Source organism: Tachyglossus aculeatus, chromosome 23 (assembly GCF_015852505.1).
Source record: "Tachyglossus aculeatus isolate mTacAcu1 chromosome 23, mTacAcu1.pri, whole genome shotgun sequence".
Lineage (NCBI taxonomy): Eukaryota > Metazoa > Chordata > Mammalia > Monotremata > Tachyglossidae > Tachyglossus > Tachyglossus aculeatus.
Genome location: NC_052088.1, coordinates 24,685,683 through 24,757,771, shown reverse-complemented (window position 1 = coordinate 24,757,771; position 72,089 = coordinate 24,685,683). Strand labels below are relative to the sequence as shown.

The following is a 72,089-nucleotide window of genomic DNA, read 5'->3' as shown; positions in this document are numbered from 1 at the left end:
TGACACCTGTCTACATGTTTTGTTTTGTTGCCTGTGTCCCCCTTCTAGACTGTGAGCCACTTGTTGGGTAGGGACCGTCTCTATATGTTGCCAACTTATACTTCCCAAGAGCTTAGTACAGTGCTCTGCACACAGTAAGCGCTCAATAAATACTTGAATGAATGAATGAATGAATGAATGAATATGCCATGTTGCATCTCCAAAGGAGCATTCCTCCAGTCCCTGTTGTAACCCTCAACAGTTCCATCCCAGATCCTTTCTTTTCTCCCATGCCCTAATACCTTATGCTACCAAATGCTATGGAGCACTCTCATTATAAAGAACATCTGTAATCAGGAAAAGAGGTACCACTGGATTGTAAGCTCCTTAAGGGAAGGGACTGTGTCTACTAAGTCATTGTATTCTCTCAAGTGCTTAGTACAGAGCTCTGCACAGAGTAGGTGCTCAATTAATACGATTGATGGACTGAATAATTGATCAAAATCTCTTTAGGAGCAGACTAAATCCCCACTTACTCTTTAATCAATCAATCAATCAATCAATGATATTTATTGAGTGCTTACTGTGTGCAGAGTACTGTCCTAAATGCTTCAGAAGTACAGTACAATGGATTTGGCAGATCCAACCCCTGCCCTTGAGAAGCTTAAAATCTAATATATAAGATCTTTTACCTGGGGGGTTCCACAGAATTGTAAAAGTCGTCCTTCAGATATTGTTTCAGGTTTTCTCATCAAAATGAGAGTTCCTAGTATTTAAGGTGGTGTGCTTTAATTCTTTCTAGAATTCTTAACCATCTGGATGAAAAAGTCATCCAACTGGGCTCAAGGTAAACTTATGTTTCTTTCTGAAATTGTCCTTTTTTCATCGAACTTTCAAAAATATGTACAAAAATTTTGATTATGAGCGGGTTAAAAAATGCAACAGATAGAAATTATTGAATTCCCCGTATTCTTAAATAGGAAAAATAGGTATGTTGTATGCATTCCAAGTTATTTCTCAAATAGGTAAATGGCACTGGGGGATCATTATGGACCTACTTTCAATTATGAACCTAATGCTTGGGGTTTAAAAAAAATTCCTATAAATGATCATCCACAAAAATCTTGAGAAATCAGTATCTAAATAATTATTTACCCCTTGAAATGCTGTTTATTAGTCACCAGATGGCACTGTCTCCTACAATATCTCATTGCCGCTAATGCTGTGTTCAAATGTATTGTCACCCATTATTCCACAACAGGTTTAATTCAAGGCAGAAATATTATTTTTTTTACTCAAACTCGGTTTTAGAAGTGAAGGTGCCTCGATTTTAGTCCTGATTTGACACTTTCTGCATGAGGCAGCATGGCTTAGTGGAAAGAGCACGGGCTTGGGAGTAAGAGGTCGTGGGTTCTAATCCCACTCCGCTACTTGTCAGCTGTGTGACTTTGGGCAAGTCCCTTCACTTCTCTGTGCATCAGTTATCTCATCTGGAAAATGATGATTAAGACTGTGAGCCCCATGTGGGACAACCTGATTACCTTGTATCTGATCCCCCAGTGCTTAGAACAGTGCTTGGCAAATAGTAAATGCTTAACAAATACCAAAATAATAATAATAATAATAATAATTATTATTATTATTATTATTATTATTATCATCATCATCATCATCATCATGAGGCACATTTAAAAGTAGGTTGATAAAATGTCATTAAATTTACCTGAGTCTTAAAATAGCATTATCCCTGACTTACTAGCCATTCTAGACACTTATTTACTACAACTGTTTGTTTTATGTAGCAAGCAGTTAATACTAGGTTGGCTTTTAGCCCCCTGAATGGTATTTTGAGGTTCTTTTTTTGTTTTTACTTTATTATTGAAGACTTTGTCAGCACCTTTTGAGAATGTATATGTGCATGTATGTATGCCCCGCTTAAACTGAGAAGTTCTTGACTTTGGGGGCTATTTTGCTAATTTTCACTGTTTTCCCCAGTGCCTAGGATAATTATAAGCCCATATACAATAGATGTGATGGTGGTTATGATGTTAATATGGTTTATAATACTTTTCATCATAATTCAGTATAAGCACTTGATCACCTTGCTCCCTCCTATCCTACCTCACTGATTTCCTACTGCAACCCAAATCCATTCACTTGGCTCTTCTAAAAATAATAATAATAATAATGGCATTTATTAAGTGCTTACTATGTGCAAAGCACTGTTCTAAGCACTGGGAAGGTTACAAGGTGATCAGGTTGTCCCACGGGGGGCTCACAGTCTTAATCCCCATTTTCCAGATGAGGTAACTGAGGCACGGAGAAGTTAAGTGACTTGCCCAAAGTCACACAGCTGACAATTGCCGGAGCAGGGATTTGAACCCATGACCTCTGACTCCAAAGCCCATGCTCTTTCCATTGAGCCACCTACTCCCTGTAACTCCATCTTGTCTATCTTGCCCACATCCTGCCTGTGGCCTGAAATTCCCTCCCCTTTCATATTTGACAAATGACCACTCTCTCCATCTTCAAGGCCTTATTAAAATAATATCTCGTCCAAGAAGTCTTCCCTGACTAAGCCCTCCTCTCCTCCCCTGACATCCACAGATACAGCTGAAGTGGCAGAGGTCACCAGAATAGCCAAGGAGAAAGATGGTGGCATAGTGTGGGTGTTTCTGTATGTGTTTCTACATTTCTCTATTTCTGTGTGTTTGTTTTTATATAATGTCCCTTCATCCCAACCATTCAATGTCTCTGTTTCCACCTCTCTTTCTCTCTCTTTCTCTCTCTTTCCCTCTCTTTCTCTCTTTCTCTTTTTCCTTCACTCTCCCCCCCACAGTCTCTCTCTTTCTCTGTCCCTCTCTCTTCCTCTGTACGTGCATCTTTCTCTGTCCCTTCAATTATACCTGAAATTTTATCTTTGTTGCACCTTTTCTGTCCTTCTTTTCCCACTTTTATGACTTCTCCCTGGAGTAATACCCCTGACAAACATTGTTCTCTGCCCACCTTAAGTTGGGCTTCTCTACTTCCTATGTTTTGCGTTAGGAAACCTCCCTTTACCTCAATTTAATGTTTTGTTTTTTAAAAAAATTCTAATACTTATCATAAGTCAGCAGGGTTGGTGGGAGGTTATCAGGGTAATTGTTAAATGCACTAATTTATTGCTGAGTAACATTTACAAATTCAAATAAAATTTAAGTCTGGAGCGCTGCTTCCTTGAGAGCCATGTCTACTGCGGAGGAAAATCCCTGAAAAGAAGAGGCAGCAAGTTAAATTTATTCTGACAGCAAAATACATAACCTGGGATCAGACTACCTGCCACAAATTAAGTTTGCACGTCATTGACATTTCAGCAAGAAGAATGAGGCTAGCAAAAGTGCCACTCAGAGAAAATTTGGGGAGGAAGTTTGAAGACAGTCTCTTCTGGGAATGATCATCCTTAACTCTGACGGCCCCTGGGGATGCTTAAAGTCATCTGTACATTTGGGACAGAAACTAAAATACTTCTGATAGGAAAATTTCTTCTTTAGAGGGCAATAATTCCCAACATAATGCAAATAAAATATTTTTGATACCCTTGTGTCTCTGATTTATGCACGGAGGGATCGAACCAGAAAGCAGTGGGTCCTAGTGGAAAGAGGCAAATGCCAATCTAAGCATTAGGAATGGTGGTCCCCAGTACCACCCTTTGATAGGAGAGCAGAAGTGATGTATCCCAAACTGGAAAACCAGAACCAGGGATAGTTGAACCCTCCCTCCAAAAAGCAAACTCAGGTTGCCTGACTAAAGCAGTGAGCCAACAAAGAGGCAGACTTCCTAAAATGCCTTTCCCATTATAGTGTTGCTCATTTATCAGGAACATTTGCAATTTGCCCTATTAGTAGAAAGGAAATCCTATTTAGGTACAATGACGATAAAGTTAAACCTTCTCTATTCTGAATGATTTAAAATAGAAGACTAGGGATCACTTTGAGCATCGAACTGTAGGCAGTGCTAGAGATCAGTATCCCTTGGGTTTCTGCCAAGCAATAAGCACTAAATAGAGTGAGAACCACCTCCCTCTCCCCTTTTTTTAATAGTATTTGTTAATCACTTACTAGGAGCCAGGCACTGCTCTAAGCACAGGAGTAGATGCAAGATAATCAGTTTGGACACTGTTCATGTCCCACATGGGTTTTACAGTGTTAATCCCCATTTTACAGATGATGTAACAGAGACAAAGAGAAGTTAAGTGATTTACCCAAGGTCACAGAGCAGATAAGTGGCAGAGTAGAGATTAGAGCTCAGGTCCTCTGACTCCCAAGCCTGTGCTCTTTCCACTAAGCTACGGCTACGCTTCTTCTAAACTGCAGTTGCCCTCACCCTAACCCTACCAGTAGCAGTTGTGAGGATTGGAAAACTCTCTCTCCTCTGCATTTCATCTATTTCAGCAGATGTTCTCTAAGTACAGCCCCACGATAAATAAATGATTGAATCAACTGTATTTATTGAGTGCTTATCTGTGCAGAGCACAGTACTAAATGTTTGAGAGAATGCAGTGCAATACAATTGAGATGGTAGACATGGGCCCTGCTCACAAGGAGCATTGGAATGACATCATATCATAAAGAATGGGAGGGGATGGAAAAGTTTTCCATGACCAGTATAGCCCTGACAGACTGATGTGCAATTGCTGTCCCTAAGTTTCTCCTCCACTGCTCCTGCCCTACAGATGCCCTCCCTGAGACGCCCCAGCCCTAACTCCATCAGGGTCACAAAACATGTTCCTCTCCAACAAAGAGCTCAGATTCTAAAGGAGGACACAGACACAGATGATCAAAATGAATGTATACACAAGTACTTAAAATGGCTAGAAGTAAACACTGCAATTAATCATGTCAAGGAAAGCTTGCCTTGGATTGGATTTTAGGAGGTGAAGGCAGTCAGCTGGGAGAGGGGGAAAGCTGCAGTATGATTTTCACAGGGTGGTTACACCTGTTTGGAGGAAGTGTGTCTCACTAATGAATATTTTCACTGGGAATATCTGATTTTAAGTGATATTTGCCTAGTCAAACCTCCAGGGTCACAAGTGTTGCCAAGTTACTAAAGAAGAACTGCTCTGTCCCATATGTCGTTCTCTCCTCCCAGCAACTAGGGACATTTAGTTCCTTACAGTTTGGGAACTGCATTATAATCTGTAAACAGTTTAAGTGACGTAAATGTTTTTTCCTTCCTTTGAAGTTATTTAGGAGGCCCGCCTAAATAATGACAGTAACTTTTCCTTGTTGGTTCCTACTAATTCACCACATAGTGCCACCACCCTACTTTTGCAAGTGGAGTCAATATTTATTTCTTCTCAACAAAAACAAAAATCATTCTTTCCATGGTATACTTGGTCTTGATTTTACTTATTTCCTTTCCTAAAGAAAACATGTATCCATGGAGAAAAGTTACCTTAAGAGAGTTGAGGTAAAACCTGGAATGATTAGTGCATCCCAGACATTGAATAGTTTTCCTAGCAAATCAGAGTGGCCTAGACGAAAAACCTTGGGCCTGGGAGTCGGGGGGCCTGAGTTTTAATCATAAATCCACCACTGTCATTCATTCATTCATTCATTCATTCAATCGTATTTATTGAGCACTTACTGTGTGCAGAGCACTGTACTAAGCGTTTGGAAAGTATAATTCGGCAACAGATAGAGACAATCCCTACCCAACAACGGGCTCACAGTCTAGAAGTGGGGAGACAAACAACAAAACAAAACAAGTAGACAGGCATCAAAAACATCAATGTAAATAAATAGAATTATAGATATATATATACATCATTAATAAAATAAATGGAATAATAAATATGTATATATATTGATTCATTCATTCAATCGTATTTATTGAGTACTTACCGTGTGCAGAGCACCGGGTGAATGAGAGAGAGGAGTCAAGGATGACACCAAGGTTGTGGGCTTGTGAGACAGGAAGGATGGTAGTGCCGTCCATAGTGACAGGAAAGTCAGGGAGAGGACAGGGTTTGGGAGGGAAGATAAGGAGCTCAGTCTTAGACATGTTGAGTTTTCGGTGTCGGCAGACATCCAGGTGGAGATGTCCTGAAGGCAGGAGGAGATATGAGCCTGGAGGGAGGGAGAGAGAATGGGGTGGAGATTTAGATTTGGGTATCATCTGCATAGAGATGATAGTTGAAGCTGTGGGAGCAAATGAGTTCACCAAAGGAGTAAGTACAGATGGAGAATAGATGGGGACCAAGTACTGACCCTTGAGGAACTACTACAGCTAGGGGATGGGAGCGGAAGGAGAAGCCCTTGAAGGAGACTGAGAATGAACGACCAGAGAGATAAGAGGAAAACCAGGAGAAGACAGAGTCTGTGAAGCCAAGGTTGGATAACATTTTGAGGAGAAGGGGATGGTTGACAGTGACTAAAGGCAGCTGAGAGGTCAAGGAGGATTAGGATAGAGTAGGACCCATTGGATTCAGCCAGAAGGAGGTCATTGGTGACCTTTGAGAGGGAAATTTCGGGGGAATGGAGGGGACGGAAGCCAGATTGGAAGGGGTCCAGGAGAGAGTTGTAGTGAGAAATTCAAGACAGCTAGTGTAGACAACTAGTTCTAGGAGTTCAGAAAGGAAGGGTAGGAGGGAGATGGGGCGATAACTGGAGGGGGCAGTGGGGTCAAGGGAGGTTTTTTTTAGGTTAGGGGAGATGTGAGCATGTTTGAAGGCAGAGAGGAAGAAGTCATTGGAGAGTGAGCAGTTGAAGATGGAAGTTAAGTAGGGGAGGAGGGAAAGGGTGAGAGTTTTTATAAGGTGGGAGGGATTGGGGTCCGAAGCACAGGCGGAGGGGGTGGCACTTGAGAGGAGGGAGGAGATCTCCTCTGAAGATACTACTGGGAAGGATGGGAAAGTAGAGGAGGGGGTCGAGAGTGGGGGGGGGAAGAGAAGGGGGAGGAGTGACTTTGGGGAGCTCAGACCTGATAGTGTTAATTTTCTTAATGAAGTAGGTGGTAAGATCGTTTTGGAGGGAGGGATGGAGGAGGGAGGAACAGGGGGCCTGAGGAGGAAGTTAAATGTCTGTAACAGCTGACTGGGGTGATGGGCCTGCTGTGTAACCTTGGGCAAGTCACTTAAATGCTCTGTGCCTCAGTTTCCTCATCTGTAAAGTAAGAAATACTTGTTCTCCCTCTCCCTTCAATTTTGAGCCTCATGTGGGGTAAGGACTGTGTCTGACCTAATTATCTTGTATCTACCCTAGAGTTTTGTCCTCTGTCTCCTCCTTCTAGACTGTGAGCCCGTTATTGGGTAGGGACCGTCTTCATATGTTGCTGACTTGTACTTCCCAAGCACTTAGTAAAGTGCTCTGCACACAGTAAGTGCTCAATAAATACGATTGAATGAATGAATGAAATGTCTTATAAATAGTATTATTGTTATTATTATATCTCCTCTATGAAAATAAACTCAAATGACAAATGCATCAAGTGCTACCCACCTATAATCATGGACAGTAAACTGGTTTACTTAAATGGACATACAACGCAAGCCATAGTAAACGATGTTGTGGATTGGGAAGATTTACAGTCAATATTGTTTTCTCCAGTTTACCTAGATACATGTACTAAACATCAGGTGGCATTGGCCCATTGTGAATATTACCAAATTAGGAATATAGTTGTGCTTTATATCTACACATGTATAGACACATACACTCACAACCTCTGCTAATAATGCTTGATATATTCCAAATTTATAGCTCTACTAAATATCTTTATTCAAAGATAACAGCCCATCTTTCATTATTTCTTATTTTGGGCCTATTAAACATTTTCATTTGAAATTCTGGCTCCTGATGAAGCCCTGATCCTGACTTCCCGTGTCTATCTACTAAATCTTAATTATACATGAAAGATAGGAACATAAAAATATAATTCCATTACTAGGTCAAATCAGCATTCTGTCTCCAACAGGGGACCCAGAGGGCTTTGGGAGCCAAAAAGCGTTGGTTAGGAGTCAATGACAGTTTGCCACAGACTCTGCAGGTTGCCAGCACAACTTCAAATCTATGTCCAATCTGCCCCCTCTAGGTAGATCAACCTTCCTGTCAGTTAATCAAACAATCAGTGGTATTTATTGAGCACTTAATTATTTTAGTGGTATTTGTTAAGCACTTAAATTACTGTACTAAGCCCTGGGGTAGATACAAGCTAATCAAATTGGACAGAGTCCATGTCCCAAGGAGGGCTCACAGTCTTAATCCCCATTTTACCGATGAGGCCATTTAGGCACAGATAAATGACTTGCCCAAGGTCACACAGCAGACAAGGGACAGAGCTGGGATTAGAAACCAGGTCTTTCCAACTCCCAGGCCCCCGTTCTATCCACTAGGCCATGCTGCTTCTTTGTTACATTGCAGAGGACCATACTAAACACTTGGGAAATAACAATGCAGTTTGTAGACATCATCCCTGCCTTCAGGGAGTTTACAGTTTAGCGCCTATTTCCTAAATCATCTCCTTTGTCCCCTACAAACAAAGCACATTTCAGGGAGAGAGAAAGGGAGAGGGAGGAGAGTTTGAACGTTAGCTTTGTCTCTTCATTAGACTAAATCAATCAATCAGTGGCATTTATTGAGCACTTAGTTCAGAGCACTGATACTAAGTGCTCGGGAGAGTACAATATAACAGAGTGTGGATAGACATGTTCCCTGCACACAGCGGGCTTACAGTCTAGAGTCTAAAGCTCCTTCAGGACAAGTGCTTTGCCTATTCTAGTATAGTGCACTGATACATACCAGGGAGGGAAATGCGTATTAACAATTCAGCAAATGGAAGCTCTATCAACCTTCAAGCATACACCTAAAGAAACACTGTAAACTGATCTTGTCATCCAGACAGCTCAACATTCATTCAGTCAGTCAGTCGTATTTATTGAGCGCTTACTGTGTGCACAGCACTGTACTAAGCGCTTGGGAAGTACAAGTTGGCAACTACAGAAACGGTCCCTACCCAACAGTGGGCTCACAGTCTAGAAAGTGGGCTCACAGTCTAGAAAGGGGGCTCACAGTGTAGAAACACAGAAATTTAACCTCAATGTATAATTTACCTATTTTAAAAAATAATGTAATGGAGAGCTTTTAACTGATTTCCTGCCCATGTATTTAAAATGGTTAAAAAAAATCACTCGAGCCGCTTAATCACTTTTAGTCAGTACAAGCAATTACGCGAAACTGACGCTAGGTGGCAATATATCTTTAAAAACCCTATAACTAGTTCTCCCAAAATTACAGGGTCTTTTTCATTAAAAAAGAGAAATGATTCAATGTTTCCCTATAGAAAATATGGAATCAATTTTCTCCTAGCTTCTTTTTTAAAACTGTTAACCATTGCTTTTTATTATTTCACATGCATATATATTTAAATTTAATTTAAAAAAATTAACTGACAAAAACTCACTATCACCTTCTTTGAAGCTAAGTGAAGTCTGCATGAAAATGAGGAGAGTTAGCAATCAGTCACCTTATTAATACGAACCATTGAGGCAGCTAATCCAGATTATTCTGACCAAAATTATCCAGGCCTGACCTGAATTATCCAGTTTAGTCCACCCATATTAAGCACATAATTTCCAATTTTCCCTTCCTGTAATACAGGAGAGCCAGCCCTAAACACACATTTACAAAAACCAGAATGAGTGCCTTCAGAATTGTTTCATATTTATATTAAAAAAGAAAACTTTCTGAGATGGATTTAGAAAAATATCAAAGCGACCCTTAGATATTTAGTTCCACTAAATACAATCCGTAAAAGTTGAATGTGAAATATTTCAGTGCACCATGGATTCAGGAATTGGTGTTTCCTGAATGCCATAATTCTAACATTTATTAAGCCCATATCATCTACTAAATGTTGGAGTAGATTCAAGGTTATGAGATTGGACACAGTCCCTGTCCTACATGGGTCTCCCAATTCATTTTATCCCCTGTCACAGCCCCTGCCTAACATAGGGCTTACAGTCTAAGGGGGAAGGAGAGCAGGTATTCTACCCCACTTTTTCAGAAAAGGAAACTTAGTTGCAGATAACTAAAGGTCATGCATAAATAAAGGTCATACAGAGAAAAGTGGCAAAGCTGGGACTCAAATTCAGGCCTCCAGACTTCTAGCTTCATGTTCCTTCCACTAGGCCAAAAATGTAAAGGTTAAAGGTCAGTAGTGTATTGTTGATATAAGCACCACGGATTTTTCTTCAATCATTCCCCAGAACACTGGGAAAGGCCCATCAGAGCATACACAGATGAGATTCATAACCACCCCTCAATACTACTAGTTACTATTATTATTCTTCTTTTTGTTAATAAGAAGAAGAATAATAGTACTTGTTAAACTCTTATGTGTCAAGCACTGGGGAAGATATGTTAATCAGGTTGGCCACAGTCCCTTTCCCACATGGGGCTCACAGTCTAAATACAAAGGAGAACAGCTATTAAATCCCTGTTTTACAATTTGAGAAACAGAGGCACAAGGAAGTTAAGTGACTTGCCCAAGATCATACCACAGAGACGTGGCAGAGTCAGGACTAGAACCCAGAATCTCTGACTCTCAGTCTCATGTTCTTTCCACCAAACCCTGCTACTTCACTGTTCTGCACATTAAGCTTTTTATGGCTGGAACTGTCCAGAAGTTCAAGGGGAGAGAGATTTATATAATAAACATTGAAAGGCTGTGAGTCCTTGGAGGTCAGGGTTGGTGTTTTATTTTCACCTGCATATTTTTTCCCAGTGCTCAGTGAGGTGCTTTGCACATAGAGGGAGCTTAATCAGTATCATTATTATTACACCAAAATGGTGTACTATCACCATCACACCAAAATACAGCAGGACTGCCTGGTAAATCCAGTCTCACTCAATCTAATCTGTGCCATCATGCTTGAGAATGCATTTAGTGGAGTCAGAATATGTTTTCCATTCCCTAGGAAACTTTTTCAACTCCTCAGGCCAAGAGCACCACCAAAAGTCTTTGAGCTAGTCATTCAGGAAATGCTGTACCTTGACAAATATGCCCTTGAAGAACATACACAAGAAGACCCACGGTTGGGTATGAATTCTTCTCAGAGGTTAAACAGTACTACAGACTGGCAATAAGGCTGAACAGAGCTGAGATTTTGAACGAAACTATGCCCAAGAAACCCTACATACAATCAAAGTTTTAATCAGGAACAAAGACCTGAATGGTGTTACTGAATTCTGCTGCCAAAGGGATACACTGTCCAATGCTGTATTGGAGCAGAAGTAGAAAAGAAAACTAAAAGTGGCTGAGGGGCTCCTGAGAAAGACAGACAGAACTTCATGACATCTTGAAGCAGTGTAGTCTAATGGAAAGAGCATGGGCCTTGGGAGTCAAAGATTTGGGGGTTCTAAGTGGTTTGGCCACTTGTCTGCCGTGTGACCTTGGGCAAATCACTTAACTTCTTTGTGCCTCAGTTCCTCTTGACTGTAGGTTTGTCCTTTAGACTGTAAATTTGTTGTGGGCAAAGAATGTGTCTGGTATACTCTCATATTGTACTCTTCCGAGCAGTGCTCTGCACACAGTAAGCGCTCAATAAATACAGTTGATTGATTTCCTCATCTGTATAACGGGGATTGAGCTTTACTCCTTCCTATTTAGACTATGAGCCCCATGTGGGACAGGGACTGTGTTCAATCCAATTAACTTGTGCGTCCCCCCGGCCCTCAGTATAGCCCCTTGCACATAGTAAGCATTTAACAAAAACCATTTGAAAAAAAGCATCAGGCTTAAAACCTAAATGAAAATTAGTAAATCTGTGTGGCTTAGTGGAAAGAGCTTGGAATTGGGAGTCAGAGGATGCGGGTTCTAGTTCCGGTTCTGCCACTTGTCTGCTGGGCAAGCCACTTAACTTATTTGTGCCTCAGTTTCCTCATCTGTAAAAAGAGGGATTAAGACTGTGATTAACCTGTGGAACAACCTGATTACCTTATATCTACCCCAGTGCTCAGAACAGTGCTTGGCACATTGTAAGCCCTTAACGAATACCATAATTATGATAACTATTATTATTATTCTTGGGATATTTTCTCCAGAGACTTCTACAAGGCATCTGCAACACCAAATATCCCCAGGTTCACCCAAACCTAGAAAGTTCCCACCCAGAACCCCTGGGCTTTGCCCTTTAATGGAATTGTTGTTTTTCCCTCCCATGTTCCCCTGGACATGGGTGCTACTTCTAAGTCATGGCACTTGGCAGCAGGAGCCACGACGGAGGGAGACAGTACTGAATATTATATAACTGGGGAAGCAGGCTTCCAGGATCATAGCAGTACAAGGCAAGACCATACCCTCTGAAAACCAGATGATTAGGCACTCTTCGAGAAGTAAATTGCAGAGAGGGTGCTCTCCTTGAGTTGGGGCTTCACGAAGATGCAGTTTCAAAAAAAGAAACAGGCCTCACACAAGAAAACACATCAGGGCAGCACAGGGCTGCAAAGGAACTGCCTTTATCATTTAATCAATGGTATTTATGGAGCATTTACAATATGCAGAACACTGAACTAAGCACTTGCAAACAGTGTTATATGTACTTCCAGGTAGAATCGAGTGTTAGTCATCCATCAGCCTTTTCAGCCACTCCCACAAGCATGGATACAATTTCACCATCAGACCACCTTCAAAAGTGAAGACAACTAAATACATTATAGAGTTAATAAGTTCTGCCTCTAGACTGCAAACTTCTTATTGACAGGGCTCATATCTACTAACTGTATTGCACTCTTCCCGAGAGCTTAGTACCGTACTCTGCGGACAGTAAATGCTCTAAAAGTACCTTTTTTGATTGTTTGATTTTCTCTTTTTCCTTATATACAAGGACAAATAGATATATGCATGTTTATGTAGGTTTATTTATTAATTTATGTATATTAATGCCTGTCTCCCCCTGTAGACTATGAGCTCATTGTGGTCAGGGAATAGGTGTGTTTGTTGTTATATTGTACTTTCCCAAGCAGATAGAATGATTCTTTGCACACAGTAAGTGCTTAATAGATGCAATTGAGTATACAAGTACAGAAAACAGGTATAAATAATATGTAATGCTAGAGGTTACCATTGGGTTGCTACAACTCAGGATTCAGACTTTCTACTAGATTGTAACACCTCCATCTAGATTGTAAAATCCTTGAGGGCAGGGAGCAGTGCAGGGATTTATCAGTTCTTTTGTACTGGACTCTTCTAAGCACTTAGTTCAGTGTTCTAAACACAGAAAACAATTAATTGATTGATCAATTGATTGCTGTTGGGAATTAATCGGAAAAGCCTACCAAAGGAGGTGTGATTTTAGAAGGGTTTTTAAAGTGGGGAGAGCTGAGGTAGGATTGATTAGGGCGGAGAGGGAGTTTCAGATCAATTCAGGTCAGAATTGGGTGAGAAGAAAGCAGGGTACAGTTAGAAGGTGTCTGTTTATTGCTAGATTGTACTCTTTCAAACGCTTAGTACAGTTCTCCGCTCACAGTAAGTGCTCAATAAATATGAATGACTGACTTAGGGAGAACAGGGGAGTGTAACCCTGGAGGGTAAAGAGAACTCGAATGTAAAATGAAAAGAGTTAGTGGTGAGCATTGAAGTCAGTGGTAAAGGTATAGGTAGCAGGCAGTTATTGGAGGTTTTTTGAGGAGTTGAGAGGTGTGCCGAGAGATGCTTTGGGAGAATGATGGGAACAACAGCAAGATGACTTGACTGATATGGGAAGAAGCTGAAGCCAGGGAAAAGAGTGAGAGGCTGATATACAAAGTCTAACCATGAAATGATGAGTACTTAGTACTTTCAATATGGCATGTGTTAAGGGTTGAGTACTGGAACCAAGGCGGTAACTGTTTGGGAAAGATCTGGGAAATGTTTTGAAGGAAGAATCAGCAGGAGTTAGTGACTGACTGAATTTGAGAACTGAAAACTGGTCAGAAGTCGAGGATGACATCCAGTTTGTGGGTTTTGACAACCGGAAGGATGGAGGTGTTAGAGCCAGAGACGGGAAAGTTGAGAGGAGGGAAGAAGGGTTTAGGAGGGGATATGAGATTAGTTTGGAACCGACTGAGTTTGAGGTGCTGGCAGGCCATCCAAGTGGATATATTCTGGAGGCAAGAGGTGATGCAAAAATTGAATAGCGGGGCTGAAAGATGTTTAGTTAGATATTCAGGAAAGTGTGTGTTTTGTGACTGTATTGTAAGTACATTTGCTGCAGGAAGATGATCTTATTTTTTTACTCTGTGGAGCTGTTGAAAAGCTTGAGTTGCATTAGGAGAATGATAGACCGGTAAACGTGGGCATAAGAGACAGTCTGATACATTTTTGCATCTGGCTTAATCTCTCTCTGCTCTCCCTCCCTCTAGCCCCTGCGTGATCTGAAACAGAGTTTTGGGAGGAAAAAAACACTGATGCTAACTTGATACATGTACAGTGACAAATTTTGGTCAACTATATATGAATGTTTTTTCTCATCACTTTTTCATTTATCAACCTGAATTAATCAAATAAGTACTATAATAAATGTTAAATTTATGCTAATATATAAACCCTATTGGTTGACTGAAGAGTAAGTGGTCTCTCATAATAAAAATGATGGTATTTATTAATTACTTTCTATGTGCCAAGCACTGGGGTAGATACAAGATAATCAGATCAAACACCATCCCTGTTTCACCCAAAGCTCACAATCTAAGAGGAAGAGCAGATATTTCATTGCGACTTTTTAGATAAGGAAACTGTGGCATATAGCATTTAAGTGATATACCCAGGGTCACATAACAGTGCTCCAGTGCTTAGAACAGTGCTTTGCACATAGTAAGCACTTAATAAATGCCATTATTATTATTACATAATAGGTAAGTGGCAGAGCTGGGCTTAGAACCTAGGTTTTCTGATTCCTAGTCCTGTGTTATTTCCACCAGGCCACACTGTCTTTCCATCACTCAAAGGACTTTATGGAAGTGTTGAGGCTAGCTAGGAGAGGCCAGAGGCCACTCTTACCAACCTAAGCCTCATCCCTAGAGCACTCTTTCACCCAACTTTAAGCATTACTGAAGAACAATAAGACAAAGGACGGAGGGGAGGGAATACATTAGCAGTTTTGAGAAAAAGTTGGAAGTCTGGTTGCTCACAAAGTAAGGTTAGTCCTGAGAGGAAAACAGAGGCAGGAGTGGGTCGAGACACAGGCAATGGGGTCAAGGCTGATAACAAGTCCAAGAGCAGCTGGGAAAACAGATAGGAGTCTGGCAGTGAGTCACTGAAGCTCTTGGATGATTTGGGAATTTGATTGTTTTCTGTGGTGCTGTATCATACTTTCGATTCAGCTGACTAAAGCAGGGAGTCCACCCAGCTGAGACGCCCGCCCGGCCTGGCACCCAGTTAAGTGCTGTGAGATCCCAGCCCCTCCTAGGGGTGCCAGGCAGCCCGCTCCCCACCCCAGCAGCCTCCACCCCAAACTCTACCCCCGTGACTGATGAGGATCCTCGTCTCCCTCGGGCTACCCCAAGATGGCCGAGACCCTCAACGCCACAGGCCACCCCATCGCCTTCTCCTGCAGCTGGCCGGCCTACGAGGGGGACCTCCCCCCCGAAGTGAGGCTCTGCCGTCCCATCCTCATCCTGATCCTGATCCTGACTTCCCTCCACCCCCCATCTCCTCACCTGAGCACTGGTGATTGGGAGAGGGAGCCTCCCTCATCCTCCCTTCGGCCTCCGGCTCCCAGGCTGGTGGGACAGAGTCGCGGGATTCCAGGAGCCACACCAGAGCGGAGTCCGGGGTCTATCCTGGGCATCCCATTCCCGCCCCCATGATTCTCGGGCACGCTGGGAAAGCACCCCATCCGACCCAAGTGCTTAGTACAGTGCTCTGCACACAGTAAGCGCTCAATAAATACGATTGATGATGATGATGATGATGATGACTGAGCCCCTTCCTTCCTCTCCCCCTCATCCCCCTCTCCATCCCCCCCCAATCTTACCTCCTTCCCTTCCCCACTGCACCTGTATATATGTATATATGTTTGTGCATATTTATTACTCTATTTATTTATTTATTTATTTTACTTATACATATCTATTCTATTTATTTTATTAGTATCTTTGGTTTTGTTCTCCGTCTCCCCCTTTTAGACTGTGAGCCCTCTGTTGGGTAGGGACTGTCTGTATATGTTGCCAACTTGTACTTCCCAAGCACTTAGTACAGTGCTCTGCACACAGTAAGTGCTCAATAAATACGATTGATGATGATGATCAGAATGTGGGACAGAAATTGACCAAAAGAACTCATACAAGCCCTCAAGTCAGGACTCCTGGGAGGTGAATACACTTAGTCCCTTGGAGACCACATTTGCTCCCATGGCTTCAACTACCATTTTTATGAAGATGACTTCCAAATCTCCCTCTCCACCCCCAACCTCTCTCTTTCCCTGAAATTTCTCATTTTCTCCTGCCTTCAGGACATCTCTACTCGGATGTCCGACCGACAACTGAAGCTTAACAATTCCAAAACAGAACTGCTCATCTTCTCACTGAAACCCTCTCCTCCCCAAGATTTTTATCACTGTTGACAACACCTCCATCCTCCCTGTCTCACATTCCCACAACTTTAGCATTATCCTCAACTCCTATCTCCTTCTACCCGCATATTCAGTCAGTTCCCCAAATCCTAACAGTTCTACTTTCAGAACACGAGGCCAGGGAGGAGGCTGATGCAGTCAGTAGTGGTCAAGGCGGGCTGTGATAAGTGCTTGGATCAGCATGGTAGCAGAGGAAAAGGCAGATTCTAGAAATGTTATGAAGGTAGAACCAATAGGATCTGGTGACATTGAAAATGCAGGTTGAATGAGAGAGATGAGTTGAGGGTAACGCCACTCTTATGGGCCTGTGAGACACAAAGTGTGGTGGTGTGGATTACAGTTATGGGATAGTCTGGGGAAGGACAGGGTTTGAGGGCGAACTTGAGTTCTGTTTCGGGTATATTAAATTTGAGGTGATGACATGACATCGCAGTAGAGATGTTCTGAAGGCAGCAGGAAATATTGACCTCCTACCTATCCTCGCTCCTCTCCTACAACAATCCAGCCTACATGTTTTTTTCCCCTAACACCAACCTACATACCTGTGTCCCGATCTCACCTCTTGCTCACCCCCTCCATCCTGCGGGGAACTCCCTCCTCCTTCATATATGAGAGAGCACCACTCTTCCTACGTACAAATCCCTATTATAATCATACCGCTTCCAGGAAGCCTTCCCTGACTAACTCCTCACCTTCAATCGATCAATCAATAGTATTTATTGAGCACTTCCTATGTGCAGAGCAAATGTGCTAAGAGCTTGGGAGATTACAATATGACAGAATTAGCAGACATGCTCCTTGCCTGTGATGAGATCCACCTTCTATCCTCTTTCCCTTCTTCATTACTTAGGCCATTAAATCGGTATCCCCTGAATATGTGATGTTCACTCCATTTCTACCCCGCAGCACTTACATATAGAGCCTTATACTCTTTTGTTTCCCTTACCTGTAATATGTTTAGAGAGCTGCCTCCAACACTGCTTCATAAGGTCCTAGGGAGCAGGGATGGTGCTCTAAATACACTAAGCCCTCAATAAATACCACTGATTGCTTGATTGATTGAATATAGTAGGAGTAAAGGAATGGAGAAAAGGAGAAAAGCCTCCCAACACCTCCCCTTGAGGATTCCTATCTCAGTCCTTTTTCCTGGTGTGTTAGTCAAGTTTTGTGTTAGTTTACTCTTCCAAATTCACTACATTTCTAAATGAGGAAGAAAGGGAAATAAAGAAAACAATGAGTTAATAGGTTAATTAAGCATTCTCAAATTGCCCTTTCAAACAGGTAGTTGAAATCAGAGTCATCTGATGGTTAAATTCAAAGCATCTTTTCTAGTGATGTCCTTTGCTAATTCATTTTGCTAATAAGATACTCTATTCCCTTCCGTTCATACAACACATCGATCACCTCTAGCTCTGTTGGTTCTAACAAGGTAAAGGGTTAAAATATGGACTGCTTTTCACCAATGTCCAACTGGAAAGAGGAGTATTGTTATTCAGTGAATAAATGCAGTTAGTTCCTCCTTAATTTTATCCCCAGGAAAGCTCTTAGCTAATATTGCTAAGATTTCCCCAGTAAGCAAAGAGGCAAAGAATTGAAGCTTGTTTTGTGTGTATACTTTTCACAGCAAAAACATATAAGTGCTAAAATCATTGCTTTCCAGATTCAGGCAACACCGTAAGTTAGGACAATTCAGATTTCTCAGTATCATTGGTGTGGGGAAAACAGCTTAGTGTTTGCTCTCCTATGAAGGCTGTCCATGTTATTTTTACCTCCCCCTTTAAAAGAAAAATTTCCATTCCCTTGCAATGCCCCTGGAAAAGCCTTATAGAATGAACCTGAGTAGAATCTTGTTGATCCAGCTCTCTAGTCTTTCAAAACCACTTTTGGCACAATTTCAGGACACTTAAAATTATCCTTTAGCTCCACATGGACAGGGGACATGTCTACCAACTGTGTTGTACTCTCCCAAGTACTTAATACAGTGCTCTGCACATAGTAAGCATTCAATAAATATCATTGATTGATCTATTGTTTGAATCATTAACCCTTTCTCACATGTCATGGTCATTCATCAGTTACATCAGATAATTGAAGTTCTCAATAATAATAATTTGGTATTTAAGCACTGCTCTTGAGCACTAGACTAGTGATAGGATTATGTGCTAGAAAACACTCTCTGTCCTACATAAGGTTCACAATCTAAGAGATAGAGGGGGAGCAGGTACCTTATCCACATTTTACAGATGAGGAAACTGGGGAACAGAATGGCTAAGCATCCTGCCCAAGGACACACAGCAAGCCAATGACAGTGTTGGTGCTAGAATCTATGTCTCTTGATTCTCAGTTGCCAGCATTTGACACTAGACCTCACTGCCACTCAAATGCTTCTGAATTTGTAACCCTTTTCATATTTTACCCACTAAACTAAACACGTTTACTCAACTTCATATCCCTCGTTTGCTGAGGAAGAAAGGATGACATATGTAGTCACTTCAGACCAATTGGCAAACAACCCAAGAAATTTTGGCTTCCATTTCTCCTCTCCTTGTGAGCAGGGAAAGCGTCTACCAACTCTGTTACAGTGTACTCTCCCCCCAAATTAGGACAGTGCTCGGCACACAGTAAGTGCTCAATAAATATGATTGATTGATTGGTTGTTTGATTCTCAGGTCTCAGATCTGAGAAGCTGAATAACCTAGTGGATAGTGCACGGGCATGGGAGTCAGAAGGACCTGGATTCTAATCCCAACTCCACCCGTTGTCTGCTCTGTGACCTTAGGCAAGTCTCTTAACTTCTCTGTGCCTCAGTTATCTCATCTGTAAAATGGAGAATAAGACTGTGACCCCCTTGTATCCAACCTGATTAGCTTGCATCTACCCCAACACTCAGTACAGAGCCTGACATGTAGTAAGCGCTTAACAAATACCATAAAAAAACCACCAGACTAAACCCCCCTTTCATTCCACTGTATTTACTGAGTGCTTACTGTATGCATGTGGTTTTTTTAGGACAACCAGTTTCCTGAGTCAATCACTTAATCCGAAACTTAATTAGCACATATTGTAACGGACCAATAACTGATCCTAAAAGAAGAGATGCCAAAGACAGGTGTTTCAATGAGTCATTCGTGAACAAAAACAATATCCATTTAAATGATCCAAGGTGCTATTAGTAACACACTAACACACTGGAAGGATTCAATTTTTCAACACAGAATCTCTTTCACAACAACTTGGAAGGATGGTTATGAGGATTGTGGGAGAACACAAATAATAATTATGATATTTGTTAATCAATCAGTGGTATTTATTGAGCACTTCTGCTCAGGGCACTGCACTAAGCACTTTGGAGAGTACAATACAACAGAGTTAGTAGACATGTTCCCTGAACACTTACTCTGTGACAAGCACTCTTCTAAACACTGGAGTAGATTCGGAATAATCTTGGCCTAACGGATAGAGCACGGGCTTGGGACTCAGAAGGATCTGGATTCTAATCTCTGCCCTGCTACTTGTCTGCTATGTGACCTTGGTTAAGTCACTTAACTTCTTTGTGCTTAAATTACCTCATCTGTGAAATGGGGATTAAGACTGTGAGCTCCATGTGAGACAGGGGCTATGTCCAACTTGACAACCTTGTATCTACCTTTGCACTTAGTATAGTGCCTGTCAATAGTAAGCGCATAACAAATACCATAAAAAAATTATAATCAGATGGGACACTGTTCCCCACAGCTGCTCCACACTGGGCTCACAGTCTAAGGGAGAAGGAGAACAGCTCTTTATTCCCAGTTTTCCGATGCGGTAACTGGGGCACAGAGAAGTTAAATGACTTTCCCAAGGTCCCAAACCAGGCAAGTGGCAAAAGCAGGATTAGAACCCAGGTTTTCTGACTCCCAGTCCTGTGCTTTTTCCACTAGGTTAAGTCACTTCTCTAAAATAGAGACTCCCAGGAAAACTGTTTAGTCCTGTCTGCCTCCACCCCTACCTAAACAAATTCACTTTCCAGCCAAGATGCTGCAGTGAAAAAATGAGGACTGGGAATAGACTGTGAGTACGAACAGCTTCAGGAAAATCAGGAGTCTTCCGAGGTTCAAATGTCATTGTCAGGCTAGAGCTGTTCTCTCCCCCTTTGTTGGGTAGGGACTGTGTCTATATGTTGCCAACTTGTACTTCCCAAGCACTTAGTACAGTGCTCTGCACACAGTAAGTGCTCAAAAAATATGATTGATTGATTGATTGATTGATCACTGCACCTGAGACATCCCGCTCTGCCTTCCCCAGTCCCTCCTATCCCCCTTTTTCAGGACACACATCTGGACCACGGCTGAAACAGAAGTGCTCGGTGCAGATTCAAAAGTGACTAGAAACTACCTCTTGAATGGCACATAAGGCAGCCCGGTGGTGTTAGCCCCTCCATTTTAATAACTAGTTTATTACTACGTTCACTTTAAAAATAGTCGAAGGATAGATTTCTGAGGCCCATTCTGGGGAAAATGAGCATTCTCTTAAATACCCTAGAATTTAGATGGGATTTTATCCAGGGTATGCAAAATGAACTGCCTGGTTTTCTGTTTACTAGAGTAAGAAGACAGAAGAAGAGGGATCTGAAGGAGGATATGGGGGAAGCTTGTTGTAGCAGTGGGAGGTTGTTCCAGGCATTTAAGGCAGCGTATAACGATACACAGAAGCAACAGTGGGACAGGAGAACAAGGCCGGCAGAAAGATGTGCTTGACGGGAGAATAGGGAGTTTGAGGGTGAGTAGGAGGAGATGACAGGTAAGATGTGAGATGGGTGGAGTAGGGTAGAGTTTTGGGGGTGAGACTGAATAGTTGATATTTGAAACAAAAGGCAGTCGGTGGCCAGGGAAGCCACTTGAGAAGAATAAATTGTACGAGGGGATAAGGAAAAGAATTTATAGCCTGTAATACTGCAAATTTCAGACAGGGTGGGAGTTCAAAAACAGAAATGCCTAAAAAAAGTTTGGTAAGAGCCTGTGCACATGTGTGAGTATGGCTGAAAGCCTGATGAATTAACGGGTTTGTCCCAGTAGGGAAATAGTGTGGCTTAGTGGAAAGGACACAGGCCTGGGTATGAGAGGACCTGGTTCTAATCCCAGCTCTGCCATTTGTCTGCTCTGTAACCTTGGACAAGTCACTTAACTTCTCTGTGCCTCAATTCCTTCATCAGCAAAATGGGGATCCGATACCTGCTCTCCCTCCTTCTTAGACTGTAAACCCCATGGGGGGCTGATTATCTTGTATCTACCCCAGAGTTTACTACAGTGCTATAGTAAGCACCTAACATATACCCCAATTATGATGATGATGATGATGATGATGATTATTAGGGACTAGCTATTTTCAAGTCTGCCTATTGGTGTCCCGATCTATATAAAGTCTTTGTTTGTGGAGAGCATTTCCCCTCCTAGTTGCTGCCAAGATAGTCTGCTTGTGGCAGTGCTCTCCCATTAAAGGGGTCTCCCCACCCCTTTAAACCATGTATTCTGCCCTTTGGGCTTGCTCTGCCCCTTTTCAATTCAGTGTACAGCAGCTGCGTGGGTATCCTGCTGTCATCCAGTCTTAGAGAAGCAGCGTGGCTTAGTGGATAGCGCCTAGGAGTCAGAAGGGCCTAGGTTTTCTTTTCTTTCTTTCAATCGTATTTATTGAGTGCTTACTGTGTGCAGAGCACCGTACTAAGCACTTGGGAAGTACAAGTTGGCAACATATAGAGACGGATATAGAGACGGGTATAGAGATATAGTGGGTAGGGATTGTCTCTATATGTTGCCAACTTGTACTTCCCAAGTGCTTAATACAGTGCTCTGCACACAGTAAGTGCTCAATAAATACGATTGATTGATTGATTGATTGATCCCTACCCAACAGTGGGCTCACAGTCTAGAATAGGGAGACAGAGAACAAAACAAAACATATTAACAAAATAAAATGAATAGAATAAATATGCACAAATAAAATAAATAAATAGAATAATAAATACGTACAAACATATATACATATGTACAGGTGATGTGGGGAGGGGAAGGACTTGTACTTCCCAAGTGCTTCTAATCCCGGCTCCACCACATGTCTGCTGTGTGACCTTGGGCAAGTCACTTCACTACTCTGTGCCTCAGTTACCTCATATGTAAAATGGGGATTAAGAGTGAGAGCACCATGTAAGACAGGGACTGTGTCCAATCTGATTTACTTGTATCTCCCCCACTGCTTAGAACAGTGCTTGGCACATAGTAAGCACTTAAGAAGTACCATAATAATAATTATTATGATGATGATTATTATTTCTCCATTCCCTGACCAATGGAGCTTTGTGACTATGACCTGAGTTTGGCTGTGTGTTTCAATGCTGGTGAGCTGACTGCATTTCAGGACCTCATTGGTAATAATAATAATGATGGCATTTATTAAGCACTTACTATGTACAAAGCACTGTTCTAAGCACTGGGGAGGTTACAAGGTGATCAGGTTGTCCCACAGGGGGCTCACAGTCTTAATCCCCATTTTACAGATGAGGTAACTGAGGCACAGAGAAGTTAAGTGACTTGCCCAAAGTCACACAGCTGACAATTGGTGGAGCCGGAATTTGAACCCATGACCTCTGATTCCAAAGCCCGTGCTCTTTCCATTGAGCCACGCTGCAATGTTGACCTGCAATTTGATGTTGAACACAGTTCATAGGGGCATTGATGAAAATAACTATTAAACTGGATAAGTCTAGTGGATAGAGCACAGGGCTGAGAGTCAGAAGGACCTGGGTTCTTATCCTGGCTCCGCCACTTGTCTGCTTAGTACAGTGCTCTGCACACAGTAAGCGCTCAATAAATAGGATTGAATGAGTGAATGCTGCATGACCATGGGCAAGTCACTTTACTTTTTTGTCCCTCAGTTACCTCATCTGCAAAGTGGGAATTACGACTGTGAGACCTATGTGGGACAGGGACTGTGTCCCACTCAATTATCTTGCACTTACCCCAGTGCTTAGTACAATGCCTGGCACATAACACTTTACAAATACCAGAATTGTTATTATTATCATTAGGTACCGTTCTCACAGCCATAGAGGATGTTGGCCAGCACAACAACCTTATAGATCCTCAACTTTCAGGCCCTTTTCCCTCTCTTTCTACTATCTCTTCATTTAGTGTACTGCCTAGGCAACAAAACTTGGTGACTTCATCTGAGTTGCTCATGAAAACTTTTGGTTGGGGTATTGTTTGCCAAGGGTCAGTTGAATACAAGTTAAGTTTTCTCTAGGCATCAATCAATCCATCGATTGTATTGATTGAATGTTTACTGTGTGTAGAGCACTGTACTATTTGAGAGAATGCAATATAACAGAGTGGGTAGATACATTCCCTGCCCATAGCCGGCTTACAGTCTAGAGGGGGATCATAGCACTGGACTGAAAATGTGAAGCGATTCATCATATTTTCTTTTGAGTCTGACTCTGGAGCACAGCTACTTGCATAAAGCAATAATATACCCAGTTCTGTTATAACAGAGAGGTGTGGCTCAGTGGAAAGAGCACGGGCTTTGGAGTCAGAGATCAGGGGTTCAAATCCCGGCTCCGCCAACTGTCAGCTGTGTGACTTTGGGCTAGTCACTTAATTTCTCTGAGCCTTAGTTACCTCATCTGTAAAGTGGCGATTAAGACAGGGAGCCCCCCCATGGGACAACTTGATCACCTTGTACCTCCCCAGCACTTAGAACAGTGCTTTGCACATAGTAAGCGCTTAATAAATGCCATTATTATTATAACAGAGGAGCTGCATTCTTGCAGCAGAACCCCTTGGAAAAGAAAACTACCCCCCTCCCTGCAGTAGTAAGACCTTGTCCAGGATCACACACATACATCTTTCCAAATTGTCCTGAATCAGACAGACATTTCTTAATTCTCCCACTGCATTTTATGTACAACAAATAGTTAAAACACGTGTTCCAAGCTAGCTCTCTTCCTCCCTTCAAGGCCCTACTGAGAGCTCACCTCCTCCAGGAGGCCTTCCCAGACTGAGCCCCCTCCTTCCTCTCCCCCTCCTCCCCCCTCTCCATCCCCCCGTCCTTACCTCCTTCCCTACCCCACAGCACCTGTACATATGTATATATGTTTGTACGCATTTATTACTCTATTTATTTATTTATTTTACTTGGACATATCTATTCTATTTATTTTATTTTGTTAATCTGTTTGGTTTTGTTCTCTGTCTCCCCCTTCTAGACTGCGAGCCCACTGTTGGGTAGGGACCGTCTCTGTACGTTGCCAACTTGGACTTCCCAAGGGCTTAGTCCAGTGCTCTGCACACCGTAAGCGCTCAATAAATACGATTGATTGATTGATTCCACTCAAAATGAGTTAAATTCGTAAAGTGGTAAGGATGAAACAAACATCTGTATAAATTCAAGCCGTCGACCACAGGGTGGCAGGGAAACCTAACCAGTCTCCACAGGCCAAGGGGAAGTAATTCAAAATGCCAACACAGGTGTCAACTGAGGGAAAACTAAATGCTTTTTCTTTTTGCACCCAAAACTCCCCCAATCCCCATCCTGCAGACAACTCTCTCAGTTCAGTTCAGAGATAAATTTAACTGATCAGGGGACATCCTGACCCGGGAGTTTGGTCAGTTTAATCGCGTGTATTACATAGAAATATAAACATAATAATAATATTTGCAGTCAGAGGTCAGGGGTTCAAATCTCCCATTAATAACCTAGATGACTGAGGGAAAACTAAATGCTTTTTCTTTTTGCACCCAAAACTCCCCCAATCCCCATCCTGCAGACAACTCCATCAGTTCAGTTCAGAGATAAATTTAACTGATCTGGGGACATCCTGACTCGGGAGTTTGGTCAGTTTAAACGTGTGTATTACATAGAAACATAAACATAATAATAATATTTGCAGTCAGAGGTCAGGGGTTCAAATCTCCCATTAATAACCTAGATGATCCACCCCGATACAGCCGCGTGTTCATTCTGTGTGTCGAGAGGTAATACGACCACTGCACAAAAGGGGAATCAATCAATCAATCATATTTATTGAGCGCTTACTGTGCGCAGAGCACTGTACTAAGCGCTTGGGAAGTACAAGATGGCAACATACAGAGACAGTCCCTACCCAACAGTGGGCTCACAGTCTAAAAAGAGGTCCAATAATAAACATAATTTTATTGCAGAGAGATGAGAAAAAAAAGGGTTAGATAGTCCAATTTTACCCACATAATACGGTGTAGTGGATTCTAGCACTTAGAGAGGCAGCGTGGCTCAGTGGAAAGAGCACGGGCTTTAGAGTCAGAGGTCATGGGTTCAAATCTCGGCTCCGCCAATTGTCAGCTGTGTGACTTTGGGCAAGTCACTTAACTTCTCTTTGCCTCAGTTACCTCATCTGTAAAATGGGGATGAAGACTGTGAGCTCCCTGTGGGACAACCTGATCACCTTGTATCCCCACAGCGCTTAGAACAGTGCTTTGCACACAGTAAGCACTTAACAAATACCATTATTATTATTATTATTATTAGAACAGTGCTTGGCACATAGTAAGCGCTGAACAAATACCATTGTTATTATTATTAGAACAGTGCTTGGCACATAGGAAGCGCTGAACAAATGCCAATATTATTATTATAGACCGCGGGCCTGGGTTCAGAAGGTCATGGGTTCTAATTCCAGCATCACCACGTGTCTGTTGTCTGACCTTTGGCAAGTCACTTCGTTTCTCTGTGCCTCAGTTACCTCATCTATAAAATGGGGATTTGAGACCGTGAGCCCCACGGGGGACAGGGACCGTGTCCAACCGATTTGCTTGTAACCACCCCAGCACTTAGTACAGTGCCTGGCACATAGTAAGCGTTAAACAAATACCAATATTATTATTATAATTATTGTATGAAAAAAATCCTAAGGCTACTTCTAATTTAGGAATAGTCACCTTTTAAAGGCAAACTATCCCGTATCTGGCCTCACATCCCCCTCCTTCTCCACGCATACACTTGTACACAAACACACAACACTCTCACTCTCAGTGGTTTGAGCTTCTTCTTGTTTGCATTTTATTTATTCTTTGAGGATGTTCTTTAGCAGAAATTTTAGCAATATTGTCAGCGCCCTGAGGGCAGATCCAGCAGTCAGGAATTCTGGATCCTGAATATGAATGTTCCTTACTCCCTATGTGTTCAGGTATTTTTCACTATTTCACAAAATTTACCCCACACCCATACGGAAGTGATGATTCAAGGATGTTTGTTTAATCATTCAAGGCCCTTGTATGGAAAATATATAGTTAAAATAAAATCTAAAGCAAAGTTTAATTTTAACTATCATTTTTTAATAAAAATACCACACTCCAGTTTTCACCCCATACATATTTCAGTTGTTGCTGAAATAGTAGCTGTTGCTACTGTAAACTGGCATTATCTATGTCTCCTGACAGTGTCACCCTGTCATTTCTAAAGTTTCTTTTTACAGTCCGACTGTTCTTACTGCTGAAACGGTGACCTGAAAGACACAGCACCTAAAAAATGAGTGGGAGATGCTCCCTTCAACCAGCCTCACTCATTTCTTTAAAGGAAGTGGTCAGCCTTAATGAAGACAGACCGTCTTCCCCATTCTGTGGTTTCCATGGGAATAACTTGCTTGCTGATTATTTCTTCCCCCTGCAACTGAGAAGCAGAGAAGCAGCATGGCGCAGTGGAAAGAGCGTGGGCTTTGGAGTCAGAGGTCATGGGTTCAAATCCCGGCTCCGCCACTTGTCAGCTGTGTGACTTTGGGCAAGTCACTTCACTTCTCTGGGCCTCAGTTCCCTCATCTGTCAAATGGGGATTAAGACTGTAAGCCCCCCGCGGGACAACCTGATCACCTTGTAACCTGCCCAGCACTTAGAACAGTGCTTTGCACATAGTAAGTGCTTAATAAATGCCATTATTATTATTATTATTATTATTATTATTATAACTGCAGTTGGGGGTTGGGAGGAGGGAGAAAGCTGGCGAAGTTGGATGAAATAACGTTAGCTCCTCTTTCTCGTCTGCAAGAGAGTTCTTGTCGTGAAAAGAGGGCTATTCCCCTCATCCCTCCACCCCTTGGTGGGCTTCATTTCCACAGATCCGCAGGGACCCTTGGGGGAAGTGGTGTGGCCTGGTGGCAAGAACACAGGCTTGGGAGTCAGAGGACATGAGTTCTAATCCCCAAACTGACGCTTGTCAGCTGTGTGACCCTGGGTAAGTCACTTCACTCCTCTGTGCTTCGATTCCCTCATATGTATCATGGGATTAAGGATGGGGCCCCAAACTGAGCCCCCTCCTCCCCCTCCCCGTCCCCCCACCTTACCTCCTTCCCCTCCCCACCTCACCTGTATATATGGTTGTACATATTTATTACTCTATTTATTTTACTTGTACATATTTATTCTATTTATTTTATTTTGTTAATATGTTTTGTTTTGTTGTCTGGCTCCCCCTTCTAGACTGTGAGCCCGCTGTTGGGTAGGGACCATCTCTATATGTTGCCAACTTGTACTTCCCAAGCACTTAGTACAGTGTTCTGCACACAGTAAGTGCTCAATAAATACGACTGAATGAATGAACGACTGACAGTACGTATTTATTACTCTATTTATTTTACTTGTACATATTTATTCTATTTATTTTATTTTGTTAATATGTTTTGTTTTGTTGTCTGCCTCCCCCTTCTAGACTGTGAGCCCGCTGTTGGGTAGGGACCGTCTCTATATGTTGCCAACTTGTACTTCCCAAGCGCTTAGTACAGTGTTCTGCACACAGTAAGCGCTCAATAAATACAACTGAATGAATGAACGACTGACAGTACGTATTTATTACTCTATTTTACTTGTACATATTTATTCTACTTATTTTATTTTGTTAATATGTTTTGTTTTGTTGTCTGCCTCCCCCTTCTAGACTGTGAGCCCACTGTTGGGTAAGGACCGTCGCTATATGTTGCCAACTTGTACTTCCCAAGTGCTTAGTACAGTGCTCTGCACACAGTAAGTGCTCAATAAATACGATTGAATGAATGAATGAATGACAGTACATATTTATTACTCTATTTATTTTACTTGTACAAATTTATTCTATTTATTTTATTTTGTTAATATGTTTTGTTTTGTTGCCTGTCTCCCCCTTCTAGACTGTGAGCCCGCTGTTGGGTAGGCACCATCTCTATATGTTGCCAACTTGTACTTCCCAAGCGCTTAGTACAGTGCTCTGCACACAGTAATTGCTCATAAATATGATTGAATGAATGAATGAATGACAGTATGTATTTATTACTCTATCAATCAATTGTATTTATTGAGTGCTTACTGTGTGCAGAGCACTGTACAAAGCGCTTGGAAAGTACAAGTTGGCAACATATAGAGACAGTCCCTACCCAACAGTGGGCTCATTTTACTTGTACATATTTATTCCATTTATTTTATTTTGTTAATACGTTTTGTTTTGTTTTCTGTCTCCCCCTTCTAGACTGTGAGCCTGCTGTTGGGTAGGGACTGTCTCTACATGTTGCCAACTTGTGCTTCCCAAATGCTTAGTATAGTGCTCTGCACACAGTAAGTGCTCAATAAATACGACTGAATGAATGAATGAAGGCCGTGAGCCCCATCTGGGACGGGACTCCGTCCCACCAGATGACCTCGCATCAATCAAGTGCTTAGTAGAGTGCCCTGCACACAGTAAGTGCTCAATAAATACCATTGAATGAATGAACCCCAGCGCCCGGAACAGCGCTTGGCTTTAACAAAAATACCCATAGTGACAATTATTCATTCATTCAATTGTATTTATTGAGTGCTTACTGTGTGCAGAGCACTGTACTAAGCGCTTGGGAAGTACAAGTTGGCAATATATAGAGACAGTCCCTAGTCTAGAAGACTAGAAGTCTAGAAGACTTCTAGACTGTGAGCCCACGTCTAGACTGTGAGCCCACTGTTGAGTAGGGACCATCCCTATGTGTTGCCAACTTGTACTTCCCAAGCGCTTAGTACAGTGCTCTGCACACAGTACGCGCTCAATAAATATGACTGATTGATTGATTGATAGAATGATTAAACGTGCGGTTGACTTCCCGAGCAAAACCAGTCCCTTTGGCAACTGAGTTTCTGAACTGGTTTGTGGATGGGCATTTTCTTCTGCCAGGCAATTGATTTCCCCGGTGGCCGTCCTCCTGCCTAAACCGGTTTATTCATTCATTCAATCGTATTCATTGAGCGCTTACCGTGTGCAGAGCACTGTACTAAGCGCTTGGGAAGTACAAGTTGGCAACCTATAGAGACGGTCCCTACCCAACAGCGGGCTCACAGTCTAGAAGATAATGATGGCGTTTATTAAGCGCTTACTATGTGCCAGACACTGTTCTAATAATAATAATAATGTGCCAACCACTGTTCTAAGCGCTGGGGAGGTTACAAGGTGATCAGCTTGTCCCACCGGGGGGCTCACAGTCTTCATCCCATTTTACAGATGAGGGAACTGAGGCCCAGAGAAGTGAAGTGACTTGCCCAAAGTCCCGGGCTGCCCGGCCCGCCTGCCCTCTCACAAGGCCTCCCCATCTCCATCCCCCCCGCCTTACCGCCTTCCCCTCCCCACAGCACCTGTATATATGTAATAATAATAATGATAATAATAATAATAATGGCATTTATTAAGCGCTTGGTGCAAATCACTGTTCTAAGCGCTGGGGAAGTTACAAGGTGATCAGGTTGTCCCACTGGGGGCTCACATAATAATAACGATGGCATTTATTAAGCGCTTACTCTGTGCAAAGCACTGTTCTAAGCGCTGGGGAAGTTACAAGGTGATCAGGTTGTCCCACTGGGTGTTCACAGTCTTAATCCCCACTTTGCAGATGAGGTAACTGAGGCACAGAGAAGTTAAGTGACTTGCCCAAAGTCACACAGCTGGCAATTGGTGGAGCCGGGATTTGAACCCATGACCTCTGACTCCAAAGCCCCTGCTCTTTCCACTGAGCCACGCTGCTTCTCTACGTATATGTGTTTCTTCTATATGTATATATGTTTGTACGTATTTATTACTCTATTTATTTAATTATTTTACTTGTACATATTTATTCTATTTATTTCATTTTGTTAATATGTTTTGTTTTGTTGTCTATCTCTCCCTTCTAGATTGTGAGCCTGCTGTTGGGTAGGGACTGTCTCTATATGTCGCCAACTTGTACTCCCCAAGCGTTTAGTACAGTGCTCTGCCCACAGTAAGTGCTCAATAAATATGATTGAATGAATGAATGACAGTACGTATTTATTACTCTATTTATTTTACTTGTACATATTTATTCCATTTATTTTATTTTGTTAATATGTTTTGTTGTGTTGTCTGTCTCCCCCTTCTAGACTGTGAGCCCGCTGTTGGGTAGGGACCATCTCTATATGTCGCCGACTTGTACTTTCCAAATGCTTAGTACAGTGCTCTGCACACAGTATGTGCTCAATAAATACGAATGAATGAATGAATTGAGCGCTTACTGTGTGCAGATCACTGTACTAAGCGCTTGGGAAGTCCAAGTCGGTGAGCCCACTGTTGGGTGGGCTCATATAGAGGTTGGTTGGGTTGGCAACATATAGAGATATGTTGCCAACTTGTACTTCCCAAGCGCTTAGTAGAGTGCTCTGCACACAGTAAGCGCTCAATAAATATGATTGATTGATTGATTGTACTTCCCAAGTGCTTAGTACAGTGTTCTGAACACAGTAAGCGCTCAATAAATACGATTGATTGATATCATCATCAATCGTATTTATTGAGAGCTTGCTGTGTGCAGAGCATATAGAGACGGTCCCTACCCAACAGTGGGCTCACAGTCGCTCAATAAATACGACTGAATGAATGAATGAATGACAGTACGTATTTATTACTCTATTTATTTTACTTGTACACATTTATTCCATTTATTTTATTTTGTCAATATGTTTTGTTGCGCTGTCTGTCTCCCCCTTCTAGACTGTGAGCCCTGTGTGGGGTAGGGCCCGTATCTATATGTCGCCGACTTGGACTTCCCAAGCGCTTAGTACAGTGCTCTGCACACAGGAAGCGCTCAGTAAATACGATTGAATGAATGACAGGACGTATTTATTACTCTATTTCACTTGCACATATTTATTCCATTTATTTTATTTTGTCACTATGTTTCGTTGTGCTGTCTGTCTCCCCCTTCTAGACTGTGAGCCCTGTGTGGAGTAGGGCCCGTCTCTAGATGTCGCCGACTTGGACTTCCCAAGCGCTTAGTACAGTGCTCTGCACACAGTAAGCGTTCAATAAATACGATTGAATGAATGACAGTACGTCTTTATTACTCTATTTATTTTACTTGTACATATTTATTCATTTTATTTTGTCAATATGTTTTGTTGTGCTGTCTGTCTCCCCCTTCCAGACTGTGAGCCCTGTGTGGGGTAGGGCCCTCTCTATATGTTGCCAACTTGTACTTCCCAAGCGCTTAGTACAGTGCTCTGCACACAGTAAGCGCTCAATAAATACGATTGAATGAATGAATGAATGACAGGGCGTATTTATTACTCTGTTTATTTTCCTTGTACATATTTATTCCATTTATTTTATTTTGTCACTATGTTTCGTGGTGCTGTCTGTCTCCCCCTTCTAGACTGTGAGCCCTGTGTGGGGTAGGGCCCGTCTCTATATGTCGCCGACTTGGACTTCCCAAGCGCTTAGTACAGTGCTCTGCACACAGTAAGCGCTCAATAAATACGATTGAATGAATGAATGACAGGACGTATTTATTACTCTATTTTACTTGTACACATTTATTCCATTTATTTTATTTTGTCACTATGTTTCGTGGTGCTGTCTGTCTCCCCCTTCTAGACTGTGAGCCCTGTGTTGGCTAGGGCCCGTCTCTATATGTCACCGACTTGGACTTCCCAAGCGCTTAGTACAGTGCTCTGCACACAGTAAGCGCTCAATAAATACGATTGAATGAATGACAGTACATCTGTATTACTCTATTTTCTTGTACATATTTATTCATTTTATTTTGTCAATATGTTTTGTTGTGCTGTCTGTCTCCCCCTTCTAGACTGTGAGCCCTGTGTGGGGTAGGGCCCGTCTCTAGATGTCGCCGACTTGGACTTCCCAAGCGCTTAGTACAGTGCTCTGCACACAGTAAGCGCTCAATAAATACGACTGAGGGACTGACTGACTGACTGAATGAATGAACGAACGAATGAATGAATGAATGAATGAAGGCCCATCCTGCCTTCCCTCAGTTCTGATCCCCTCAGAACGAGCGGCCCCGCGAGCCGCGATTCGGCTCCGTCGTCGCCCCCCCCCCCCAACTTCCGCCCTCCGATCTGCCCCGTCATAGGCGGTGAGGCGGAGCGCAGAACGTCCCTCCCACCCGCCTCTCCACCAATGGGAGCCGGCCTCCGGCTCCGGCTCCCCCCGCGTTGGCCAATGACGGCCCTCGAGAGAGCGAGACGGAGAGAGACCCAAGGCGGCCCGAACGCGGCAGCGGGGCCGTGCGCATGCGCGGGGCGGGAGGGGGGGGGTTGTTTTTCACAAAGCTCGGTTTTAAAGTGAGCCGGCAGGCTGGGGCCACCCGTCTTTGTACGGAGACCACTGAGCTGAGCGGTAGCGGGGAGCGAGCAGCGTGTACTGCTGGCACTTTTTAAGTCTCAATGTGAGAACTCCACTGATCTTGCCTGCAAGCTTCCCCCCCCACCCTTTTTCCTTGCACGGCACAGTCATCGATCGGTGTTAAAGATCGCATTTTATATGAGATCTTGCCCTTTTTTTTTTTTGCGTGTGCGTCTCTTACATTCTATTTTTATAGACTTTGCTATAACCATGGTGCTGGGGAAGGTGAAGAGTTTGACAATAAGCTTCGACTGTCTCAATGACAGCAACGTCCCCGTGTACTCCAGTGGGGATACGGTCTCAGGAAGGGTAAATTTAGAAGTAACTGGGGAAATCAGAGTGAAATCTCTTAAGATCCACGCGAGAGGACACGCGAAAGTACGCTGGACTGAATCGAGGAATGCTGGATCCAACACTGCCTACACACAGAATTACACTGAAGAAGTAGAATATTTCAACCATAAAGACATCTTGATTGGGCACGAAAGAGGTAAGTGGGTTTTCTTTTTCTATTTTGCACAAGTCACCAGAGAATGCGCATTTTTTTTTAAAAAAAAAAGATGCGCCTGTCCTTCTGAGAAAATGAAATCTGACTTGCATGTGCAGGTCGAAAATCTCAGTATCCTTGAAGTGCAGCATTCTCGCCGAAACCATAATTTTGGAGGAGAGTTGACGTTTGTCGTGTCTTGAGCAGCAATATATACAGGCATCTGCAAAGGGTCTGCAAATAGCACTTTGCCCAACTATCTCGAGCACTTCTCCATCTTCTGTATGTTACACGCACTTAAAATTGATATGCATCTTCATTCTAAGAACGCTTGTATAAATGGAGCCAACCATTGATTAACATAGTTTCCGAAATGCGAGATCAGAACCTAAATCGAATCTCAAATTCTTGCATCTTTTCATTACTCACATTTGCAACCTCAGTTCCAAAGGCTACTTATCCTCAAACCTCGGAATAAACGTTGTAAATCAATCAATCAATCAATCGTATTTATTGAGCGCTTACTGTGTGCAGAGCACTGTACTAAGCGCTTGGGAACGACAAGGGATTTTTGTGATAGATTCCAGATTTTAAATTGACATGCAGAACCTCCTGAAGAATTTATCATTTTTCCCCGGTTAAGAGCTTCCTGTGCCTTAATTTGACATATGGTTTCAGCACCCCACGTGTGAATTTTTTTTTGTTCCTTTCAATTCGATTAGTAATTTGCATCAAGTAATATTTTATTTAACTTAGAATACCTAACAATGATAATCTTCAAAGTCCTTTTGGGGCCATTTCGGGTCAGTCATTTTTATTTTCTGAGCATCATTTCTAACTTTGGACTTCTGGAACGTGAATTCAGTGAAACCTGTGCCATCCAAGTGGAACCGAAAAAGCAGCCCATAAACCGGGCTTAATTTTGATTAGAAAACGGGGATCCAGGGCTGTCAAGAAGGGGAAGGGGGCCTGATATTGCTAATCTATTGTTTGAATGGTAACATTGTGGAAATATAGAGGACTCGAAGCTTGTTTTTCCAAGTTTCCACCCTTTGTTAGAAGCGGTTCAATCCTGTTTCGGACCAGTACTGGGGGGTGAGGAGGGGCGCCTGTTCTCTCAGCAGATTGGTTCCACGCGTCAGGTGGTGGCGATGACTTAATTCCTAGCACAAGAAGAATATAATGTTAAAACCGGTTATGTAATTTTTTGGGGGGTCCTTCTCCCTTTTCTAATGCCGTATTTAGTTCGGACATCGACGATTTTGCAGATGGGTTTCATTCTGCTTTTTTTTTTCTCCTTCGCCCAATCTTATATTTTAAAGACTGTGAGCCCGCTGTTGGGTAGGGACCGTCTCTATATGTTGCCAACTTGGACCCAAGCGCTTAGTACAGTGCTGTGCACACAGTAAGCGCTCAATAAATACGATTGAATGAATGAATAAGAAATTGCCCTGACGGAAGAAGTTGGCCTGTAGCAAGTCTAGGTCAAGTGGAGAAACCAAGGATGGTTGCAATCATGGGAGGATGGGTTATTTAAGAAGGGAGGGACGGCTGCTTTCTTAAGGGGCGCAGAATTTCCCTCTGGCCAGTACATTTTCCTAAAAAAAACGAGTTAGCAGTGACTTACCCAGGGTGATTCCTAAACGTGCCGTTCCGACATCCAATCACGTATTTATTGAGCGCTTACTGTGTGCAGAGCACTGTAGTAAGCGCTTGGGAAGTCCAAGTTGGCAACGTATAGAGACAGTCCCTACCCAACAGTGGGCTCAGTCTAGAAGGGGGGAGACAGAGAACAAAACCAAACAGTAACAAAATAAAATAAATAGAATACATATGTACAAGTAAAATAAATAGAGTAATAAATATGTACAAACATATATACAGGTGCATTCAACCTGATTCCTAGCAAGGACCAGGGCCATTTCTGGTCCTTGCCCGGGAACAACCGCGTTGAAGTTTGCGTGTGACACCCAGAAAACGATTTTATTTCTGATGGGTGGTCGCATTGAAACAAAGGGTTTTTTTTATCAATCAATCAATCGTATTTATTGAGCGCTTCCTGTGTGCAGAGCACTGTACTAAGCGCTTGGGAAGTACAAGCTGGCACCATATAGAGACGGGCCCTACCCAACAGTGGGCTTATCTGTGAAGGTTGCAGTTCCAGAAAAGAGACTTTAGAACGGGGCCTCGGCCAGCAGGTCTTTTTCTTTTAATGTAGGTGGCATTTCTGGTGTGGAGGAAGCCCCGTCTCGGCACCCTCGCACACAGTACGGCCTGAAATAGTTTCAATGACTTGTAGCGGGGGCCGGTCCGAGGCGGCTGGCGGGCTGGGCCCCGCCCCTGGCCGGCCGCGATAGGGCCAGCGCCGTTTGTTAGCCTGTTGCTAAGGCGATGGCGACCGCCGATTGGATCGGGTGGCCCAGCCCGGTGGGGAGAGGGATGCCGCCAGGGAGGGGCCGAGCCTTCGCTGAACCTTCCAGTTGCTGGAAACCGGCGCGAGCCGGTATTGGCCCCCCCCCCCTCCCGTCATGATCCTCCCTCTCCTCCTCGCTCCCCAACTCCTCTTCCGGGCGGTGGCCTCCCCCCCCCGCCCAGACCTCATATTATCATAATGGTGGGATTTGTTAAGCGCCTACTCCTCATTCATTCATTCATTCAATCGTACGTATTGAGCGCTTACTGTGTCCTAAGCGCTTGTCCTAATGTATCACAGACCCCCCCCCCCCCCCCCCTTCCCCGCACGGTCGTTATCATCACTTAACAGCGGCATCCTTTAAGAGCCTTTGGGAAGCAGCGTGGCTCAGTGGAGAGAGCCCGGGCTTTGGAGGCAGAGGTCATGGGTTCGAATCCCGGCTCCGCCACGTTTCTGCTGTGTGACCTTGGGCAAGGCACTTCACTTCTCCGTGCCTCCGTTACCTCATCCGTAAAATGAGGATTAAGACTGTGAGCCCAGCGTGAGACGACCTGATCACCTTGTAACCTCCCCAGCGCTTAGAACAGTGCTTTGCACATAGTAAGCACTTAATAAATGCCATCATTAATTAATTAGTTAACTTAATCAATCGTGTTTTTTGAGCGCTTACTGTGTGCAGAGCGCTGTACTAAGCGCCTGGGAAGTACAAGTTGGCAACATATAGAGACGGGCCCTACCCAGCAGTGGGCTCACAGTCTAGAAGGGGGAGACAGAGAACAAACCAAAACATATTAACAAAATAAAATAAATAGAATAGTTACGTACAGGTAATTTCTCTGAGCCTCAGTTACCTCATCTGTAAAATGGGGGTTAAGACTGGGAGCCCCCTGTGGGGCAACCTGATTACCTTGTAACCTCCCCAGTGCTTAGAACAGTGCTTTGCACATAGTAAGTGCTTAATAAATCCTATCATTAGTATTATTATTTGGGTGCCCAACACTGTGCCAGGCACTACACTGTGCCAGGCACTGAGGGAGAATCATTCACTTCTCTGTGCCTCAGTTACCTCATCTGCAAAACGGGGATTAAGACTGTGAGCCCCACATGGGACAACCTGATCACCTTGTAAACTCCCCAGCGCTTAGAACAGTGCTTTGCACATAGTAGGCGCTTAATAAATGCCATTATTATTATTAGGACCAGATCCGACCCACTTCCTGGGCCCAAGGAGGCTCATGGTCAAAGAAATGAACTTTGAATGCACTGTTGGGTAGGGACTGTCTCTATATGTTGCCAACTTGTACTTCCCAAGCGCTTAGTACAGTGCTCTGCACACAGTAAGTGCTCAATAAATACGATTGATTGATTGAATGGAATCCCCCCCCCCCCCCACACACACACACAATTTTCGGTTCTGTGGGGGCGTCTTTAAGGGTTCCATCCACATCGAGAATCGTGCGGCTTATTTTGTGGGGAGGACTGTAGGCGACAGGTGAGGGAGGTGTAGAAGACTCTCTTGGCCCTCCCGGGAGGAGCTTGCCCCCCCAGCGCACACGTCGCCCGGATCGGGGATAATAATAATAATAATAATAATAATAATGATAATGGCATTTGTTAAGCGCTTACTATGTGCAAAGCACTATTCTAAGCACCGGGGGGGGATACAAGGTGATCAGGTTGTCCCATGTGGGGTTCACAGTCTTCATCCCCATTTTACAGATGAGGTAACTGAGGCACAGAGAAGTTAAGTGACTTGCCCAAGGTCACACAGCAGACATGTGGCGGAACGGGGATTCGAACCCACGACCTCTGACTCCAAAGCCCGTGCTCTTTCCACTGAGCCATGCATAAATGGCTCCGAAAGTTGCTTCTGTGGGCGGGCCAGATCAAGAGGCCCCCCGACGGCCGTTTACCGGGGGTAGGGGTATGGGGATAATAATAATAATGATGATGGCATTTATTAAGCGCTTACTACGTGCAAAGCACGGTTTATTTATTTTATTTTGTTAATATGTTTGGTTTTGTTCTCTGGTCTCCCCCTTCTAGCCTGTGAGCCCACTGTTGGGTAGGGACCGTCTGTACATGTTGCCAACTTGTACTTCCCCAGCGTTTAGCACAGTGCTCTGCACACAGTAAGCGCTCAATAAATACGATTGATGATGAAGAGCCGGGGGCCCTGGTGAATCCAGTCAGCCCTGAGGAGGAGAGGGCCAAAACGGCGACATCATTTTGGGGGGGGCCGCCTCCCCCCAACTAGCTCCTCGTGGCCTTCTTCTGGAGCCCGACGGCCCCCGTCTGTGGGGACGGCCGGCTCGAACCGGCTTCGAAAGCGGAAGCCTTGAGGAAGCCTCGCTCCCCCGCCCCCCCGCCGCGAGCTCAGCAGGCTAGGTTGCGCGCGCGCCGTAATGTGGGCTGTGGAGATGAGTGGCTGGCCGCTGATTGGCTGGCTGGCTGGCTGGCTGGCTGGCCGGGGATCAGCTCGCGCCGGTTTAGGCCGGTCCTCTCCTGCTCTAGTCTAGTTTGTGATTGACAGCTCAGCACTTGTTTACCACAGCGCCGCCGAGGAGGCCCGGCCTCAGGCTCCCTCAGACTGCTGAGCTGGCACACACACACACACACAAAGCCAGAAAAAATGGGCACGAAGGGAAAAAGAGGGAAACTTTAGGCCGCAGGAGGGATGAAGGGAAACCTGAGGGAGAAAAGGCTGCTTTTCAGTCCCTGCCCTGAGCCGGGAAAATGGTGTGAAATAAGGGAATCGCCCTGGGCTGCAAAGACTAGCCGGTGGGCAGTTTCTTTCCCTTCATCCTGACTTCTTCTAGACTGTCGAAGGGAAAAAGAGGGAAACTTTAGGCCGCAGGAGGGATGAAGGAAACCTGAGGGAGAAAAGGCTGCCGTTCAGTCCCTGCCCTGAGTCGGGAAAATGGTGTGAAATAAGGGAATCGCCCTGGGCTGCAAAGACTAGCCGGTGGGCAGTTTCTTTCCCTTCATCCTGACTTCTTCTAGACTGTCGAAGGGAAAAAGAGGGAAACTTTAGGCCGCAGGAGGGATGAAGGAAACCTGAGGGAGAAAAGGCTGCCGTTCAGTCCCTGACCTGAGCCGGGAAAATGGTGTGAAATAAGGGAATCGCCCTAGGCTGCAAAGACTAGCCGGTGGGCAGTTTCTTTCCCTTCATCCTGACTTCTTCTAGACTGTCGAAGGGAAAAAGAGGGAAACTTTAGGCCGCAGGAGGGATGAAGGAAACCTGAGGGAGAAAAGGCTGCCGTTCAGTCCTTGCCCTGAGTCGGGAAAATGGTGTGAAATAAGGGAATCGCCCTGGGCTGCAAAGACTAGCCGGTGGGCAGTTTCTTTCCCTTCATCCTGACTTCTTCTAGACTGTGAGCCCACCGTTGGGTAGGGACCGTCTCTATATGTTGCCAACTTGTCCTTCCCAAGCGCTTAGTACAGTGCTCTGCACACAGTAAGCGCTCAATAAATACGATTGATTGATTGACTGGGGTGAATTGAAGAAATTCAGGCGTGGAAACCGATTTTTATACTAGAAGTAGAAGAAAATCGCGTTCCACGTGGAACCACCTCTCGATTTCTGTCAGCACCATTAATTTTTTATTCATGGACAGTAGATAGTAAAGGGACATAAGTAAATAGTGCGGATACCTAGTTTGACGATATTATGAATTCAGTTTTCAATTAAAAACATTATTATTTTCAAACCCTTCCCCCCACCCCTTACAAAATGGTTTGCTTAAGAATAAAATGAAGGAAGAGCCACTGACATAAGTAAACGCTGCGGATACCTAGTTTAAAGATATTATGAATTCAGTTTTCAATTAAAAACATTATTTTCAACCCCCCCCTTACAAAATCGTTTGCTTAAGAATAAAATGAAGGAAGAGCCACTGACATAAGTAAGCAGTGCAGGTACCTAGTTTAAAGATATTACGAATTCAGTTTTCAATTAAAAACATTATTATTTTCAAACCCTTCCCCCCCCTTACAAAATGGTTTGCTTAAGAATAAAATGAAGAGCCACTGACATAAGTAAACAGTGCGGATACCTAGTTTAAAGATATTATGAATTCAATTTTCAATTAAAAACATTATTATTTTAAAACCCTTCTCCCCCCTTACAGAATGGTTTGCTTAAGAATAAAATGAAGGAAGAGCGACTGACATAAGTAAACAGTGCGGATACCTAATTTAATGATATTATGAGTTCAATTTTCAATTAAAAACATTATTCTTTTCAAACCCTCCCCCCCTTACAAAATGGTTTGCTTAAGAATAAAATGAAGAGCCACTGACATAAGTAAACAGTGCAGATACCTAGTTTAAAGATACTATGAATTCAATTTTCAATTAAAAACATTATTATTTTAAAACTCTTCCCCCGCCCCCTTACAAAATGGTTTGCTTAAGAATAAAATGAAGGAATAGCCACTTCTAGACTGTGAGCCCACTGTTGGGTAGGGACCGTTTCTATATGTTGCCAACTTGTACTTCCCAAGCGCTTAGTACAGTGCTCTGCACACAGTAAGCGCTCAATAAATACGATTGATTGATTATGAGAATAGTATGCTTGCTTACTGGATTGAAACACCTCCCTGTAAAACTCTGCTGAGTCCTCACCTCAAAACGGTGTGATCATTTTATAGCAGCCATGTCCTCATTTGTCTGGCACTATCAGATTACAACCCAGACCCGGCTTTTTTTTGCACGTGTACAACAAGCACAGAAAAATTTTACATTCAAGAGACAATAGGCGGAAAAATAACTGAACGAAATCTTGTCTCTTTCCAGTTCAATAAAATTCATTAGCATTGAAACTGGTAGTCAAATAGGACTACAGTAAAAATAAATATTAAAAAATGCACTTCGCCCTAGAAGGTATTTCAGACTAACTTTGGCTATAAAAATTAACATCCATTTTGTCATTAGGTAAGAAAAGATGCCTTAAGTGGCCTCTATTTGAAATGTATGTTAACCATCGATGGTTAAAGATACAGACTTCAACTGGTTGGGTAAAATAAAGAAGTGGTTTTGCCCCGATGTTTTAAATTCTCCAATTCCTATTAATAATAACTTGGTTTCTTCCGATCTAGAAGAGGAAGAACATGTTGTACACCATCTTGAATCTTTATAAGTAGAACAGCATGTTGTCTTTTCCTTTCCAGATGATGACAATTCAGAAGAAGGCCTCAACACTATTCATTCAGGAAGGCACGAATATGCATTCAGCTTTGAGCTTCCACAGACGTAAGTAGTACACAGCACAGCTACACTATTTCATGAACTGGCAAGTACACACTATTAAAAGTAAAAATCAACAATTTGATATTCTAAATTTTGACATCTTGAATTGTAAAAAAAAAAAACCCTTTTCATTACTGAGAAGGAATATACTAGAACATGCTACATGAAAACAGTCCAATTAAACTTAAAAGAGGCTACTTTTATTTAAGAGTGGCAAAATTGTAGTGAATAGAACTCATTTCTCAGCAATTTTTACATCGGCGGCTGCCATCAGCAGTTGTTATTTCATTCACCACACACAAAGAATCAGGGGTGTGAGCAGTTGTAGGCCCTTAGTATCAGTAGGGTTGGGAGGATTTCTTCCTCCAACTTAGAGTAGTCAGAAATGAAAATATGCAAGTCAGATGGGGGAGAGTTACATTTACAATGAATAAAGCTTTTATGCATTATTGCCCCATAAATCTCTGTGTTGGGTGGAGCCTGGACAAAACTGGTTGGTTGTGGAAGTGTTAACCAGGCAAATTTATTAAGATGGTGGCCACTTAGAATATCCCACACGGAATCCAGATGAGACAGTTACAGTAAGCCAGAACGATGGAGGGAATAGGATATTAGCAAAACACAGTATGGGAGGGGAAAATAATGAAAAATGAAAGCATTATATAACAACAAAGTAGTGTATGAGATCCTCTTGAAAATATTTCAGAGATTGCGTATAGATTACTTTCTTGGGGGTGGGAAAGTGTTAGCATGGAAAGAGGAAAAACTGTGGGCTCAGGATTTTGCCATCTTGGATTATGAAACATCACTATGACCTTAACCACCGAAGCATGCAGTAAAGGGAAAAGTATATCCATTAGGACATCCTATACATATGGAATTGTTCCTTGTCCAAAAAGAGGCTACTTTTATTTGAGTGGCAAAATTGTGGTGAATAGAACTCATTTCCCAGCAATTTTTACAAAATTGCCCACAATGCCATGTAGAAAGGAGACACATAATTGTCTCCCACTTGGTTGACATCAGCCTCAGATCTCCGCAGGAGTGGAGGAAGGGTGAAGTTCATCTGCAGCCAGTATTCTTCATTCTCATAACTGAAATCTGGCAGCCTTAGCAGGGCAGATGATTTTATATATAAAGGAAGATTTGAAATAATACCAAGTTATAAGACCCGAAGTGATAACAGATTGCATAGAGATAGGATGGCTCAAAAGTAAAACTAAGTAGAGCAATGCCATTTCGTGGGGGTTGAGAACATACAAAATGGTGCCCGTTCAGGCCTGCTAGCAGAAAACTTGGATTGCACAAGAGCTCAAATGCTCAGAATATTTAACTTTTTTTTCTAACCATTCTAGATTTTGAGTTGTTTGTTTCTCTAAAGTTCAACATATACCTGAAAATGATGGGAGTTTCTACTTTGGCATGTCGCTTGAGCCGTAAGCCTGAATTTTAGTCTGTTTGTGACATTTTTGGTAGATTTCTCATAGAGATAATAGAGGAGCTGAATAAACCAAAGGAAAAGAGAGTGTGTTTAAACCAAAGTTGGGCTCTCTATATTTAGAAGCTTTAGGACGGAAAGAAGGTACTTTTGGTTATTATCACAAGATGAGGGGTGGAGTTTAACTCTACTTTTAAATTCTACAGATATTCAGATGAAAGAAAAAAGTCAAATTAGAGTATGAAGTTTGGGGGTAGAATAAAACAAAGTCCAAGCCCTCTAAGATACTCTCCTGGGGACGATATAGGGATAACTGATCTAAATTAATAATAATCATGTACTGGGTGTAGAATGCAGCATCTCTCAAAGAGAGGTTATGATAGTAGTTTCTCAGTCTTTGAATTAAAGCATCAAGTACATGACTTACAAGTGATTAGGAAAAAATTGCAAGATAAGATTTAATGTTCCCCCAGTGGTTTTAGTAAACAGAAATTGAAAAGATAAACTGGTATCACGAATATTGAGTTTGGTTTTCCCAGTACCCACATTTATTCCCTGGTAGTAAGTTGGGCACTTTGGGAAGAGCACTGAACTCTTTCAGGCTATTAAAGGATCTTTTACATTGCTCTCTATCTTGGACCCACTCCACAGCAGTGAAGTAAGTGGTCCCCTGGTGGTTTGAAAGAATTGACGTTCCTTTCATAATATTCTAACAATAGTCGCAGTTTTTACAAAGTTATCCCGAAAGAGACCGTTTTCACACCCGGTATTGAGAAAAACAATAGGTCAGGAACAGGGAGTATCTATCTAATCACGGTCATCTCAGATAATAACCACAAATGCCATGTCTTTAAGGAAGAGAATGGCTTTGAAGGATTTTAGATATTATGCCTTTCTGTAGATCTACTTAGACTCCTTAGAAGGCAATATTAAAGAGAACCACTGTAGATGGGCCTTCTGTTTTATTTTTATATTCCCCAAATTGCTGACTCCCAGCTTTCATAACTTTGCTGCTGGTAGTGAAAGAAACTTCTTCTAGGTTTAAAGGGACTGTGTGGCTGTAGCATGTTTTAGCAAAATTCCTGTGCTAACATTCACATAGACTGATCTACCATTATTGGATACCAGGAGGTTTTTTCTCTTCCCCAAAGACTGATCCCTTTTGAATTTTTTGCACCAAAAAAAAAATCATGTCTAATGATATACCATGATGCATAAACAGTACAGAACTGATGCTTGTCCTATGATCAGCTGTATCATTATTGGAAAGAGAGATAGAAATTTAATATATTCTGACCTTTGTGTTCTGCACAGACCACTTGCTACCTCATTCGAAGGCAGACACGGCAGTGTGCGCTATTGGGTGAAAGCCGAATTGCACAGGCCTTGGCTCCTACCAGTAAAATTAAAGAAGGAATTTACAGTCTTTGAACATATAGATATCAACACTCCTTCATTACTGGTAAGAATTGACAGAATTCTTCATTCTCTGTTTCTGGCATACAAATACTAAAGCATAATTATTGAAATGACCAAATCTTTATCATTTTAATCAAGATTTTTTAAATTTATAATGAACTTTAAAAAAAAACTATCAATTACATATTCCTAAAATATGTAGCACCGCAACTCTGAAAACATGGGCACATTCATTAATTTGCTATGTGCTGTCAGTTGCTTTTAAAAAAAAGTATTGCAAATTTCAAAATAAGACCAAAACATTTTTGGAAATATCTCTCGTTCAAGAAGAAAAAAAAATATGTTCCTTGGTTAATAATTACTTGAAAAGGAACAGTTTCCCCCCCTTTGAAACAAGAGAGCTTTAATTTGAAAGTATCAAAGTTAAAATATGTACTGCATTGCATTATTTATATTATACTTATATGGGGATAGTTGTCAATGGGGAGACTATCGTAGTTTCATAAAAGGATGTTTTTGAACTCCTTTTTTAATACATCTATTTCAATAACATTTCCTTACAAGACTCGAATTCTGATTTGACTTCAAAACCTCTTGTGGTTTTCTCAAATGATAACATCTTCAATAAAACTAAAATAAAAACTTTGCCTTCAGTGCTTTATGTATGGATTAAAAAAAATCTCATAAATAAGGAACATGTTAACATTTGAGAGCATAATAAAAGGTTTCCATTTTCAAAAGAAAATCAAATGGAACGTGGAAAGGGTTTTTTTTAAATTGTCGACAGTGCACAAAAGATGCTAAAACCATTATTGGAGTAGGTGGTATAATAATCCACTTACATGTTCTGTTGAACTGAAAAATAATGAACCCAGAGAAGAGGGGTTCAATTGAGAATAGGTTGCTAGAGGAATTCATGAGTGCCAAAATAGACTTAGGATATTAAAAAAAATTTTAATTTCAAATCATCTTGGTGGTATTCCCTCAACCTTTTTCTAAAACTCTACTGTGGAATGCCCAACCCCTGAATTAATCTTCTCTATGTTTGTTTTTTCACACAGTCACCCCAGGCAGGCACAAAAGAAAAGACTCTCTGTTGCTGGTTTTGTACCTCAGGCCCAATATCCTTAAGTGCCAAAATTGAAAGGAAGGGCTATACCCCAGGTATGTATTGGGTGCAAAGACAATTTTGGTTTTTCCACTTGGGTGACAGTTATTGCATTGAACATTAAAGAAAAAAACAAGTGTGTTAAAGTTAAATGGCATTCATTGTTCTTACACGGTTTACTGCCATAAAGGATAGTCTTCCTTCTCCAGCTAGGCCCAGGGAGTCCAGGGTTGTATTTCAGGATTTGTCTTTCCCGGGACAGCTTCTCATTTATGAATTTTAAAATTTGATTTGGGTTATCTGTTGATGGAACTGCCTCATTGCTCACTCTGCTTCGATTTTCTCCTTAGGTGAATCAATTCAGATATTTGCTGAGATTGAGAACTGTTCTTCCCGTATGGTGGTGCCAAAGGCAGCCATTTACCAAACACAGGCCTTCTATGCCAAAGGGAAAATGAAGGAAGTCAAACAACTTGTTGCCAACTTGCGGGGGGAATCCCTGTCATCTGGGAAAACAGAGACGTGGAATGGCAAGTTACTGAAGATTCCGCCTGTTTCCCCCTCTATCCTGGACTGTAGCATAATCCGTGTGGAATATTCACTAATGGTATGTAAAGATAGGTTTCTGAAATATATGAAATCCTAGAGGTCACTTAAGTAATAATAATAATAATGATGGCATTTATTAAGCGCTTACTATGTGCAAAGCACTGTTCTCTAAGCGCTGGGGAGGTTACAAGGTGATCAGGTTGTCCCACGTGGGGCTCACAGTCTTAATCCCCATTTTACAGATGAGGTAACTGAGGCCCAGAGAAGTGAAGTGACTTGCCCATAGTCACACAGCTGACAAGTGGCGGAGCCAGGTTTTGAACCCATGACCTCTTTCCACTGAGCCACGCTGCTTCTCATCCAGTAGAATCCAGTTATAGTTTCAAGTTGCATTAAATTCATTACCCAATTTTATTGGACCCCTGTTCTCATCAAAGCACTGTACTTAGTACTTGAGAATACAGTAGAGGAAGAAGTTGCAATCCCTGCCCTCAAGGCCCTACACCTAATCGGTGGTATTTATTGAGTGATTACTATATGTAGAGCACTGTACCAAGCCCTTGGGAGAGTACAATACTGCAGAATTAGCAGGTACGTTCCCTGCCCATAACAAGTTTACAGGCTAAAATATAGTTTTATACATAGTCTGTAATCTATGCGTAATGAGTCTGAACTTTGCATATTGTAAACTACAGCAAGTACTATTAAACTAAATATGGAAAAATAAGAAGGGTGAGTTTTGCCTCTGAAGTTAGAATTATAGAGGCGTGTGGGTTAACACATCAATCACTGAAGTCAAGCAGTAGGTCCCTATTATTTTGTTTTGAATCTACCTGGCCTTTATCCTTACTCCTTAGGTCTATGTGGACATTCCTGGAGCAATGGATTTGTTTCTTAATTTACCACTTGTTATCGGAACTATTCCGCTGCATCCGTTTGGCAGTAGAACATCAAGTGTTAGCAGCCAGTGTAGCATGAATATGACCTGGCTTGGTCTCACCCTGCCTGAAAGACCAGAAGGTAACTGTCAAATACAAATCGGGGACTGATTCAGCATTGGAATTCTCATGAGCAGTGGTTCGCAAGTCACAATTTCAGTGTGACTCCCAAAGAGAAAACAAAATAATGTATACGTATATAATGTACTATATAGATACGTGTATTTATATATGTATTATAGAGTACACACACAGACACACACACGGTCTCAATGACTTTTTTTTTTCCTCTAATGTAACCTTCACCTTAATACCACTCCCTGATTTGCCTAAAGTTAAAAGGGACACCTACAGACGTGTTGAGGTGGCCACAGTCAAAGCCTTGACAAAATATTTAAGAGCACTGGTCACAGTTGCGATTATCCCATTACCATTTTGTTCTCTTCATAATGGTGATGCTTTTCTCTGAGAGTCTGGGGACATCTCCAAGCCTTTAAAATAGATTTTAAATGAATTTTTTAAAAAAGCCTGAACAGTTGATTTTTAAACCCTATTAAATTCAGCCCGATGATATTAAATTTTTAAATTTTCGTGTACCCATAATGTTGTTCATTGAGTCATGTTTGAATACTTGTTCAATTTTTGGCCATCTTTTTCCTCCAGCCCCACCCAGCTATGCAGAAGTGGTAACCGAGGAACAGAGGCAGAACAATCTTGCGCCAGTCACTGCTTGTGACGATTTTGAGCGGGCTCTACAGGGACCACTGTTTGCATATATTCAGGAGTTCCGGTTTTTACCTCCACCTCTCTATTCTGAGGTGAGTTCAAATACCTCTGTCTGTGACATCCATCTCAACATTTTTCCAAGGCAGAATTGCGATTTGAGGATAATTCTCCCATTTTCCTGCTCCTGTTTTCTGTCCCATCTCTAAAATGGGCTCTCTTATTGCCTTACTGAATTACACTGTTCACAAGTCATTTTCCAAAAGCTAGCTCTCTCCTTGCTACCTGATCTATACCCATAGCTTTTTAGTGAGGGCTCCTCCCTGTTGGTGCTAATTACAGAAGTCAGAACTTAAGGAGAGTCATTTTTATTCTGGTAACCTACCTAAATGTTCTTCATGTTATTCAGTTCCACTGCCCCAGCAGGGGAAATCCTGAATTGAATTCACCAAATTGAAATTCACCTTCTTAAAAGTGGAACCCCAAGGAGCAGGGTGGCTCAGTGGAAAGAGCACGGGCTTGGGAGCCAGAGGTCATGGGTTCTAACCCCAGCTCCGCCACTTGTCAACTGTGTGACTTTGTTCAAGTCACTTCACTTCCTGAGCCTCAGTTACCTCATCTGTAAAATGGGAATTAAAACTGAGAGCTCCACTTGGGACAACCTGATCAACTTGTATCCCCCCCCCAGCGCTTAGAACAGTGCTTCACACATAGTAAGCACTTAACAAATGCCATTATTATTAAGCTGTCAACATCCTTTTGTGTGAAGAGCTAGTAAATCATATGAGACCTCCCTTTACCTTCACTCAATCTTACCATCTTTGGTTTCAAAATGCAGTTGGGTATATGCATGACTGTGTAGATGTAACATACATGCTGTGTATAGATTTTTAGAATTTTTTGAACTCAACTGCCATTTGAAAACCTTACTAACAGGTTTAATCAATTTTAGAACATTGTAAACCAAAAATTAAGTTTTTTAAGTTTATATTAGCTCCAAGAGAATTTCCCAAGGCCAGCTCCTACCCATAGCAAACGTGATAATGTACTATTTGATTAATGGACTGTCTCTCTTCCTGATTTCTGCATCTCACTCATGGTTCTTCTGTCTTCTACATCTCTTTCTTTTCCCTCTGACGCCGAAATGTCCTGACCTGACTGTTGTCTTATCTGAAATCTTTCGCTTCCTGGAATAGTTAAATTTTGTTTTGATTTTTTGGCCTCTGTTTGACAGCAGCTTATCATCTAGAGTTTTAGTACTTAGTGTCACCTTGATCAATGCCCTCTCAAGAGGGAGACTGAAAACTTGAAAGAAATTCTTGAACTTCCTCTTTACCACTCTGACCTAAATCAAAATGGCAGAACTTAGAATCCCAAGTGCTACATAGAAGCTTGCAGAACGACTTTTAAGTCCTCAATCTTTACCCTCCAATGATGCCTTCACCTGTATTCTGAAGTTTGTTCACTAAAATCAAAATTTCTCTTTTGATTGTCAAGCAGATGCATTTTTAGCAGAATATCTGTCCCTATCAGAGGACTTGGCTTCCATAGTTTTGATCTGGGGATAAATACCTCATTCGTGAATCGAGTAAGATTGTCTTCTCATGCTTTAGGTGATACTGTATTCTGCATTCATCCTTTGTGGAATTTAGTCCCAACTCCTTGAGTAGAGCAGATATATAGCAGGGCATTTCAGTGGTTGAGTCTTTCCACTGGGTATCAAGAATGGGCTTTTTCACCTTTATGGATCGGTTTTAAGCCCTCACCTACTTAGGACTGGACAACTCAGCCAGCCTTTCTCCTAGATCTTTAGTACTCTATGTCTCTCTTAGGCACAGCTGATCTAATACGACATTTCAATTCTTTTCTCTTGCCTGCCCAGGTCTCTGGTGCACAAAACTTACATGAACCACAGCTTTATCTTGGGGTAATTGATTTTCCAGGTGATATGATACTTCTTTTCCTCCTACCCTCTAAATGTGGGAGACCTTCAAGGCTCAGTCTGGATTTCTTTCTGTTCTCCATCTATACCCATTCCTTTGGAGAATTCATTTGCTCCTCTGGCTTCACCTACCATCACTGTACAGATGATTCCTGAATCTACCTTTCCAGCCCTATCTCGCTCCTTTTTTGCAGTCTCCCATTTCCTCCTCCGTTCAGGACATCTCTACTTGAATGTCCCACCAGCACCTCAAACTCAGATGTCCAAAACAGAACTCCTCATCTTCCCACCAAACCCCGTCTTCCGCATTATCGTAGGCAGCAGCACCATTCTCCCTGTCTCACAAGCCTGTAAACTTGTCACCAGCCTCGACTCATCTCCCTAATTCAACCCATACATTCAATCTGTCACCAAATCCTTTCAGTTCTACCTTAGTAACATTGTTAAAATCTGCCTTTCCTCTCCACACTGTTACCACATTGATCCAAGCACCTGTACTTTCCTGCCTTGGCCACTGCATCAGCCTCCTTCCTGACCTCCCAGCCTTCTGTCTCTCCTCCCTCCAGTCCTTACTTCGTTGTACTGCCCAGATCATTTTTCTCAAAAGAAATGATCACTCCCGTGTTTCCTCAGTCCCCAGGATCCTCCCGTGGTTGCCCATCCACCTCCACATCAAACAGAAACTCATTACCATCAGCTCTAAAGCACTCAGTCACCTGCCCCCTCCTATCTTACCTTCCTGATTTTGTACTACAACCCAGCCCGCACACTTCATCTAATACCAACTTACTCATTGTACCTCGATCTCATCTGTCTCGCCACTGATCCCTTAACAGAGTCCTACCTCTGGCTTGGAAGTCCATCTCCCATTTCATATCCAACAGACCATCACTTTCCTTCAAAGCATTATTAAAATCACATCTCCAAGAGGGATTTCCCTACTAAACCCCTATTTCCCCTACTCCCTTTTGCCTCCTGCGTCACCCTAGCACTTGGATTTGTACTCTTTATTCGTCCCACCCTCAGCCCCACTGCATTTATGTACATATCCATAATTTATTGTAACATCTGTCTCCTACTTCAGTCTGTAAACTCTTTGTGAGCAGGGAATGTGTCTACCAATGGTTACATTGTACTCTCCCAAGCGCTTAGCCCAGTGCTGTGCACACAGTAAGCATCTAGTGAATACAACTGATTGAAGGATTGATTGACCTGATATTGTTCCAGTTTCTGGTTTTTAAATATGAAGTTAATTAGTAGGTTTTATTGAGCACTTACAGTTTGCACAGCATTTACAGCGTGCTTGGGAAAATACAGTAGAGTTAACAGACTTGGTTCCTGCTTTCAAGGAACTTAGAATTGAGCAGATAATTAAACCTAATTCTATGGTTAAAATCCATTAGGTGGTTCCTAAAGCAAAGCAATTGTGAATTTTTTCATTTATTGACCACTCTCCAGAGTCCGTTCATGAAAAGAAGCAGTTTCATCTTCTGTAATATCATTAGTAACTTTTGTATTCTTTCACGATTCAGGCAGTAAAGCAAGAGGTGAGGTGATAGTGTGTTCATTTACCCACTAGTAACTTTAAATTCTATATGTTTAATAAAACCTTTTAAATTCTTCCAAAATAAAAAAGATGGAAAAAGCATTCCTTTACCATTTGTTAACAATTCTGCCTGCCCTAGCTATTTTGAACCTACTCAAAATCCAAGTGATTATCTAAGAGTGGCAGAACACCATTTTGTAGTTAATGATTTTCAGAAAGTATTTAAAATGCTAGTCTTTCTTGTTTCTAGATTGATCCAAACCCAGATCAACCAACGGAAGACAGACCATCCTGCCCCTCTCGTTGAAGAACAACTTTACCAACCGAGTTGACTTGGGTTCCGAACTGAATCTCTGCCCAGCTGAGGATAGAGGAAGTATCTTGGGAGATACGTTTTCAGAGGAAGTGGCATCGCTTTTGCCCAGAGAATGGCGAACATATGAAACAACCAGTGATCATGCTTTGAAGCCTACAGCAACACCAGAGGACTGCTCCAACATGCGTGAAGATCTAAGCTTTCTCCCTTAAAACCGGCACATACTAGGAGCAGCCTTAATAACCTATGGTCATATGACACGTGTCGAGACACCATGTTGTAAGAGAGAGGGATGAGTGCCCTCTTGACTTGAAAATTTGCACATGCTCAATGCTTACATTGTGCGGTTCTGTGTCACTACAGCTTTTTTTCTCATTTAAGCCAGACTCTCGAAATCTTTCAAAACTTGTTTGTGGTCCGCACAACAAGGCGCAAAAGAAAGCTTTGAAAAAAACTTTTAAGACAAAAAAATGCACTGACATTATTGGTTTTTTTTTTTTAATTTAATGTAGCCTGGACTTTACCTGCATATGCACATGCTCAGAATTGTCCTCCTAGGCTGACCTTATATCACCTCTTCAGCTTGGATCCTTTTGTGGATTGATTTACAAACATCAGACGCCTTCAAGCCAATCCTCCATGCTGTATGTTTTGCAGCCTACTGTAGTAGATAAGCAACAGATATGTAGGGGAAAAAAAAGATAACAGGAGGAAGCTAATAAGAGACTATGTTAAGACTGTATACCTTCTTGATTTCCTTTGAGAATTTGTTGCCTTTCTACTATTACAGCAAAGCAGCATTTTGTTACAGACTGCCTAAAATCACTTAATCTCAGGTGAACGCATCACTTGCCAAACTGTCGGAATGCTATTTGTGTTTTGTTTTGTTGCACTGTCATATATTTTTTTTTTTTTTTTGGTAGGTCAGCTTTTTGGAGGGGGCATTTGAATAAGGGACATGCACAAAAGGGATAAACCCACCCACATTCCCTTTTTATCCTTATGTACGGGAAGAAATGAGCAAAACTACAACGGAGCAAAGACAGTACCAGCAGCAGGCACTAGCAATGGGCAAAGGGTTACCTTAAAAAAAAAAAAAGTCACACGCTGTCACACGCTATTGGGGGTTCTCAGCCACCAGGAGGGGAAAGTCAATTTATTTTTATATAGTTAAGAACCAAAAAAATGACATATGTTGTGAGCCTGTGCTCTGGCAGAAAGTATATTTTAAGGTGCAAGAAATAATGGGGAAAATGGTTAGAGGACATGGTTTGTGCATGCTTTATATTCTGCTACCTCCAGAGAAGACGAAGTGCTTTCTTGCTAAACAGCGATTCTCAGAATTTAAGGAACTGAGTAAGAATATCAAAATGACCTTGTCTAGCAGAATATTCGCTGGCGAAAGGAAGGTCTTCGTGGGGTCGAGAGTGTATTTCTAGCTTGGGCCAACAGCTATCAGTTGGCTTTTCTGTTGAGCAAAAAGCGTGGAGTGTATGTGAGTGAGAAGCTTTCAGACAAGAGGGAGCATTTCTTGGTTGGTAGGATGACCGTTGGCTCCCAGGTCACATATACCAGCATTCACGGCAGGAAACATGAGCCTTTTCGGCACCGTCCTCATTTTCCAGAAGTCACGTACCAACTTCTCGTATCCCCAAAATGAGGAGTCCTGAGTTTTCAACACATATCAATGTTTCTGCTGTCCGATTCTAACGAAGTGCGTGTTTGATCCACCCTGCAGTTTAACCCCGTGCTTAGTGAAGTGGCTGAGAGCAGAGTGACTCAAACCTGTGCTTGTCCTGCTATAGTACTGTCTTAATTTTATGCTTCATACAAAAACAAAATAGGCTTTTCCATAAGTGGCCTTTATGAAAACATGGAAAACGATTCATGTTTGAAAATGCTGACAGGGTGGAGAAAGCCCAACGTAAAGAAAAGGAACAAATGAATCGCGTTTTAAGTGATTCTCTTAATTAGTTCGGGCTACAGTAAACAAACTAATACTAGATAACAAGGAAATGGGGGTGAAGTATTTTTTTATTCTTGCTAAACCATTTTGTGAATGCCCCCCTCCCCCAAAAAGCTGATGGAATACCTGGCATATAAGGGCATTTGGTGGGTGTTTTCGGTTAGGGGGTTTTGTTATGGTCTGATAACCCCATATTCTTTTTTCTTCCTTTTTGTTTAACAGACTAGGGAACAATTACTGTTATGCATAGCATTGAAATACTTATCGGAGTGAAATGCAAAAATGACACATGAAGCAGGGATTGACCAATATTCTAGTCATTGGCACCAGATCACATGAAGAAAATGTGATCCCGTTTAAAATTTAAAAACTTTATCAAATAAAGTTTTCATGAAAGTATTTCTTTACTGTCTTGTTTAGAGGCATTACTTTTTTCTCATTATTTTGATATTGGTCACTTCCTAATCTTATAAGAAATGAGGTTCACTGTTGTATTCCAGTATTCAACATGGATTCCTGATTTTTCAATTAGGAAAAGACAAAAATCCAAAATGTTAGAGAAACAAAGTGCAATATTAAATGTTTGCTTTATAGATCATATTCTATGGCTGTTTGTACTTTTTTCCTTTTTTATTTTTAGTTTTGGTGCTGAATATGTCCTTGTAGGCTCTGTTTTAAGAAAACAATATGTGGGAAATGATTTAATTTTTCCAATTGCTCTTCCTTGTGGAAAATAAACTTTTTTTTTGTAATATTGTGTTTGGAAGCTTTCTTCTTGTGGAACATAAACTGCTGAGTATTTTCTATTCACCACAAATCATTGCAATAACACATTCACCTGCGGATAGCAAACTCCACACTCGTTCCTAATCTGTTCAGGTTAACACCTATGTCCAGACTGGGGAGTCCATTCTAGAATTAGGTGGTAGCATTTTGTGGTGGAGGTGGGGAATTGGGGTTGTGCATTTTAAACGCTATTTTCAGAAGTATATTGAAAAAATTTTTACCATTGAAGATACTTTCACTAGGCTATTTGTCTACACACTGCACGTTCACTCCACTTAATGAATTGAAATGATGCCTAATGGCACATGAGTTAAACACAAAAGTGGTTGTAAATAAAGCATGCTCTTTCATGCTCTAAATTTTCAAACTGTAGTTTTTGGAAAAGCAATTCTAAAAGAGCTCTTCCCAAAGCATTTAAAGCTCCCCCGCCCCCAACTCCTGGCAAATTCCTTTTTTTTCCCCCTTTAAATATTGGAACGTGTCATTTCTGGGTGTGCATTTTCCTTCTTAGAAGAAATTTTATTCATGCAACAATTCCCATATGGATACATTTTAGATTCATCTTAAAACATACATCACATTCACTTCTGAACTACAGTATTATTTTCCAGGAAGGCTTCTATTCTAGTTCAGGTGTTTTTCTCAATTAAGGCAGTTTATGCTTGAGGTGCCAATCTCCCATATTTAATGTCTTTCCATCCTTAAAAGTTCTAGAACACTGAAAAAAATTGGACAGATTTCAGAACATCATCCCTAGAAGAATTTTTTTTTTTGAGGACTATTTGATAAGCAGCAGGCAATTCAATCTGAGGCAAAGGTCCTTTTTTTTTTTCTTTTGGGGAGATTTTGTTTGCCTTTGAAGATTCTTCAGGTTTGTGTTTCATCCCAAATTTGGCCAGGCCAACTTCAAACCAAGCACAGGTGGCGTTAGCATTCATTCGTTCATTCAATCGTATTTATTGAGCGCTTACTGTGTGCAGAGCACTGTACTAAGCGCTTGGGAAGTACAAATCGGCAACATATAGAGACGGTCCCTACCCAACAGTGGGTTCACAGTCTAGAAGGGGGAGACAGACGACAAAACAAAACATATTAACAAAATAAAATAAATAGAATAAACATGTACAAATAAAATAAGTAAATACAGAGTAATATAAGATAAATAAATAAATAGAGTAATACACACGGTAACAGCCTGCTGCGGGACAAGGCCTGCGTCCAACCCGATCTCCTTGGGAGCCACCCCGGCGTTCATTCATTCATTCAATCGTATTTATTGAGCTCTTACTGTGTGCAGAGCACTGTACTAAGTGCTTGGGAAGTACAAGTTAGCAGTGATTGAACTGGAGATAGCCAACCTGCAGGGTTTTGTGAATTACACTCTTACCTTCAAGTCCTCCTCCTGCCCGCATCTTTGAAGTCCTGAACTGGCCAGGGCCATGGAAGAGCATCTCAAAACTCCTTAAGCTGTCAGTCATGCCAGGCACACGTGGAGGAACCCATCCTGTTCAATTCTGCTCTAACCCATCAGCATAATCAGGCCTCTTCCAGGTTTCCAGGGCTGAATTGGGACCACAAATACTAGCTGAATCACAGCTCTACTGTTAAAAGAATCTGTGACTCTTTTAAAAAAAAAACCCTGAAATAGTTCACCTGGTGCTGCCATCACTATATCGGCACTGCTCAGACTGAAATATAAAATCAGTAATTGGTTAATTTTTCCAAGGACAGAGCAGATACAAGTTATCCAGGCTCCACAGTGGATTTTTGGCCTGAATTATCTGGCTTCGGTCTGCCACGTAGATCAAATTAACTGATTTCAAGCTCCATTCTACCTCAACTATGTAGATCTGGCCTAACCATTAAATTATCTTCATCACCGCTCCCTTTCCAAAAGTAGACACTGGAGACCTAATTACCTATTATGTGTTGCCATAGCATAATATTCTGAATATCATTTTCAGATCTCTAGCTATCCATGCAAGTTCTATTGCTTCCAACTGGATTTTTCATTTTAGTTTCTTTTTTTGTATAGACCGAACCTCATGCTGAAGATATTTGGGCTGTGCTAATACAGCTAACTGGGCGGGATATACACTCACTGGAGATGGAGACACCCTCCAAGCCCGCTCTGGGAACATTGGCTCTACTTCTTAATAGTATTTGTGGCATTTTTGAGATGCTAAATAAATGCCGAACACTGTACTAAGGGCTGGGGTAGATACAAGATAATGAGGTCAGATGCAGTCCCTTTCCTACGTGGGGTTCACCATCTAAGGGGGCGAGAGACCAGGCATTTAATCCCCAATATTCCAATAGCCTGGGCTGCATAGGCACACCTCAGCCTTTCCTAGCCTTTTCCCAAGAGTTTTTGCAGACCCTGCTCCCCTAATATCCTGGATGACTTCAAGGCAATTTCCAGAATCCCATGGGATACAGGGCACTCAGCTTTAGCCTACAAACTAGCAAAACCCCAGCTTAATCAGGAAGCAGGTATAATGAGAAGATCCGATGGGCACTTACACCCTGCCTCCGAAGTACCTTCAACCAAGCAAACTGAGTTTAACTGTGACAATAAATGCTAGTTACCATCTTCCTTCCATCGAATTGAAAAATGAAGCTATGTAGAAGTAGGTGGTATCATCTGAGATATTTGGATTTTCTTCTAATCTATTTGCCATTCTATTTGCCTGGGGCAGAGCCATATAATTTACAAAGTTTTTACTTTGCATACATGCCACAACATTTGTCTATTATTTTGGAAATAGTGAAATATTGTGATTAGGGCATCCAGATTTTGAATGGACCTTCAGATGCCATGACAACTTCTCTGGCCTGAATTATGAGTAGCTGATGAGAAGGATCATGCCTACTAGCTCATTTGGAGTATCTAAAGCCCTTAGAACAGTGCTCTGCATACAGTAGGGGCTTAATAAATACTATTGATTGATTTTGTTGTGGTTGGGAACAAATCTACCAACTCTGTTGTACTCTGCCAAGAGCTTAGTACAATATTCTGCACACAGTAAGCACGCAATAAATACCACTGATTGACGGATTGATTTTCTTAGATTTTTTTTCCCAGACATCCTGATTTCCAGTGAGGACGTGATGAAGAAATGTCTGACATTTCCGAGTTGCAATTGTCATCTTCATAAATCATCATCACCAAGGGTATTCACTGAATGTTTCCTGTGTGCAGAGCACTGTAGTAAGTGCTTAGGAGATCACAATACAACAGAGTTGGTAGACACAGTCTCTGCCGACAACAATCCTGCAGTTTAGATGTGAGGACAGATGTTAGTATCCACCAGTGAAATGTAATTAGCAGTTTTCTCCACTAAAAATACAATACTTAAACGCTTGACTTAGGATAAGGTAAGCATGCTACTGGACAATATCCAAGGAAAGGGAAGAAGCCCAATCTTCAAAATAATTATGTCATTTTGTATTTCAAAGAAAATTTACAGCCTGCTCTTTGAGAGCCGAGTCCTTGTAACTCCTGACCTAGTAGACAATCACGACTAAGCAAAAGCCTTGGATGCAGGAAATCTGTAGTTCATAGAAATTTAGTAACAGAAAAAGGATTTGAGGGGGAATCACATTTTACTAAAAAGGTCAATAGCATATTTGATGTCCAAGGAATGAATCTTCAAAGAAGAGGGGGGTGGAGGAGAAATCGCAGCGGGAGGAAGGAATGGGAAGCAATGAATTAAATGATGGGATAAAAAAGAAGAGGAAATATCTAAACACATGAACCTGAATCTTTCTCCAGGGCTACTGAGTGTGTGAGAAAGCAAGGAATCATCCCCACTCTGTCTCCTTCCTTATTCTGTTGGAAGAGATATACTTTTACTTTAAGCAGATTCTTTCCCAAGTAAACAAATTATTATATTCTTCTGCTCATAGTAAACACTGAATAAATACCATTGATGATGATACCTTTGCCTCTCCCATTCTTTTTTTGTGGGTGCTGTGGAGATGAGACAGGGGCACACTTACAGAATTATGGGGAACACCACCCCGCCTACCCGCACCCTGTGTCCCTTCCCCATATGTGGAGATGAGATAAGCATCTCCCCCTTCTGTCCTCCACAGAGGCCTGAAACACTCAATCTTCCCCCTTCTCAGAGGGATGAACTGATTTCTGGACACTTATCCAAAAAAAAAAAATCCCCCTTTAATTTCAAATAAATCAATCCACTTCCTGGATTTTGGAACAGCCTCTTTGGAGGAATCAGAGGGAAGTAGTTTTGATTATTCAGGTGTTGGACTTATGCCAGATTGGGTTCATGAATGATTTTGCCCAGGAAGCTGTCTGAATTGTCTTAAGTTTGTAAAATGATTGAGATGAAGTAACTTTTCTATCCTATCAGGGAGAGCTTATTGTGTTCACAGCCCTGTCCTAAGCACCTGGGAGAGCACAACAGACCAAGTAGACAAAATCCCTGCCTCCAAGGAATTTACAATCTTGTGATATCCTGAACACAAGATACAGCCATTTTGCTTGCTCATGATTAAGGAAACAACTGCAGAAAAATCCAGATTCATTAACCATGGCTCTCCAAAATGGCTGTCAGCCTCAAGTTCCCATAATATCCCTCACCACCAGCCTCCCCAGTCCCTTTGATCCTTCCCTAAGGTGTTCAAGTGGGCAGGAGTGAGTAGAGGGAAGGAGGAAGATGGAAAAACCTGAAACACTACCAAATCAGATGCAAATGCTGACGTCAGTGTCCCCAGTTAGGTTCAAAAGCAGAACCAGTGTTGCGTCGCCACAAAAGTGAGCTTAAAGGTATGGTTCAATTATCTATTACATCAGGAAGGCACTTACTGTGATGGTGCCCGTCTAGATTTGGAAAAATTCCAGATTTTCTTTGGAAAAATCATCTCTTGAAAAGTAACTCTTGCTGCACAATCAGTAGTATTTATGAAGCACTTACTCTGTGCAAGGCACTGTACTAAACACTTGGGAGAGTACATTGCAGTTAGTAGACACAATCCCTGCCCTTATGAAGCTCACAATATAACACATAAAGTAGAACAATCAAGGTAAATGTGGGTATTTTAGCCTAGTGTCTGCAAGATAACTACTTTGCAAAAGTGTACAAAGTATACAGTAGGAAAAAACTAGTTTGTTAGGTCTATTTTTTATCATTCATTGTTAGTTTTTGAACCAATCAATGTGATATTTATTGTCAATATAATAGTAATAATAGCATTTGTCAAGCGCTTACTATGTTCCGAACACTGTTCTAAGCACTGGGATAGATACAAGGTAATCCGTTTGTCCCACGTGGGGCTCACAGACTTCATCCCCCTTTTACAGATGAGATAACTGAGGCACAGAGAAGTTAAGTGACTTGCCTAAGGTCACACAGCAGACAAGTGTCAGAGCCGGGATTAGAAATTATGTCCTCTGACTCCCAAGCCTGTGCTTTTTCCACTAAGCCATGCAAAGCACTGTACTAAGTGCTTGGGAAAATACAATATAATAGATTTGGTCTACATGATTGCTGACCTCAAGGAGTTTACAGTCTAGTGGGAGAAGTTTACAGTCTATTTAATATGGTTTGAAAAAAATAAATTATAAATACTTGGCATAAAAAAATGATGGGGCAAAACCACTAATTTAATGAAAGAAAGAACCCCATTACTTGAAAGCTCATTGTTAACATGGATCTGTGCTTCGGACCAGATTTCCATTTCAAGAGACTGATTAAACCAAGTACCTAAATAGGTCTGGGAAAGTAAGCTATGGGTTAGAATGCCAATTTGTATCATTTAGCAGTCTATTTAGTCCTGAAGTTAGACAAAATCAAGTTCTTACAAATTTAAAGCAAGAGCTCAAAGCATGGCTCAAACAGAATTATATTTTTTTAATCTTATAAGAAGAGGTTCTGATTCACTTCCTCATAGATCCTTCTAAATACAGTAATGTTTCCAATAAGGGGATTCAAAACTTTATTATGGGTTCATCTGGATTTTTGCCAATAGAGAAAAACAATTTGATTTTTATTGAATTTATTTTGGCTAATGATGACAGTGCAAACTGTTTACATAGCAGCAAACATTTCTTAAAACAAACATTTTGGTAATCCAGAAATTTGAACCCAGTTGGAAGTCCAAGAAGGCATGTTTCCTGGAGCTTTTAGAATAAGAAGGAAGTTAAAGACAATTAAATTAGTAGATACATGGAGTAAAAACCCAAACAGAAGTTTCTTCTCCACTGGGATAAACAGTAAGAGGAATATAAACATCACAGGAAAGTGGATATTCATCGCCCTTTCCATGGACCTTTCTGTTATTTCACCATCACTTTTGTTTTAACTGTCTTTGTTCCAGTTTGCGTGTGGTGACAGAGGGGTATGAAGCTTCACATGAAACTGAATATCCAGAAAGGTGTGGTAGGGGGCTTCCCACCTTCTATATAACTCAAGGTTCATTACAAACCATTCTGGAGGCTATAACAGGTTTGAACCTGCCTCGGGCGTCATGTCACATCACGTCACATCACACACACATACACAAACACACTCTTGGGTTGACAACACAGGGTCACCCAACAATGAAATCCTGAAACACAGTCAGCCTTCCACCATTGAGGCCGATGGTCAGCTAAACATAGCTTTAGTGGGTGTGAAATATTCGAAACATATACCAAGAAACTGCTGCATAGCAAACTGAAATAGGACATGGGAAAGCAGGGGAGGCAGAACAAATCACTAAAAAACCTTGCGAAGCCTAGTCTCACACACTTTGATATGTGGTCACAGACTAAAAGAGAGCCTGGTGGAAAGTACCAGGAGACCTCGGTTCTAATCCCAGATGTGCCACCTGCCTGTTCTGGCTCTTGGATAAATCACTTAATCTCTCAATGCTCAATTTCCTCATCTGTAAAATGGGGATAACATACCTGTTCTCTCTCCCTCTTAGACTGAGAGCTCTGTGTGGGACAGGGACTGTGTCTGATTAGATTAGCTCATTCATTCATACAATCATATTTACTGAGCACTTACTCTGTGCAGAGCACTGTACTCAGCAGTTGGGAGAGTACAATACAACAGTATGCAGTGTCTACCTTGGCACTTGGCACATAGTAAACGCTGAAACAATGGCATCATTATTATTACTATCAAAAGTAGAAAACATGTTCTTCTTTTGAATGTCCCCAAGAACCTAGTAGAGAGCTCTGCAGACAGTAGGCACTCATAAGTGCAAATGATGAAGCTGCTAAAGTCAAACTGCTTGAGTAGAGTGCATTACATCACCAATGGCATGCAGGACTACAACCTGAGGTGGGTGACATGAGAACACACCCCTGGGTGTTTACTTTGAAAATGATGCTGATGGCCCCCTTACCTACAAAAAGGTGACCTACATATCTGTGAATCAAGAGATCCACCTTCTAGTTCCGGATCCTCCCCCGGCTGGCTGTGTGACCTTGGGCAAGTCGCTAAAGCTCTCTGTGCCTAGGTGTTCTTATATGCAAAGCTCTCCCTCCTTCTTAGACTCTGAGGAAAAAGAAAAAGAAGAAAGAAAGAAAAACAGTTCCTGTAGCCCCCCAACTGCTAAATTTAGTTAGCTTGAAGTGAATTGAGGCACTTAATTCTGTCCTTTCCCAAACAGCTGTAGAAACATTATGGCTTATTGAGAAGACCTCAGAAGGCCTGTGATCTAATTCCAGCTCTGTCACTTACCTGTGGAATAACCTTGGGCAAATCACTTAGCTTCCCTGTGCCTGGGTTTCTTCATCTGCAAAATGGTGATTAAATGTCCACTCTCCTTTGCCCTCACACTGTGGGGCAAAGTAGGACAGGAACTATATCTGACCTGACTATACTGTATCTATCCCATCTTTGGCCTATAGCAAGCGCTTAGCAAATACAAGTATTACTAATATTACGGCTTCATACTTTCAGGTATTAAAAAAAAATCTGTCCCAGAGTTTATAGCAAAATCTATACCACATGGGATAATTTTCAAACCCCAAGTTATTACTGACCTGTTCATACTGTTTTCATGCATTTTTTAAATCCTCCCCTAGGAAGAAGTTCTACAAAAATGATGCTAGATTCTGAATGCCTCCCAATCCTTTTACCAAGCCCAACAACTTTAGTAGAATTCTGGGTCCAGTCTTCCTTCACCCCACATTTTTTCACAGTCTTATGAGTAGGCAGTTGAAACTTCTTCAAAATACAATGAATTCTTTGAAAACCAAGCAGGATCTTCCCATAGAGAGATCTGGGGCTAATTAGCAAGTGAACACAATTAAAAGGGATTACAATAAGGGGCTTCTTAAAGTGACTTGGCAATATTCATTGACCTGTATTTCCTACATTAGATGAAAACTGGTTTCCTTTTGTGCTTTTCTAACTATTTTAGTTGTCAGCATTAAGTAGTGATCCTAGTAATGGTATTAGTAGTAGGATTTATTGAACATTCCCTAGACTGTGACCCTCATATGAGACATGGACCTGGTCTGACCTGATTGTTTTGTATCTACTCTAGAGCTTAGAACAGTGTTTGGCATATAGAAAGTGCTTAACAAATGCCACCCCCCCCCCCAAAAAAAATACACCCAAAACCAAAAAAACCCACAACCATTGGGAGCAATGCAATATATGAAACAAGCAAATGACCCATTCCTAGCCAAGTCACTATTCACCTCACAAATGACAATCAGGGATCACAGCTTTACATTCTTTTTTTTACACTTTTGCTTTATATTTTTCCTTTGCTTTACATTTCTCTCTCTGAGTTTTTAAAACCAGCATATTAAAGAAACATCTTTCATCTTCATAAGAAAGGGGAAACAACAAAGAGGAAAAGGATTTGCTTACACGTCTTCTAGACAAGCTTTTGATACCGATACCAATTATTGTTGATAATATTCGTTTACAAATCTCCTCAAATGATGATGATGATGATCAAATCTAGGTGCCTGACTACAGTTTCTGGATGAAAAAGTTTAAAATAATTTTCACAGGTTCTATATCTTGGCTTTCTGTGAACTGGGTGATTTTAAATGCTATTATAGCCTGACAGATTGTGAGCCCATTGAAGGTCAGGGACTGTCTGACCTATTATCTGAATCTACCCCAGTGCTTGACACCTAGGAAGTGCTTAACAAATGCCACCGTGCTTATTATTATCATTATTTCACCATTTTATGGTATTTGTTCACCACTTACTATATGCCAGGCACTGTACTAACTGCTGGGTAGATGCAAGCTAATCAGGTTGGACACAGTCTATGTCCCATACCTTTATACCCATTTTACAGATGAGGTAACGAGGCCCAGAGAAGTTAAGTGACTGGTCCAAGGTCACAAGGCACACGAGTGGCAGAGCTGGGATCGGAACTTAGGTTCTTCGGATTTTCAGGTCTGTGCTCTATCCACTAAACCATGCTGCTTCTCTGAGAAAGTCAGATCAACTGTGGTGGTATCATATTTTATCCCTAAGTGTGAACGGTTAAAAAAGGGAAGAGTTTAAATATAGTAATTTATTGTATTCTAGTGCAGTGTTCTTGAGAACAACAGATGCACAAACCCATTCCCTACCTACAACCTACCTGTGCTTTAACAGATCATGTAAGGCTTAAAGTAGCAGAATTCACCAGCAGCCTTGACCTTGAAAATTCTGGATTTTTGTGGATAGATTCCTTCGTGCTGGCTGCTACACAATTTCAGTCATATTTATGCTTGTCATAAATCCCTTAAGCTGGGCAGTTTCTGCATTAGCACAGGTGTGGATCAGACTAGCATGTTAACTCTGTTATATTGTACTCACCCAAGTGATTAATACAGTGCTCTGCACATAGTAAGCACTCAGTTAATACCATTGGTTGATTGATTTGAAAACTTCAAAGATCTATACATTTTTCAAGAGCTGCTGTTGGCAATGACATAATCGATGAGACATCACTGACTTTATTTGCGAGGCCAAAATCATTTTGGTGCTTGCAGTCTGAGCAGGAGTAGAGAGCTGCTATTTACCTTCCAATCCCAAGTGGGCAAAACTCTCTCCACTAACCACCTGTGTAACAAAATCTCTGTCATGATGGCTTGTCGGATCTAGCTTTTCATAGTCAGCAGCTCAATCAAAGGGAATTGCTATTAGAGAAAATCAGGTGCTTTTCACTTACAGACTCGAAACCACCCACATAACAAAATTCTCCAATCATTGCCACCTCACGTTCCAGTGAAGAGCACCTTCTGATGTGTGTTAGTTGTAAACTAGTGATTCAAAGTTCCCTAACTACTTGCAATGAGAACTACCCAAAGGAGTTAAAATTATGAATCACCCAAATCTTTGCCATCATCTTACAGTCCTCTGCTGCTGGGTGGTGATAATTGTTTAATAATTAGACTTAAGTCCTTGTTATGTGCCAAACACTGTATTAAGCATTGTGGTAAGTATATGGTAATCAGATTGAATGTAATCCCTGTCCCTCAGAAAAATGAATAAATTTTGGAGGGCCACTTGCTTTCTAATCTGTCCTTGGTCCCCGATCCACAGGTAATAATAATAATTATGTTATTTGTTAAGCTCTTACTATGTGCTGAACACTGTTCTGAGCACTGGGGTAGATACAAGGTAATCAGATTGTCCCATGGGGGCTCACAGTTTTAATCCCCATTTTGCAAATGAGGTAACTGAGGCACAGAGAAGCTAAGTGGCTTGCCCAAGGTCACACAGCAGACAAGTGGCTGAGGCAGGATTAGAACCCACGACCTCTGACTCTCAAGCCCATTCTCTTTCATTCATTCATTCATTCGATTGTATTTATTGAGGGCTTGCTGTGTGCAGAGCACTGTACTAAGTGCTTGGGAAGTACTCCACTGAGCCTTGTGGCTCAGATTCAAGAAAGGCAATAGGTGAAACTCAGAGAGGAATCTTCTGATTTTAGTTAGAGCAGACAGAAAGGTCTATCTAAGGGGCAGAATCCAGTCTTCAGTAGTTTTGAGTAGCATAGGAACGTGGTAGGCCATAAAAATCTCAGCAGCCTAACTTTCCACTGACCGAGAACACTAAAATTATCCAACACTAAAATTATCCCGAAGATTTTATTCTAGCTTTTAAATAATATACGAAAATTTTAGGAATCTATTTTCACCTCAAGGCTTTTTTTTTTCAATACAACCTCAGTAGCCCCTTGAATTTTCAAAGCTAGACAGGCCTAAAGACTTTATATAGTAATGTATTCAACAAAGTTTCCATACGCCGCATCCTACCACCACAAAGTGTTAAGTGAAACCTGTGATAGTTTTAGACGTGCATGAAGTTTCATGTGAGTGAATCACAAAGTACACAGACCCTGCTTTCGGTAAGGGGAAGGGAGAGCTTGTTTTCCAAAGAGAACTCTCCAAATCATTTCCTTCATTAGTGCTTTTCCATGCATGGACTTCCTCTTTTAGAAAAAGGAAGACAGCAGTTTCTGTGAAATAAGTAATATATTTCAATTATCCTGGGTGACTGTGTCAGCAAATTTATGAGGGGTAGGGGGTAAAAATTAATAATAATAATACTGTTGGTATTTGTTAAGCGCTTACTATGTGCCAAGCACTGTTCTAAGCGCTAGGGTAAATACAAGGTAATCATGTTGTCCCACGTGGGGCTCACAGTATTAATCCCCATTTTACAGATGAAGGAACTGATGCACAGAGAAGTTAAGTGACTTGCCCAAAGTCACACAGCTGACATGTGAGGGAGCTGGTATTAGAACCCATGACCTCTGGCTCCCAAGCCCGAGCTCTTACCACTAAGCCACACTGTCTTCAAAAGATCTGAACAAAGGTATTTGTCCAGAAGAGTGCAAAACACCATTTTTTGTTCTCTTTTAACAATGTTGATTTTTTAAAAACTAATTTGTTGTTCTAATATTGATACTAAAGGATTGGGAACTTCGGAACTCCTGTTCCCTGACCAAACTTTCACACTTTGTAATTATTGCTGCAAAGAGTTGTTGTCCTTATTTTTAGAGTAACCAGCACTGAAACTGACTCAACCTTTTTTTCTTTTTGTATTAATATTTGCTAACTGTGTACCAGGTACTATATGAAGCAGTGGGGTAGATACAAACAAATCAGGTCGGACATAGACCATGTCCCACATGGGGCTGACAGTCTAAATCCCATTTCAGAGATGAGCTAACTGAGACACAGAGCAATCAAAATGACTTGCCCAAGGTCACTCACAGCAGACAAGTCGCAGTGCCAGAACAAGAACCCTATAGCTAAAATACGTCACCTAAAATGTAAATACAAATTTATACACGCAAATACAAATTTATAAATCTAAGTAGATGAAAAATGAATTTGGCCATTAGAAGGCGGACCACAATGACTGTCAAGTTATTTATAACAAAAATTTTCTGAAGATGGACTCAAATTAGATGAATAAGAATACATTTTTTATTTATCCTCTGGCTTTCATCTAACGTGTTCTGCTGCTCCTTGATGTTTCCTTCATGTTTAAAGACTCACATTACCCCAGTGACATAAAAAACTGACGATTTTAATTGCCTTCATTTGGAAGCCCAGAGGCTAAACATCGTCAAGTGACTCATTTGGAGAGGAAGAGAAGAAAGGAACCAGCTGATTTGCAGGAACTTCCATGGGGGCCTGCAGTGTTTCCAATTGTCTCTGCCAGGTGAGTGACCTTGGGCAAGTCACTTAACTTCTCTGGGCCTCATTACCTCATCTGTAAAATGAGTTTTAAGACTGTGTACTCCATGTGGGACACGGACTGTATCCAACCTGTTTAGCTTGTACCTAACCCAGCGATTAATACAGTGCCTGGCACGTAGTAGGTGCTTTAATAAATACTATAAAAACAGCTTAGTCGAAAGAGCACGGGCTTAGGAGTCAGAGATCATGGGTTCTAATCCTGACTCTGCCGCTTGTCAGCTGTGTAACTTTGGGCAAGTCACTTCACTTCTCTGGGCCTCAGTTACCTCATCTGCAAAATGGGGATTAAGACTGTGAGCCCCACGTGGGACAACCTGATTACCTTGTACTTACTTCAGCTCTTAGAACAGTGCTTGGCCCGTTGAAAGCATTTAACAAATAGCATTATTATTATTATTATTATCATTATTACTATGTGATGAGGTTTTCTTTGCCAGCAGCCACCAGGCCTTAAAATAGTGGTGGGAGTGAGAGGGCTCTCCCAGGCTGCCTGTCTTGGGATTTGTTGGTTCGGTGGAGGGGAGCTTGAGACCATCCCCCATGGAAGATGTAACAAAAGGAGTCACTATTCCTTGTTTCGTTTTGAAGCTGGATCTACTAGAAAATGTCATTTGGGAGTCATTTTCTCTTCACTCCCTGCTAGAACATCTCTGTTGAATAGCATCACCTCTAAACCCCAAATGCCTGCTATGTGACTTTGGCAAAGTCTTTTCCCTGTGTGTCAGTTTCCTTATTGTCAAATGGAGATTCAATACCTGTTCTTGCTTTCCCCTTAGATTGTGAAAACAACTATGTGGAACAGGGACTGCATCTGACCTGATTTATCAATCAATCATATTTATGGATTGCTTAGTGTGTGCACAGCACTATACTAAATGCTTGGGAGAGTACAACATAAGAGAATTAAAAGACCCATTAAATTACCTCATATCTACCCCAGAGCTAAGTACAGTGCTTGGCACATAGCGCTTATCTATAAATTATATATTTTTAATTATTTATATTCATGTCTGTTTTCCCTTCTTGAATATAAGCTTGTTGTGGATAAGGAACATGTCTATCAACTCTACTGTATTGTGCTCTCTCAAGCACTTAGTTCAGTGCTCTGCACAGAGTCAGTGCTCACTAAGTGCCACTGATGGATTGATTGATCAATTAAAGTACCACAATTAGCACACCATCTCTGTTGCTGCTGTCTGTCACTTTTTCCACCTGGCTGGTAGTGGGCCTTCAATGCCAGCTGAAAAGGCTTATCGTAGTGCTTGCATGGAAGCTTCTAACAGAAGCACTCAATAAATAGGATTGACTAAGTGGAAGCATGTCATTCTGGATCATCGGACTTCCAGGTATGGCCTGCAACAGCTGATGATACTGGGAGTTATGCCACTGAAGGAGAGAAGCCTGTCTAGGCAACCTAATCTTCCTTCTCTCCGTTTCAACTAAGCACACTGCTACCAAAATGTTACTCTAAAAGCAGAACACCTAGACCTTTCAAATATCAGGAAGGAACCCCCAAAAGCAGAACCACCTTGCCTATTGCAGGATGCTTAGTCACTTATCCCTGTATTCCTCCTCTAGTCATAGATTCATGATTGTTTATACTGCTAGCTCCTCGAGTTATGAGGCACATATCCGCTTGTGCTTCCACACCTCCCTGATGAGGCTTGAATACTATCTTCATTTCACCTAAGGCTCTGATTCCCAAAGTAACTTCACATTGCTCATCCCAACTCCGTGGATTAGGAAAAGGGTGATATCATCATTCCCATTCTACAGATGAGAAAACTGAAGCACAGAGAACTTCAGTAACTGTCCCAACGTCCCACAGCAGGCCAGTGGCAGAGTTAATAATAATAATGGCATTTATTAAGCACTTACTATGTGCAAAGCACTGTTCTAAGTGCTGGGGAGGTTACAAGGCAATCAGGTTGTCGCACAGGGGGCTCACAGTGTTCATCCCTATTTTACAGATGAGGGAACTGAGGCACAGAGAAGTTAAGTGACTTGCCCAAAGTCACACAGCTGACAAGTGGCAGAGCTGGGATTTGAACCCATGACCTCTGACTCCAAAGCCCAGACACTTTCCACTGAGCCACACTGCTTTTCATGCTGGGTTTTAGTTGGGACTAGAACCCAGATCCTCCTGCCCTGATACCCATGCCCTGCACCACCCTGCCTCTCGGTGTTTCTTCCTGTGTACTTCAAAGTTTCTGTCTATGTGTAGAAGGAAATTTCAGGGTGTCTTTAAATGTGTGTGGAAGCATGTCAGGGTGCTTATATTTGTGAATGTTCTTTTATGTATGCGTATGTATGTATTGCAGTGCAGTGGAAAGTTGAAGGAAATCTGAGAATTCATTCAATCGTATTTATTGAGCACTTACTGTGTGCAGAGCACTCTGCTAAGAGTTTGGAAAGTACAGTTTGGCAAGAGATGATAATAATAGTAATGGCATTTGTTAAGGACTTACTATGTGCAAAGCACTGTTCTAAGCACTGGGGGGGATACAAGGTGATCAGGTTGTCCCGTGTACGGCTCACAGTCTTAATCCCCATTTTACAGATGAGGTAACTGAGGCTCAAAGAAGTTAAGTGACTTGCCCAAGGTCACACAGCAGACATGTGGCAGAGCCAGGATCAGAACCCATGACCAACAATGGGCTCACAGTCTAGAAGGGAATAATGATGGTGTTAAGTGCTTACTTCATGCCAAACACTGTTCTAAGCGCTGGGTTAGATACAAGGTGATCAGGTTGTCCCACGAGAAGCTCGCAGCCTTAATCCCCGTTTTACAGATGAGGAAACTGAGCACAGAGAAGTTAAGTGACCTGCCCAAAGTCACAAAGCTAACAAGTGGCGGAGTCAGGATTAGAACTCATGACATCTGACTCCCAAGCCTGTGCTCTTTCCACTAATGGCACTGTAGAGCTGATCTTCTGGAGAGGAATTGTCCCTTCAGTTATGAGAGCAACATGCTTTTACGGGAAGCCCCTGGTCATGTTTCACAGGTTGGGTTGGCTGTTGGAAATGTCAAACAGCTACAAAATTCCTCCTCTCTCCTCTTTCCACCAATGGCCTTGCCTCTACTTCCTCCTGAATCACCATATTGGTCAAGACACGGGGTCTGGAAAAACTATGGGATTGCCCGAGGAGGCCAAAGGCAGGGTGAGTACTCACTTTCTGCCCCGTCCACTCCCTTCCCCGGCACTCATGGCAGTGCTGAAGCAAAAGGGCATTTTTTCTGTCCACTGCATTTGGGCAGGGCCCCAAGGCACTGAAAGCTGCCTCTCAGGGCTCAATATACTCTTATGTGACCTGCTGGCAACTCTATTTTGGAGCAGTAATGATTCACAAAACCTTATTGCACAGGCAAAAGATTAGACTTCTTAAAGATTTAAATTTCCACTTTGTTTCATGATGTAATTCCCAAATAACACCTCCTCCAGAGCACAGTGTGGCCTAGTGAAAAAGAGCACAGATCTGGAAATGAAGGGACCTGGGTTCTAATGCCAGCTCTGCCACTTGTCTGCTGTATCACCTTGGGCTAGTCACTTACCCGCTCTGTGCCAGTTTGTTTTATCTGTAAAATGATGTTGAAATCCTGTTCTCCCTCCTGTTTGGACTGTGAGCCTCTTGTAGAACAGCGACTCTGATATCTTGTCTTATGTCTATGTCTCAATACTTTGTACAGTGCTTGCTGAATAATAAACACTTAACAACTAACACTATCATCATTAAAAGACCTAGGTTCTAATACTGGCTTAGCTTTCTGCCTGCTATGACCGTGGGCAAGTCACTAAACTTCTCTGTGCCTCAGTTTTCTCATCTGGAAAATGGGGATCAAATCCCCATTTTCCCTCTCCCTTAATAATAATGCTATTTGTTAAGTGCTTACTATGTGCCAAGCACTGTTCTAAGCACTGGGGTAGATACAGGTATTAAGTTGGACACAGTCCCTGTTCTGCATGGGGCTCACAGTCTAAGAAGGAGGGAGTAAGAATGAATCTCCCTTTTACAGATGAGGGAACTGAGTCACAGAAATATCAAGTGACTTGCCCAAGTTCACCCTGATGACATATGGCAGACTGAGGATTAGAACCTAGTCCTCTGATTCCCAGCCCTGTGTTCTTTCCACTAGGCCTCACTGCTTCTCTAAAGACATATATCTGGATTTTTCCAGAGGCCCCCAAGAACCAGGGCTGATCCTGCAATGACTGTTCCCTCTGCCTCTATCCCTTGGGTGGCCTGCTCAACTCCCAGACTGTTGGCCCACCATACCTCCTCCAGCACTCACTCAGTCAGTGAGCTCCTCGAGGGACAGGTGCTGTGTCTAATTCTCACCTGTAAACTCTTTCCCAGCACATAGTACATACAGTGCTCCACACACAGCAAGGACTTACTAAATACTACTACTATTGGAAAGTTCAAATCCCTCTGTGGGCCAGATAATGGCTGGAGCAGGCTTAATCAAATGGAGGATACATTCCCTCTCAGAAGCTGAGTCACGCCTGCATGTACTGCTTTCCATTTCACATTTTCTGAGTCAACTGAATACAGACAAACTCCTCCGGGGCCAGACGAGGGGTAGAGCAGCTGTTTAGAATAATCATTCTGATTGCATACTACCCTCCTCCTTCCGACTACCGGCTGCCTGCAGAAAACAAGGGAGTTCCATCTTAGTGGACTTTAAGGCACCATATTCCAGGGCTAGCATTCACTTGATTCTCCCAAAGCCAACAAACATAACGTGACCACCATGTAGTTATTTTTTAGTCACAGGCACCTATACTGGCTCTACGCAGATGCTACTTCGAGGGCAGGGAACAAGCTGTACTCTTCCTAGCCAAGGGCTTGTGCTTTTTGCCAGGCAAATGCTTACAGAGTCGTTCTGACTTCAGACCAGATTGGAATCCTCTGCTTAAAGGGACCAATTACTTCAGCTGCAAATGAGATGGGGCTGCTGAGAGTTATTTAAACAAATACAACTGAAGGGTGAACCTTCTGTCATCTAGTGGGAAGCCAAGGAATTTTCTTTATCAGTTTTAGGGTTGTGAGAGGGAGTGAGATCCCAAACACCTAAACTGAAGGCAGGAAAGAAAAAGAGGATAAAGAGATCTTGCTGACAGATCTGTAACTTTTCTGTATGTGAAACTGCACATCCCGGGGGATTGATCATTATGCTAATTAAGAAAAGTGGGAGTTGCCTTCGCGCTTAGACAAGTTCCCAGGTGAGCAGATAAGTGTTTGATGGTTAGGCTAAACTGCTCAATTTTACTAAGAAAGCATGTTAGCAAAAAATCGGCTTCTTCAT

At 42.0% G+C, this 72,089-nt stretch overlaps 1 protein-coding gene across 2 annotated transcripts; it reads left to right on the top strand.

Annotated features, from left to right (window-relative positions):
- The first annotated feature begins 33,192 nt into the window (after positions 1–33,192).
- Positions 33,193–54,057, top strand: ARRDC3 (arrestin domain containing 3). 2 transcript variants are annotated; one of them, XM_038765423.1, is made up of 8 exons: positions 33,193–33,698; positions 41,280–41,361; positions 44,111–44,258; positions 45,277–45,379; positions 45,674–45,930; positions 46,730–46,892; positions 47,474–47,628; positions 51,272–54,057. In XM_038765423.1, exons 1-8 carry the CDS (start codon positions 33,347–33,349, stop codon positions 51,326–51,328), a joined length of 1,317 nt encoding a protein of 438 aa, XP_038621351.1. In that variant the 5' UTR covers positions 33,193–33,346; the 3' UTR covers positions 51,329–54,057. The 2 variants fall into 2 exon arrangements, with proteins under 2 accessions (XP_038621351.1, XP_038621352.1); XM_038765424.1 differs by lacking the exons at positions 33,193–33,698; positions 44,111–44,258 and having other exon boundaries at positions 41,277–41,361.
- Positions 54,058–72,089: the final 18,032 nt, after the last annotated feature.

Bases quoted from the DNA above. Each gene is read 5' to 3' on its own strand.
- ARRDC3 (XM_038765423.1), top strand. From the start codon at position 33,347: ATGAGATCTTGCCCTTTTTTTTTTTTGCGTGTGCGTCTCTTACATTCT. The intron at 33,699-41,279 runs GTAAGTGGGTTT...TTTCCTTTCCAG, and splicing joins CTTGATTGGGCACGAAAGAG to ATGATGACAATTCAGAAGAA. The intron at 46,893-47,473 runs GTAACTGTCAAA...TTTTTCCTCCAG, and splicing joins CCTGCCTGAAAGACCAGAAG to CCCCACCCAGCTATGCAGAA.